The sequence below is a fragment of the Ipomoea nil genome, unplaced genomic scaffold (genome assembly GCF_001879475.1).
Source record: "Ipomoea nil cultivar Tokyo-kokei standard unplaced genomic scaffold, Asagao_1.1 scaffold2144, whole genome shotgun sequence".
Lineage (NCBI taxonomy): Eukaryota > Viridiplantae > Streptophyta > Magnoliopsida > Solanales > Convolvulaceae > Ipomoea > Ipomoea nil.
In genome coordinates this window covers 553,265-618,285 of record NW_017618572.1, presented here as the reverse complement: position 1 = coordinate 618,285, position 65,021 = coordinate 553,265, and the positions used below count along the sequence as shown (strand labels likewise).

The 65,021-nt window shown below is 33.9% G+C and overlaps 2 protein-coding genes, 1 long non-coding RNA gene and 1 other non-coding gene across 5 annotated transcripts; 3 read left to right on the top strand and 1 right to left on the bottom strand.

Annotated features, from left to right (window-relative positions):
• Positions 1-18,353: 18,353 nt before the first annotated feature.
• On the bottom strand, positions 18,354-18,425 carry TRNAQ-UUG. Its single transcript has one exon. It is a non-coding gene; the product is annotated as a tRNA-Gln (tRNA).
• A 3,303-nt stretch (positions 18,426-21,728) lies between these two features.
• Positions 21,729-22,719, top strand: LOC109148731 (protein CLAVATA 3-like). 2 transcript variants are annotated; one of them, XM_019296455.1, is made up of 3 exons: positions 21,729-21,937; positions 22,047-22,121; positions 22,480-22,719. In XM_019296455.1, the coding sequence occupies exons 1-3, from the start codon at positions 21,842-21,844 to the stop codon at positions 22,579-22,581; spliced, it is 273 nt and encodes a 90-aa protein (XP_019152000.1). In that variant the 5' UTR covers positions 21,729-21,841; the 3' UTR covers positions 22,582-22,719. The 2 variants fall into 2 exon arrangements, with proteins under 2 accessions (XP_019152000.1, XP_019152001.1); XM_019296456.1 differs by having other exon boundaries at positions 21,729-21,938; positions 22,051-22,121.
• Positions 22,720-29,842: 7,123 nt separating this feature from the next.
• Positions 29,843-62,446, top strand: LOC109148875 (LRR receptor-like serine/threonine-protein kinase GSO1). The gene is made up of 3 exons (XM_019296637.1): positions 29,843-32,615; positions 50,765-50,814; positions 62,028-62,446. The coding sequence occupies exons 1-3, from the start codon at positions 29,894-29,896 to the stop codon at positions 62,382-62,384; spliced, it is 3,129 nt and encodes a 1,042-aa protein (XP_019152182.1). The 5' UTR covers positions 29,843-29,893; the 3' UTR covers positions 62,385-62,446.
• Positions 40,947-44,487, top strand: LOC109148876. Its single transcript, XR_002048900.1, has 8 exons — positions 40,947-41,158; positions 41,238-41,383; positions 42,161-42,268; positions 42,677-42,802; positions 42,945-43,019; positions 43,455-43,608; positions 43,839-43,978; positions 44,100-44,487. It is a non-coding gene; the product is annotated as an uncharacterized LOC109148876 (long non-coding RNA).
• Positions 62,447-65,021: the final 2,575 nt, after the last annotated feature.

Here is a 65,021-nt window from a genome sequence, read left to right as displayed (position 1 = left end):
TTTAGTGCAGTTTCTAAATATATAAGTTTTTTTATACTAATACTAAATTTAATATTATGGAAAATTGAATTAAAAATAATTTCAGTCAAGTCTCGTTAACCGAACCAAACACACAAAATGGGACGGAGGGAGTATATATTTAGAAATTGTAAAAAAGTTATTAAATAAAAAAAAATTAAATTTAAAAATTATAAGAAAATGCTAATATAAATAAATAAAGAATAAAGAGTTAGTTTGACCAATAAATAATAACTATGATAGATAAAATGAGTCAGAGTATTTTTTTTATAGTGAAGATTTTTTTAAATGTATGAGATTAATTTAAAAAAATAAAAAGGATTTTTTTTATTAATACAACAATCTTTGCATTTTTTCCTTTGTTCGTCTTTCTATTTGGTAGTTCAGTGGCAAGAAATTTTATTTCCGGAATTGTGATGGTGGGTGCAACTCTGAGTGTTAGGCATATTTCTGTGAGACAAGCTTTCCAAAAGCAGGGTTGCCTGGTGATATGACAAGTTTTCCAAAGTCAGTCGTTTTCCAAAGCCAGGGTTGCCTTCGTTTTTCAAAGGAAGGGTTGACTTGCTTGTCACGCTGGCGTCGTCTAAATATTTAAAATCATACCTCTTTATTGATCGAGAAATTTTTTTCCACAGACAAGTGTTTCTGTGTGTACAGACAGTGTACCGTTGATTTATATATATAGTTTTGCATAAGTTTTGTGGCAGCTGCTACGTTTAAATATATATTTTTTCATCTATTTTTGGTCTTTTATAATGTGATAAATTAATTTTATGCTGGACTCATTGTTGCGCAGATGACCCTGAGCATCGACCTGTCTATTGCTGAGCAGATAGAGATTGTGTTGCTCAAATTCTTGGATTCTTTAGGTTCTAGGGGTTGTTACAAATGAGCCCCTTGAGGGCTACTTATAATCATTCTGCCTCCTCAATTGATGGTGGAGATTTATTTTATCTTATAGCTATTAATTAATTTCTAGAACTCTCTCTAAATCTCTACACAAACATAATGATTCTACAAGATTTTAGAATATTTTATGAATTTTTACTACTGCTCCTAAAAAGTTCTACAAACTATGAGAAGCTATCTAAAAGTTCAAGAGAAGTCTAGAATGATTTAGCAAAATTCGAAAATGTGTAGCAAAGATGGATGGACGTTACATCTACTATATGAATAATAAGAGCCAATAAAGTTAGACTTGGGAACTAAAAAAAAGCCAAGCTTATAATCGGAACTAAAAAATGTCCCTCAAATTATTTTATGAAATGTATGGTTCATATTGTTTTGATTTTAATATTTTTTTTAATGAGTTAATTCTATTTTTGGTCCGAGATTTATAGGTGACAATCCACTTTTAAGTCCTTTTTTTTATTAGTACATTCACTTTTGGTCCTAGTATTATTGTGGCATGACCATTTTTTGTCATTTATAAGCAAAACAATTTAAATATCCTTAAATACACGCGCATTTCGGCCTTCAATTATGAATTTTTTCAAAAAAAAAATATATAAATATATCGGTTCAACCTACTTTATATATAAAAAAAAACGATTGAAATGTCTTTGTATTTAAAGACATTTCAACGATTTTGTTGAATGAGGAATAAAAATGGTCATGTCATAATAATACTAGACTAAATGAGAAAGTTCTAATAAAAAAAAGACTAAAAATGGACTTACACCTATAAATCTAGAACAAAAAATGGAATTAACTCTTTTTTATTTTTCATTTTTCTACTTTATCCTCTATTATATCATTTACTTTTCCTAAATATCAATACACTCCGTCAGTATAAACTTTAGTAACAGAATATTTGGAAGAATTATTTATTATTCTTAACTTACTCATTGCTTTTCATAGGAAGGTCTTAGGTTCGAACCTTATCCCAATCAAAGTTGGCATAATTAAGTTCCACTCTATTACTCTTATTAAATTAAAATAAATTAGTAGCTACAACAAACAAAATAATACATATGCATTTCTTTAATTTAGAATTATGTGTCTACCATGCCTTTATTCAAAAAAAAAAAATTCATTATCAATAAATTAAATACGAGAAATAATTTCATTAGTTATATTGTCTTTATTTTCAGCAATGCGAAAATTCTTTACATCTAAATTCATCAATTGATTATATTCACTACATTGTCCATTGTCTCTTTTTACACTATCTTTTAATTAAATATCAAAGTTATAATTACAAAATAATGTTATATATTTATTTACCAATTACTCCATCTGTCCCATTTTATCTGTCGTACTTACTATTCATTGGTCAAACCAACTCCTTTTTCTTTGTTTATTTTCTTTAGTCCTTTTTACTTATTTTTAAATTTGTGTGTGTGTGTGTGGGGGGTTAATAGTACTTTTAGTGTAGTTTCTAAATATATAAAATTTGTTTACTAATACTAAACTTAATATGGTGAAAAATTGGATTAAAAATAACTTCAGTCAAACCTTGTTAACCGAACCAGACACATAAAATGGGACGGAAGGAGTAGTATTTTACTAATATCATAAACAAAAAAAAAAAGTTTGAAGCCAATCATATTTACTACTGCAATTTATATCGTGCACCACGACGCACATACCAATGTGCGCCCAGGCACAAAACGCGCGCATTTCAATTGATGACGTCACTCCGTCCGTCCAAACGGCCAAAACCCCATTATGTGTATTCAGTTAAAAGTTTCTGTGTATTGTGTTATGAGTTTCTGTGTATTCAGTTAAGAGTTTCTGTGTATTCAGTTAAAAGTTTCTGTGTATTCACTTAAGAGTTTCCGTGTATTATGTATCATGTTATAATTATGTGTATTCAGTTATGAATTTCTGTGTATTCTGTTATGAGTTTATGTGTATTCGAAACAGAGAATTTTTTTTTTGGACAATACACCAAAACGACGTCGTTTTGGGAGGTGTGAGGCGCACATTGCTATGTGCGCCCTTGTGCGCGGTATAACGATTGATTAACTACTTGGGGGATTTGTTGACAAAGAGAGTATTCAAATAACCCAACAAATTGAAGCAGGAAACTACCTCGTAATATCTATGGACTACGTCATATTTAAAATGTTTAAATTTTTACTACCTTATCTAATCTTATTCAATTGCTTAAATTAGGGATTTCATTAACCACAATAACTCATTTAACAATAATGGTTGAACCAAATGAACCCCGAGCAGAACACCTAAAGGACTGATATGCTTTTATATTAATAAGAATACGTAAATGTTAATCAAATGAACCCCGAGCAGATCACCTAATAAATGGCTGGTATGCTTTTATATTGATAAGAATATGTAAATATTAATTATATCATTATCTTACGTAGCTACATTCAAAACTCATTATTAAAACTGGCATTGTAGGACAATAGAACATCATAACACAATTGATGTATTGAAAAGATGTCGAGACTACAACAATGTTGCAATCAATTTGGCAAACCTAGAAAATGAATAAAATTCAAAATATCCACCGTTGATGCATTCGTTGATCCTGTATGTAAAATACTTATTGTGCATTCATTAAATATATTAGAACCAATATAAATTTACAATTCATTTCATCTTCTAGACTCAACTTGCTTAGATTACACGCAAAATCAGCATCAACCTTGACAACAAAAACACTTGGTATATAGGATATAATCACTATTTTAGAAAATGTTTATGCGCAAAGTGAAAAACAATTTAACTCAAAGGTTAGCATTAATTCAATAAAAAATTTTAAAAAATTCACACACACACACACAAAATCATGTACTACACTCATTCCTACTAATTCTAAAAATATATGAACTTGAAAATGAACATGTGCAAAATGGATGTGGAAATTGTGGATGAAATTGGACACGTTGCAGCATCAGTATTCGGACTATCTATAGAGTTATTGTTGTTACTATCAAGTAAACAAGTTATCAAAATAGAACAAGAGGTACTTACTCATGAACCTTAATACAAATATAATAAATATTAATATTTTGTTCAATACTTCCACATGAAACATTTAAGGCGGAAAACTACCACTGCAAAATATCAACAGGCGCTTGCAAGATCAATTCAAGAGTTCATAGTACAACTAAGATCCCAGTGATATACACTTCTTGGACCATAATCTCATTGCATAATGATGTCATCTATGCTATCACCAGTAACCCAATTGCAAATAACATACTACCAAGAAAAAAGAAGAGGACAAATAGTGAAGATGAAGACAATGACAATCTTACTCTATATAATAGCAAAATGTTTTTTGCCACATCAGTTTCCCGCCTAAATGAAATTGCATCATTTTAAGGTATTAAATACCAATGTGAAAATTATTGTGCGTGCACCAGTCATCTTTAATATGTATATTTTGATATTTTGAAACTATTAGCATCTATTTATTTATTACGCCTATTGAGTTATATAATGCAGCATACTTATCTATTTTCAATACATGTTAATCTACAATTATTATTATTTAATGATGGAGCCTTACCGCCTAATATCAAAATGAAGCCTCTATATAATAGCAAAATGTTTTTTGCCACATCAGTTTCCCGCCTAAATAAAATTGCATCATTTAAGGTATTAAATACCAATTAAATACCAATGTGAAAATTATTTATATATTGTCAAGTATATGTACTATAGGCTTTAATTGCAAATCATATTAATAAATGTTATATATAAGAAAATTTAATTTCATAATTTTTTATTGTATATTGTTTGATTTCCTAATTTTTTAATTTTTTTTTATAAAAATGTGTGTGTGTGTATATATATATATATAATAATAATAATAATAATAATAATAATAATAATAATAATAATAATAATAATTTTAATGTAAAATTTTTAAATCTCATGTGGTATGTTATAACACAATTCTTTATAATATATGCTAACAATATGTGATGTTCGATATAACAACCAATTTAGTATTGTTAAAGAAAAATACATTTAAGAATAAATTTTAATTTCGTGCTTAATATTTTATTTTATTGTTTTTAAAATATTATCAACAATAAAGTTACTTAAATTTTATGCCGTGCATCGCACGGGGCAAAAACTAGTTCTACTCAAAAGAGAATTAAGAAGACTTAGAAAAATTCAAACCAAACGTAGTATTTGTTTAGACTGATAGATACCCCAAATTAGCCGTCTCGGCGGGAGGCCAGATAAGGGAGCCGAACCGATAGCTAACCAAGAGAGAAAGAGGAAACTACTAGGAACCTCTCAGTCATGATACCAAACGCTCCCGGAGTACATTATGCACTTATCCGCAGCCAGCCTGCCAGCCGGCGCGTCCCCAAGCGGGCCCTTGAGTGCAATGCCGATGGGCGACCAGCCACGATGATTGGTGTGTCCTTGATCCTGTATGTGCCTTACGAGGTTGGGACGGGCGACCAGGTCACGCGGGCGGTGAGTCCCCAGCTGCGCAATACCCCATGACCCGGGCGGGCGACCAGGCTTGCCAGGAGGAAGCCACCAATCAGAGGCAGAAGCCTAAGAAGTCATCCCCGTGCGGCCGGGACAACTCCTGGCTGGGTACACGCCCCAAAATGCGTACTAGTGGATTTTCCGGACACAATCTTTGTTCAATTATGTAGTTTCCATAATTCGCCTAGACAGGGAAGGTAGTATATTGACGGCTGTACCAGCCCTTACGTCAGCCCTACCTATCCTTAACCTTGGCTAGACGTCAGCCCTACTTACAATGTGTAGATTCTATATCTGTGTATAAATATCCCCATGGGATCTCCATAAAGGAGGACATACCCTCTCTTTTTGAGCGGCATATTTTTAAGGGCAACACCCTAAAGAAATAACACCCCGTTATTCTCTAAAATTATCTTTATTTTCTCACTTTCTTTACACTCACAAACACAGTTATCCGGTAGTGTTGGCCTGCCGGGCAGCCATCAACGCTGTGAAAACCAACATATACTACCATTTTTAGGCTAAGAATTTAGACTATCAATTTTACAATGTTGCAAACATTTATTTTAGTTACAATTATAATTAATGAATCTCTTACATTATCTTGTATTCATATACTTTGAATTATATATTTAAATATAAACAAATTTGACATTCAATTACCTATGTATGGACTTCTCATATATAATCTTGCATTGATATACTCTGAAAAATACTTATTTAGATATAAATATTGGACATTAGCCCATTCGTGCAATGTACGTATAAAACTAGTAGGTGTTTATAAATATAAAAAAGGATTCATGGAATTACTTTGCATGAGATGCATGGACCAGAGTCTACTTTGCATTGTGGACCCTCGTCTAAAATAAACTTCACAATACATGTCTGCAATTGATCTGATATATTTTATACTTACAATTAGCAGTTAGTTTATGTTTATGTAGTTATCATTTTATGTATTTGTAGTTAACATGATATGTGTTTTCAATTGATTTACAAGCACATAAACTGTTAACTACATATACAAAATATAACAATCGCAACACATTATTTTGATATCAGAATCTACAAAGCAAGATAAACCTTGATACATACAGGATCAATGTACGCAAGATATCTGTGTATGTATCTCTTGTTGGAGATAATGAACCACAATCGATTTAATATCCGTAAAATAATATTTATATATATACACACGAAATATATATAAAATATTATAGGATATATATCCGAAATATATATATATACACACAAATATATATAAAACGGACCCAACGATTATATATATATATATATATATATATATATATATATATATATATATATATATATATATATATATATATATATATATCTACGAAAAAGATATACCAATATATATCAACCAAAAAGAAAATATAATCCTTAGATTATAATTCCAAAACAACAAGAAAGAACGGATTTTTGCTTAGAGCATAATCCAAAACAAGAAAGAAGGAGAAGGAAGAAAGGAATGTACGAGTTAGGCAAGGTGCCTTTCTTTCCTTAAAACCTTATTTGCCACCTCCCAAAAGTGCTAGGAACGTTGTGGCCTAGGTTTCCCAGGATAAAACGTACAACGGTTCGACGTTTGAGCACCCAAACGAGCGAACCCGGCGAACTAGAGCACGGGCAAAACACAGTAGCAAGAAAGAAGAAGTAGGAGCAAAGGTTTTGAGAAGGAAAATTGCTTATCTTTGTGTGTTGTGTACTCTCGTGTTCTTCCCACACTTGTTGTAAATCACTTGCTCCTACTACCTCTTCTTATATAGGAATTGGAGTACTAAATAGCATTTAGTAGGCATTCATGGCACGTTGGTAACATCTGAAACAGCTGGTCATTAGTGCAGGTTTAATTCAAAATTCAAAATGAATGAATTAAATCTCCACTGTCCAGAAACAGCTCTGGTAGACCGAAGTGCTGTTCAGCCGCAGCGCACGAGAGCAACTCTCATGTTGCTTGGTCTTGACCGGCGCACACGAGCCTCTCCGAAGTCATCTCTAGATTTGATTTGCAACCCCCCCCCCCCCGCGCGAGAGAGCCTCTATGCTATACAATTCTACAAGCTCTAAAAAAGCTCTTGTATAAATGGGGGGTGAAATCCTCTTTCCAAATCAATGTGGGACAAAGCTCACTTTTACCTTACATTTTCCAACTCAATGGGTCTACTTTGAGAATCAATATCTCATTCACCCATTATCCGTTTTGAGCGTACAATATATCAATCTCTTTGTCTCACTACGAAGAATCCGAATCCACTTTGACCCGATCCAAATCGGAAGTGAACCCCACTGATAATTGTACCACAAAATAGCCACTTAACATGTCATTTTATGTCATTTTAATGCTATTTTTCCAACAATCCCCCACATGAATGAAAAATTGATTTTTAGGGTATTTTGAAATCGGAAACAAACTGTGTTCAACGGTTGATCCCTGCATAGGATAGGTAGGGATCACTATACCCTTTGAACCTTCCCTTGTAAAGATATGTTTACTCTACTGGCTGTACGGTAGAACGCGATGTCTTTGAACCGACTGCCGTTTGTGTAGACGATGACATATCTCACACAGGAACCTCCCAAGCATGCTCTGTTCTCATGAGTGTGCCCATTTTGGTCGTGGGTCACCGTCCTGGTTCTGCAAGAGTTTGTGAAGAATTGTGCCCATCAATTCTCCTTTGAAGCGACCCTCACTTCTCTCTCACATAGGTGATTCTTTTCCGAGTATCCCGCATACTCACACATGTCAACCGACATTCGAATCATTAAAGCACCAACGTGCTAGCCTTGTGCGGGAGTCACTTTTCTAACGAGGAGTGGTAGGAAGTCCGAGACCCCCACAGTGACACGCTTCGTTCCATAATTTAGTTGTCCTATTGAACCTAGGTGCTAGCTAGGTTGGGTATCCACTATAGAACTGTTAGTCCAAGGGCTTTAAACCCATTCCTCGTTCCAATTTTTCCACAACCATTTGCTTACCCTCGGGTTAGCGAGTTAGCGGCCACTACGTTATCTTTTGACATCACGTAGTCAATAGAGATAACCCCCGTTGTGAGAAATTGTTTAATGGTATTATATCTACGACTTATAAGTCTAGACTTACCATTCCACATTTAACTCTGTACTTAACCAATTTTGGCTTGACTATCACAATGCACACAAATTGGAGGTACGAGTTCACCACTAGGAACATTCTCGAAATAATGGCTTAGCCATTCGGCCTACTCGCTCGCGACACGAGTGTAAGGCTCTCAGCTTTGATCCCGTCGGATCTTAGCTATCACAAATTCATTTCGAGAATTTCCGTCCAATCGACTGCACTTGCCTACGTAAAGACGTAGCCTTTGATGGATTTATCATCCTTTGATATCCCGTTAACGTGCTATACTTTCCAAGTACAGCTAAATATCTACACGTAGTGCAGTCCAAAGTCACGAGCATACCTCAAGTATCTCATAACTCTCACTATTGCCTTCTAGTGCGCATCACTAGGGTTACTCAGATGTCTAACAAGTTCGTTAACCGCAAAGGCAATATCTGGCTTAGTATAACCCATTTGATACAATTAAACTATCAATAACCTGAATGTATTCTCCACGAGAATTATAATCTCCATGATTATTGGCTAGTTGTACGTTAGTATCTAACGGTGTCCAAGCCACTTGATTATCATCCTTGAATGGATTCAATCAACTCGCTGAGATTGGCCTAACACGAGACCATACGGTCTTCTCACGATTTTAATCTCGAAGATTAAATCTGCCAAACTCACACCTCTCATGTCAAATCTCGAATTTAACATGTTCCTGGTAGAATTGATCATTTGATCGTTACTACCCACGTTGAGTTTATCGTGTATAAACAAACAGTGATATCACCGTCTATCGTATGCAATACGTAGACCCACTAGTCACTTTTATTTATACTAAACTCATTGGTTATCATTGCATGATCAAAACCTCACATGCCAAACACTAAGGCAATTGTTCCGAATCATACCATGACCTTACCAATTACACACTTTCTTTTCACATCGTGGAACCACAGACTCTCAGGTCGTTCCATGTCTACTAAGAAAGCGACACATTCATTTTGATGAACTTCCAAGTCTCGCTAAACGACTTTGGCAAGTATTATTCTAATGGATTCCATTCTCATCACAAGAGAATATATATCGAAGTAACCGTGGCATTCGCGTTGCATGTAATCTACAATTACAAGCCTGGCCATTTTACTTCAATATAACCAACCGGTTTTATCTTCCGACTAGTGATCCACTTAGGATCCAAAGGTTTTACAACCCGAAGGAAGAACAACCAGTTCCATGTGTGATTCTTTAAGATAGAATCTACTTCACTCTCGATAGCCTCTCTCGGGTTGGTCCACCTGTAGAAGTCACCACTTCTACATATGTTCGAGGCTCATTTTCTAACAACCATGTTAGAAAATCCAATTTCTTTTCTAGTAAACAAGTTAGATTGTGCGCATCACACTCTAACATGTACGTCAGAAAATATGGACCAAAGGATTTTTCAATCCTAGCTCTCTTGCTACGTCTAGCTTTGAGCTCGGGTTCTCTTTCACACCCTTCAACCATAGCTACGCCGAAAGTTCCTTTCAACGTGCTAGGTCCTTTATTGATCCTTCACAAAAATACATCTTCCAAGAACGATGAATTTCTTGAATCAATCTTTCGTGTTCTTATGTACATCCAAACTCTTGGACTCGTGTACTAAGAACCAATACACACCTTTGGCAAGACACCCCCACATTTCGGGCATTAGTAGGAAACTTCCTACGTACCTACAATTCGTAAGAATTTCATGTGGGCAACCTTATTTAAAAGGTATTTACTTGTCCAAAGTATTGTCTCACCCCTCAAACTTTGAGGTAGACCCGAACTTATCAACGTCTTGATATTTTATGTTCGGCAACAACGTTCGATTGAGGTGAATACCGTACCGTACGCTCGAGTACGACACTAACGCTTGCGCTGAAATCACCAATATGTGTTTCTTTTTTCACCACATCGATTGTTCGTAACCGCGTTAATTCACAATTAATTTGGTTATCCCTTTTATTCTCATAAAGAATAAACATGTGTTACACGTTAACACATCTCGTAGGTGCTAACAGATTAGCCCTCACGAATCCATTCGGTTTTGACCGAAAGGCCACAAACCCGAATCAGTGCTTCCGAAATTGAAGCATGAATCAGTGCTTAGTAATGAAGCACGAAACATGCTACACAAAGCATGAATCATTGCTTCTAAACTAACGCATCGATTCCAAAGCAATCTTTATTGCTTTAAATTATAAACTCACAACAACCTTTCGTTGCTTAATTTATAATTACAGTGCTACCTGGCACTAGGATTATTAGTTAATTACACAATTAACCAAACTTCCTTTCGTGCTAATCACATAACACTTTTACAACGCTAAATTTAATTAGCCACATACTATACGAAAGGTTTAAGCTAAGTAGATTAGCATTAGGACCAATCATAATCTAGCACCTTTATTGCTATTACTAAAGCACCAAATGCTTAAGTTTTCAACACCTAAAGGTGCAGCCACCAAGTGGCCGAAAGTGTCTAATGTTACAGTGTTTTAATTTGCACTTCCAAGTGCCAAATTAAATTGCACTTTCCATTAGTGCTACAAAAGCACTATTCACCAAAACATAATTTGTCTCAAATTAAATATACTAGTATAATTTGGAATTTTTGATCAAGTTAATTATAACACAATTAACGAGAACAAATCAACCAAATTTTCCAACTAGTTGAATCAAACTCATATAATCGTTCTTAGAATATTATTAAAAATATTTAACACTTGAGCTGTGATGCTCACGATTATATAGTTATTCCAATTTTTTGACAAATTGATCCTTGAAATCCGTATCGTTCTACATGAACCTGAACCAAAGTTCGTTACGGGATCTCAACATGTAACACGCTTGTTACATTTTGTTCCGGCCGTTAAGCCATTTTAGCATTTTCCACATAATGCTCCGTGATGCACTACGCACCCTTATTGAATCTTATATATATTAAAAATATCACACAAGAATATTTTAAAATATACAAAGTTCAAAACACACAAATGGAACAATTCATTTTATTCAACAATAAAATGTATCACAAGGATACTACAACATTTATTTAACAAATAAATAAATAGAAAAATTACATTGGAAATTAATTTCCATTATTCCTATTTCGTAGTAATCCTTCAACCCGTGTGCCTTGTTCCATTTTCCAACCGTCCACTCCACAAAGGGTGGTCCATAGTGCACATCAGGGGTACCTCGGTTGTGACCTCACTCGTCCAACCATCCACATGTCTTAAACATAGCGAAGTTGTACTCAACCTTCTCACCAGGATGACGGTTCGCTTCATAGTGGCATTTTTCTTTCTTCTCGTAATCTTCTTGAAAGATAAGCTTCCGCTTAAGTTTCCTTTGATTACGGTTGAAGTCATTGGTCACACTACAATAGTCCTCAGACCATGTAGTTATTACACCATCATAGGATCCTTCGTGGCTTTTAGCCGATCCGTTAGGCAGCACAATAGGTACCAATTGTGTGCCATTAGCCACAGGTCTACCGGATCGTGAACCACCGTTCTCCGGAGCACCATCGTGTGCTTTTGCAACTCCCATGGAAATATTATTCCCAACGTTGCCACCGTCAACCGGCATCACAGAATGTGCAACATTGTTGCCGTTCTGACCATTTGAATGTGCACCTCCGGCAACATTCACGGATCCAACACTTTTGGAATCCATCGACTTGTTCATTATCAAATATAATAAGGTTTTAAGATTGTTGGAGATAATGAACCACAATCGATTTAATATCCGTAAAATAATATTTATATATATACACACGAAATATATATAAAATATTATAGGATATATATCCGAAATATATATATATATATATATATATATATATATATATATATATATATATATATATATATATATATATATATACACACACGAATATATATAAAACGGACCCAACGGTTATATATATATGTATATCTACAAAAAAGATATACCAATATATATCAACCAAAAAGAAAATATAATCCTTAGATTATAATTCCAAAACAACAAGAAAGAACGGATTTTTGCTTAGAGCATAATCCAAAACAAGAAAGAAGGAGAAGGAAGAAAGGAATGTACGAGTTAGGCAAGGTGCCTTTCTTTCCTTAAAACCTTATTTGCCACCTCCCAAAAGTGCTAGGAGCGTTGTGGCCTAGGTTTCCCAGGATAAAACGTACAACGGTTCGACGTTTGAGCACCCAAACGAGCGAATCCGGCGAACTAGAGCACGGGCAAAACACAGTAGCAAGAAAGAAGAAGTAGGAGCAAAGGTTTTGAGAAGGAAAATTGCTTATCTTTGTGTGTTGTGTACTCTCGTGTTCTTCCCACACTTGTTGTAAATCACTTGCTCCTACTACCTCTTCTTATATAGGAATTGGAGTACTAAATAGCATTTAGTAGGCATTCATGGCACGTTGGTAACATCTGAAACAGCTGGTCATTAGTGCAGGTTTAATTCAAAATGACACGTTGGTAACATCTGAAACAGCTGGTCATTAGTGCAGGTTTAATTCAAAATGAATTAATACAGAGATTAATTCCTCTGGTAGACCGAAGTGCTGTTCAGCCGCAGCGCACGAGAGCACCTCTCGTGCTGCTTGTTCTCTGTTCGACCAGGCGCACGAGAGAGCAACTTGTCTGTTCGGCCTAATGCTCTCGTTGAAATTTGATTTGCACCCCCCCCCCCCCTCGCGAGAGAACCTCTATGCTATACAATTCTACAAGCTCTAAAAAAGCTCTTGTATAAAAGGGGGGTGAAATCCTCTTTCCAAATCAATGTGGGACAAAGCTCACTTTTACCTTACATTTTCCAACTCAATGGGTCTACTTTGAGAATCAATATCTCATTCACCCATTATCCGTTTTGAGCGTACAATATATCAATCTCTTCGTCTCACTACGAAGAATCCGAATCCACTTTTACCCGATCCAAATCGGAAGTGAACCCCACTGATAATTGTACCACAAAATAGCCACTTAACATGTCATTTTATGCCATTTTTCCAACATCTCTGTGCTGCATTAACTAGTGGCTTTTTACTTTTTAGTACTACTACGTGATAAGAAAATCTTCCATTTTATTTTGAAAAAGATAAAAATCGAAAATAAATATAAAGAATTTTCCATCCACAATTAACTAGTTTCAAATTTAAGTATAGAAAATGGAATAGAATAACAAATAGATATTTTATACCATTACTTGCATTTGTGGTCTCGTTTTTGTAAATAAATGAGGTCATATCAAAAATATAATCGCAATCTTTAAAATCAAATTAAATCATAAGAATCCTACTAACCTAGCTACTATCTCCAAATTCCAAACATTCTTCAAATTACCTGGCTAGTGGCTAGGTTACCGCTATCGTTTGAAATGCAAGTAGAACGATTTGTTAGGGGGAATAATCAATTTCTCAGACGGTATTGGTGGTGAACTAGTGAATGATACATATTTCAAGTTATCTATGAAGATTTAGGGCTTGAGATATAATATGTGCCCTTGGAGAAATAGAACATTTTTTCCATGCGGCATGCTCAATTAATTAGGTCTTAATTATTAGGAGAGAGAAGTGATTTGAAAAAAAAATTAGTGTGTTTCAAGATTAATCGTAATTTTTTTAATTTTTAAATAGTTTGGTCAAAGATAAATATTGGACCCTCTAAATATTGAGGGCCTCTGCTCTTGGCAATTTGCACACCTTAAAAATCGGCCCGAATTAATTGTATACAATATCTATTTTTTTTAAAGCAATTGTATACAATATCTATAGATCAACTATCTATCAATTACCATGCCCTTTTATTTACTATTCACCCTGTGGGGCTATTGGTTTACCATCACTATTTCAATCAATCGCAACTTGCATTTGCATTATTTATTTATTTTAAAGTACGTGGAGTAATTAAATGTTAAATATTTTCATATCTTATAAATTGTAAAATGATTGTATTTGAATAAATTTTCTATTTTTTATGAAAAATAAAAATTGAAAAATTTTGAATATTCGTATGGAAGTTGAAAGTCCCTCGTGGAGTTTTTTTTTTTTTTTTTTTTTTTTTTTTTTTTTTTTTTTTTTTGACAAGCTTGCACCCAGAGTTTGCCTAGAGCAAACTTATTGAGAATTAAGAGAGTGGATTGTGAATCAATCTTTCCTCTGCTGATTGAATGTGAAGTGACTCGACAGTGTTGGAAGTTTGAACCGATTAAATGGTCAGATGGTGAGGGATGATAGTGTCACATTTGAAGGTTGATTGGGTTGAGAATATTTTAAAGAGTATGAATATAAATGATAGAAACTTGTTGTTTAAGGGTAACACTTGTGTGAGACCGTCAGACCGTCTTATGGGTATAATATGTGAGACGAATTGAATCTTTGATTAGGGTCAAATAATTAATTAATGGGTGGGATGACACTTTTGTGGCTCTCCTTGAGAGAAGGTCACATGATCGAACTCCTGTGGTGGAGTATTTGACTCTTTGGACTGCAATAGATAGAGAAAGTATAGAACATATAATACTTTGTAATAGAATAAATAGTATTCAAAAAAAACAAAATTAATTAATGAATGAGATTTTTTACTTTATTAATTAAAGATGGTCTCATACAAGTTTTTTTCGTTGTTTAATTTTTTGTGATGGTAAGTTTGGAGATTTTGGATGGCAAGGAACGAAACGCTATGGCACAATAATTAATCTCAATCTGCAAATCTGATAGTAGTGGATAGAGCGGTGAATTATCTGGAGGAATGGAAACTAGCAGCTGATCTGGGGAGCGTTATGCTGTGCAACCGTATGCACCTTGTATGGTGCACACGATTACAAAAATAACGTTGTTTTGATGTTCGACTTAAAAAAAAAAATCAGTTTTGATTGTCGTTAACGGCGTTATATTGTGCATAATTTGAACTATATAGTTCATTCATTTTGGATATATAGTTCATTCATTTTGAATATATATTTCATTCATTCTGGATATATAGTTCATTAATTTTGGATATATAGATCAAATTATGCACAACATAAATCTAAGCAGTGCTTGATGGTAGTTGCCTGAACAGATGCTTGCCCAAACAAAATCATATCCTCAACAAAAAATAGGTGCGTGAGGCAAGCGGGTTATCCCTGGACAATTTAATACCCTTCCATTTACCAGAGATCCTCAGATTTTCAATTAAATGACTCCAGCGCACAATGCATATATAGAACAAATAGGAGGGGGAGATTGGATCACCTTGCCGAGTACCACGACTAGGCTTGAACCAATCCGACAACATTCCATTAAGAGATACTGCCATCCTCGGCGAAGAAACACATTCCATTAACCTAGCAAATTTACATCTTAAAAGTGTAAATAAATAATAAAAACACAATAAATCACTAATTAATTAATGAACTAATAAAACTAAACATATACATCAAGTTTAGAAAATTCTAAAGTTAAATTTGATACTTAATATCTTCCATAATTGAAACATTGACAAAGGAAATAAGTTAATTAAGAAAAATGATGAATTTGATTATTTTCTTTATTTATTTTTATTCAATGAATTTGGGCTTTATTTTTATATGAGGTTTTGTCTGGTTGAGCTATCCCGGTCCTACTTGAACGATCTTGTCCGGTCGAGTGTTCCATCTACCCTGCTTCGCATTGATAAACATATCTATCCCGCTTCTTAGCGATGAGACCTCTTGCAGGCCGTCAAAAAAAAAAAAAAAAAAAAAAAAAAAAAAAAAACACTCTCGGCCCCGGGCTATTTGAGGTTTTGTCCGGTTGAGTTATCTCGGTCGTACCTACACGACCTTGCCAGTCGAGTGTTACATCTATCCTGCTTCGAAGCGATAATCATATATGTCCCGATTCTCAATGATGAAGCCTCTTACAGGTCGTCGTCAAAAAAAAAAAAAAAAAAAAAAAAAAAACCTCATTGGCGATCTGTTGAAGGATTTGTCCGGTTTTGTGTTATCCTGCCCTACCGGCACGATTTTGCCCGGTCGAGTGTTACATCTATCCCGTTTCGCAGCGATGATCATATCGATCTCGCTTCTCAACGATGAGACCTCTTGCAGGTCGTCAAAAAAAAAAAAAAAAAAAAAAAAAAAAAAACTCCCGACCGATCTTGAGGTTTTGTCCAGTTGAGTTATCATGGCCTTACCTGCACGATTTTGCCGGTCGACTGCTAAATCTATCCCGGTTCGCAGCGATGAACATATTATCGTGATGGGTAATACGCATAAAAGACTGATTCGTATAGTCGATCCGTCAAGAAATCACCCAACCGGTCTTTCACAGCCATTAACCCGACGGGACTAAATCACTTGTGATCAATCGTTCCGCTCTTACCGATATGCCTCGTGAATATAATGTCAAATTCTACTGCTTGCACTTATTAGAGATTCTACTGACCTAATTAATGTTTTGCAATTGTCAACTAACCATTTTTTGGTGATAACGAAGCACTAAGTACAAAATCTTGAAATGGTCCAGTGAATCATACTCATTCACACATCCAATGATTCAATGTGTTATGACAGTTAAGAGTTTTGAGAGATGTTTTCTCTTCTTTCGATGCTTCTTCAGGCACTAGGCCTTTCCTACTGACACGATTACATGCCTTTCGATATGATTGTCATGCTTATCTTGTCCTTCCAGATACACTCAAACCCCTTCTTCTGAAATTTAAGTCGTTTTGTATTCACATTCATATGTCATTGTTATATTAAAGTTGTACCATCTATATTGGGCCCTGCCTAACGCGCATCGGGCATACAGCCGCTAGTATTAGAAATAAGTTTGGTTTCATTTAGATTTTAATTAAATGTTACCTTAATTATATTTAGTAATTTATCATATCTAAAATTCTTAATTTAATAATATTGATCATACAATAATTATTACTCAAATTATCCACTATATTTTAATATAATAATATAAATTCTAGAATTATGAATATATATACATATATATATATATATATATATATATATATATATATATATATATATATATATATATATATAAACACTAAATAATATTTTTAAATATAACTTTACTTCAAATTTTAGTTTTTTAAAAAATATATTAATAGGTTTAGCATGTTTAAACGGGTTTCATTTCATATAGTGTCGACACAACGCGAAACCTGTTAACGAAACATGTCTATCGTGTCAACCCGTATACAAATTACAAATGTGTTCATGTTCGTGTTAAGAATTTCAATCCGTTAACGTTGACGTGCCGTGTTCGTGTTTAGCCTTATCATATTCGTGTCGTTAATTATTGTGTTGATCCATAAGCGAACCCGTATACACAAATTGTCATGTCTACTCCTTATGTGATGTGTCAAGGTTTAATTGCTTAGAGCAGCAATATTAGTGACTTTTTTAAAAAAATTTTTTAAAAAAACGTGGGGTGGGTTTTATTTTGTACTAAGGGGGAGTTTTTTCTCCTGCAAATTAAAGTTCTTCCTCCAATAAAATTTAAATACTTGGTGGGAGTTATATTCCATGGATTACATTTACCATTTTTCATTGAGGATTGTAGCCTTGATAATTTTTGTCCTGTAAAATAAGGTTAAATTTGATCAGCAATATTGGTTGATAAATAGTCAAGAAAAATAACTAGTTGATTATGTTGTGAAACTAGCTAGCTTATTGGCTGTTCACTATGACTTGCTTGTTTTATATACTTTAAGAAGGCGTTCTGATCAAATTGGCTGGTTTAGTAGTGAACGGTTGTGCAAAAGTTAAAATAAACTGAATCTTAGGTCCTACCGGGAGTCGAACCCAGGTCGCTGGATTCAAAGTCCAGAGTGCTAACCACTACACCATAGAACCAACGGTGAAAGCACTTCCTTACTTTAAAGATATGAACCGAAAGTAAACCATGTAAGTCACATTCTATTCCAGGGTTTTGTTAAATAATGTTTCAAGAATTTTTAGATTGTTGATGTTTTTACTGGGTGGCAGTATATTAATTTTTTCATTGATTTGAGCATCTATATATGTCCTTGGTGATGGCACCATTATGTGGCAGTTGTTACTTGTGTGCACTGATTCTAAATTGTGTATTTATAGGTCAAAGTAAATACGATGTCCATGTATTATAGTATTTTGTTTAATTTAGTTATTGTACTCTAAAAAATGATGCAATTAAGGACAATAGTTAACGGTGTTAATATTACCGTTAATTTAGGTTACGTGGTGCTGATATCATCATTGTCACATCATAGTATTTATATTCCTAATCATATATTACTTTATAAATATTTTTTTTTGAGGGGAATATAAATATTTAAAAGTAACTATTTTTACCACCAATATATTAAATTAGTATGTCCAAAATAAATAATTACAATCATGTTAGCATGCTTGTAATTATTTATTTTGGACATATTAATGTAATATATTAGTGGTAAAAATAATTAATTTTACATATTTATAAAGTAATATATGAGTTGGAGTATATATATCATGATGTGGCAGCAATGATGTCAGAGCCACGTTAAAGGTAATATTAATACCGTTAACTATTGTCCTTAGTTTCACTACTTTTTAAAGTAGAGGGACTAAATTGAACAAAATAAAGGTACAAACACTAAATTGAACAAAAAACTATAGTACAAGGGCTTCATAGATACTTTGACCGTATTTTTAGTATTGGAATTGTGAACATTTAGAATATAAATTGTGTTTCTAAGTTTTGAGAATTTGTGAATACAATACAATGCCATCACAAATTGTGAATTTTTAAAAAGTAAAACTATGAAGATTTAGTATGTAAATTGTGTATCTTTAGATCCGGCTCGGGTCCACAGAATAATTTGACACTAGATCTAATTTGAGCGTGGTTTAGTGTAACTGAAGTCTAAAGAGAACATTATTACACTATTTTGAGAATGGATAATTTAGGTTATATATCACTATTTAACCTAAATTAGTTTCCACAATACTTGAGAGTTTATTTTTAGATTTACCCAAATTTTGTTGAATTTATTTAAGAATCCTAGTTTTTCTTTTTAAAAATATTTATTATTCATCAATACCATTGGAAGAATGGTTTTCAATGGAACTTACCACAACTCGATTAAATTAATTTCATTTATGGAAGCTAAGGTTGAAAATAGTGCATAAAAAAAAAACAACTAAAGTTCATGTTTGAATTAAGATTGGTTAAGCTAAACAAGCTATTATATCATGAACCAACAATTAAAGTATATTATGTGTAGGATATATCAATGTTTAAGTTCAAGTAATCTAAAGTATTAGTTTAAAGTTTTAAAAGATTTTGAGGTGTTTGGTAAATAGTTTTAGTTGATTGTGTTAGTGAGTTTGACTAGTTGATAGCATTAGTTGATTGTAGAAAAATATTTGGTAAATTAGCTGTTAGCTGATTATATTTAAATTACTTTCTCGAAAAGCTGCTTTGATCCACTTTTTTAATTTTAGTATTTTGGAGCAATAAGCTATTACAAAAAACTAATTAATCAAACTCTTATATTGATTGTTTAACAAAGTCAAACAGTTAATAGTGGTTAAAGAAGCCAAAACGGACAAATAAGCTAACAGTATTACCACACAGGGCCATTACCTTTTTAATAATACATTATTCCAAAAGGTTGAACCCCAACCCTAAGGGCCCCCACACCCCGGCCCGACTGAGCATTTGGGACCTTTTTAATAATACATGCATGGGTATATAAGGCAAATTATGCTGTGCATCCGTATGCACCATGCATGGTGCATACGGATGCAAAAACGACGTCGTTTTAATAAAACGCGCATCTCCCCTTAAAAAAAAAAAATCAGGTTCGATTCCCAGCAACAACATATGAACTAAAATTCCACAATCGGTGAACTATAATTCCATAATCGATGAACTATAATTCCATAATCGATGAACTATAATTCCATAATCTAATCTATGAACTAAAAATTCCAGAATGAATGAACTAAAATTCCATAATCTATAAACTAAAATTTCAGAATCGATGAACTACAATTCCATAATCGATGAACTATAATTCCATAATCAATGAACTATAATTCCAGAATGAATGAACAATATAATGTTGTTGCTGGAATCGAACCTGAATTTTTTTAAAGGAGAGACGCGCGTTTTTTAATAAAACGACGTCGTTTTGGCATCCGTATGCACCATGCATGGTGCATACGGATGCATAGCATAACGATCCGGTATATAATGGCATCGGTTGGTAAAATAGTTAGCATATAGGCAAATAATGTTGACTTATTTGACCACTACTACTTGTTTGACTTGATTTAAAAATCAATATAAGTGTTTTGTTAATTAGCATTTTGTATTCCAAAATACTAAAATTCAAAAAGCTACTTAATGTAACTTTTTGAGAAAAGAAATTATATCAAAAAATTATTCGCTAACAATTAATTTTCTTTCTACAATCAATTAATGTTATCAACTAGTTATACCCTCTAATTAACCCAATCAACTAATAGTTATCAGCTATCAGTTAATAACCATTAACCAAATAGGGCCAATATATTTGTAAGATATTGGATAATGTATAGTTAGAAATTTATGGGCTATAATTTATTTATTTTTGGAAATTCTTTCAAGTTGTGTTACGTTCATTTTGTAGTGGTAGGATAAACATTGTCCAATTTAATATTTGAGAAAGCCAAAAACGTATCCTAACCTATTTTGATTCTTGATCCCCAAACTGCTGCCTAGGATTCTCTAATAACGATAATAACAAGGTAACGAGAACCGGGGGCAAAATTGTAACTTCAAACCAAATAACTGTTTTTGATACGGTGGGACCAACGAAATGATTGAAATCGTTATCAGATCCTGATCCTCCACGTCGCCGCCACTGACACGAAGTTTTCTCGCTCCTCCGAATGCCGACAAACAACATAGAATGTACGGGTGGGTACTATGTATCAAATGTGCGCAATGACGTTTTTGCCCTCCCCATGATTTCAAAGAAAAAACCTAATGCAGCGAAACGGTCTCTGAACATAAGGGGGTTTTTGGTCAGGTTTTCGTATAAAGCGCACCTCAGAAATGTTGAGAAAATAATAGCTTTTCGTCACACATATACATACACTCTCTCTCTCTCTCTCTACCCCATTTTCTCTCAGCGCCGCCTCTTCTCTCCCGGCGAAACTTGGGAAAACCAAGAAAAGCCTAGCTAGCTAGGTTAGGGAACTTGTTTTTGGTTTTGCGTTTTCAGATCTTCCGAGCCCGCAGCTCAGAGAAGGGAAAAGAGATGACGGTTCGGAGAACGGTGACGGGTTTTGCCATTCTTCTGATGTTTCTCGTGGGGGCTTCGCCGCCATTTGTCCATAGCTCTCGTCCCTGCAAGTGTAAATCTCTAATCTCAAACTAGCCAGCTTTTTGGTGTCTTTTCGTTGAAGAATGTTATTTAGGTTGTTATTAATGTGAGTGGTTTGGGTTTATTCTTAAAATTTGTTTCAGCATTTCAACATTCACAAGCAGTAGCAGAAGAAGAGATGGTGGCTGCTGACAATATGGAGTCTCAGCTGCAGGTATATATATATACTCTTCCTTCAATTCCTTCTAGAATATATATAATGGGTTCTCACTTCTCAGCTCTTTTACAAAAGATTGATTGAAAGCCAAAAAGTTCACACTTTTTTCCGTGTTTAGAACTTTATTAGATAAATGGTTCTTGAAAACCAAACCCTGCCTCCCTGCATATATATAATGAAAATCTGAAAAGACGTCCATGTTTTTCTTCGATGTATCGGAAACCCAATATTTTATTTCTTCATCTGATCTTCAGGCTAGCTAGCTATGGCGAAGATCTTTTTAATGTTATTTCCATTTATGATAACTTGCAATTTGATTTGTTTGTTTTTTTTGGGAAACCCTAACTGAGAATAGGAAGGGAATAGGAAGGAAGGTGGCTTGGTGGATGAGTCAGCAAGAGAAGTGCCGACAGGACCCGACCCGCTGCACCACAACAACAAACCTAGCAGGCCATGATATGATATCATCACCTACCTAGCTAGCTAGCTAGTATTAGCTTCTGCTCACTCTCACAGTCTGTCACTAACTGCTTAATTAGCTAGGTTATTTAATATTTATCTGAAATTTTAGCTAGGGAGGACTACGTTACTCTGATCTTAGCGTACTGCTTTAATGTTATTTGGAAATTTTCGTTTTAGGTTTTAAACCATTGGAGAAGAAGTGAATGGACTAAAATGTCTAAATGATATTATATTCTCAATTCAATTCCTATTAGGAAAATGCTTAAAGGAAAACTTTTTGTTTGGTATATATATATGGTGCATTTAATTTTGATGTGAAATTTATTTTGTCCGTGATATTACATGTATATATAATTACTTTTCTTATTATAGCTAGTTAATTGTCATGGTATATAAAGTGATAGATGACCTAATTTGTTCACCTAAAAATAAAAAAGAGGAAAGAACATAGATTCTATATATCTCTTTTTGAGTGATAAAGGAAACATATACAACTCCCACCTGAGAGGGTGAGATTCTATATGTTTGATCTTTGAGTATAATGTACTTGTACTAAAATCATTGATTCGTCATTATATTATTAAATTGTAAAAAATACGTAGAAATTATACATTTAAGATTCTTATTTTTTAGGGGAAATACCATTTGTTAACCCATGAAATGAATGTCACATTCGGATCACCTAGATCGGACGATCGAGCCCATTAATTTGTATATAGTGTATACTAGATTGGAAGCCAATGTTTTTTTTTTTTTAATACTACTGACTTTATTACAATACAATATCTGTTCATTACTACTTTTTCAATTTTTAAAAGCACAAAAAATCAACATCACCATGAAACTCGATCACACAACCTCCCTTATAAAGGAGCAACTTACACACTTAGTGCCATTAGTTTAGGTGTGAATGTTCATTGTATTGTTCGGCTGCATGTTATCTTTAGCCAGACCGTGTTTAAAGAATTTGATAGTGCTATTTTTGTGGGACAAGTTTTCTATTTGCGTCAAACAACTGCGCAGCCATCATGCGACTACCGTTGGAATTGAATACATGGGCAAACGATTATGTGGAATATATAGAAAAAGATGTACATTTTTAATATATTAAAAGTATATTATTTGTGTATTGAATATATATTATATAAAATAATGTACTTTTAGTATTCAAATAATATATATTTTTTAATATAAGGTACATTTTTAATATACTAAAAATACATTATTTGTATACTGAATGTACATTATTTGATAGTATAAAAAATAAGGTACTTTTAGTACTCAAATAATGTGTTTCACATACACAAATAATGTACGGAGTATTTTTTTTTTTTATTTATGATCTATACAATAATGATTGGAATATATGAAACAAGTTTGTTGGTTGAATTAAACCGCCATTAATGCTATGAAATATATTGATTTAAGATCCTTTTGTTCACCGGCATTTAGCCCTGTTTATTGAGTTACCATGATTTACTTCCCCTCACATACTTTGTCAGGTGGGGTGTGGGGCCCTTAGAGTCATTTAAAATATCTTAATTAGAACTTTTTAATGATGTACTTTTTTTTTTTGTATTCATTTTATTGTTTCAAAAACTAGTATTTTCACCCGTGCGATGCACGGAATGAAATTGTTGTAATATATTAAGAATATTTAAATCGATATATAATTATTTAAGAGTTAATTTCACCAGAGGTCGTTTATCTTTCCTGACAATTCCAAATTTAATCCTAGACTATAGTTATTAATTATTACAATTTATTCTATGTTACAACTCTTACGTTACTATTCTTACTATTATTATTAACACTTAATTACTTTTAGATATTATTATTACCACTTAGATTATTATTATTATTAGTTTCTTTTCAAGTACTGTTAGTATATAATGGTCGTGAGGCACAATAATAATATAACCATAATTAAAAATTCTTGTATTGTATTCCGGAGTTAATGCCATTTTTGGTCCTAGACTTATTGAGACATTGACACTTTTCATCCTCCATAATAAAAATTGCCACTTTGTAGACACTGTTATTGGTCGTTGGACAATTTTGATCCTCCGTCAATGAAGCCGTTTGTTGACCGTGCATTAGAAGAGCTTTTCTGTCTTTTTATGTCTTATTCTTCTAATCTTGTTTAGACCAGCGCTGCTGTGACTCCTGTGAGGCGAGATGGCGAGACTTGGCGGCTAAGTAGTAACCGTCGGTAGTGAGTAGCAGCGAGGTTCTTCTCCGGCGAGTTGTGGGTACGGTGGCGAGCATACGAGGCAGTAACTCCTTCCGGCGACGGACCAGTAAGGCAGATCAGGCGGTGCAGCAACAGATCCGGCGAGGTTGGGGCCTTCACCAGTGGTTTTTGGTTCCGGCGAAGCAGAGAAAGCAGCAGGTCGGCGAACCCTCCTATGGTAAATAGCAGTTGTAGTTGTAGATGGCGTGATGTAGAATTTGCACCTGTAAGTCCTCCCTTCCATATTGACCACAAATATCCTTCCCATCTCTCTCTCTCTCTCTCTCTCTCTCTCTCTCTCTCTCTCTCTCTCTCTCTGACCACAACTACTTGGTGCACAACATCAAAAACTCTACTCTGTTATTCTACCTGAAATTCATTGAAGTTTCAAGCTGAAAATGTGGAATCCGCCGCTCCCCAAAAATTGCATTGTCTGAGGTGTTGGAATGGCCGGTGTTGACTTCTTGGCTGCTGTAGCTTCATTCCCCAACCCGGATGACAAAATTCGGAGCACCAGCTTTGAGGTTCAAGGAGGTGGTAACACTGGCAATGCTTTGATAAAACCTGGATGATAAAATTCGTCTTGGTCTAAATCCAAGGATCATATCTAAGGTTGCTGATGACTCGCATGGCGAAAGAATACTTGATGAGCTTGAAAGGGATGGTGTTGATACATCTTTTATGGTGGTGTCCAAAAGAGGAAACTCAGCATTCACATATGTCATTGTTGACAACAAAAAAAAAAAAAAAAAAAAAAAAAAAAAAAAACTCGCACGTGCATTTTCACTCCAGGATATCCACCCATGATATCTGAGGGTCTACAAACCCAAATCAAAATTGTCTTCAGCGCTTGGAGTAAATATTGTCTACTTAGATGGAAGGTTGCATGAGACTACTTTGATTGTAGTGCAGGAGGCAAAGAGTAGGGGCATACCTATTATAGTTGATGCAGAAAGGTTAGGGGAGGGGTTGGGTGATATTCCTGACTTTGCTAGTTATGTTGTATGCTCGACAAAATTTCCACAGGCATGGACTAACGCCCTTTCTATTCCAACTGCACTTGTTTCCATTATCTTGAGATTGATGTCAAATGTAAAATTCGTGATTGTTAGTTGGGTGAAGATGGTTTCTTAATGTTAGAAAGGACTGAAGCGGATAATCTCAGTTTGAAGAAATGGATGTAGCAGTGACCAATGGATGGAGAAATACCATGATTAGATCATAAAAAGACAGAAAAACCCTTCTAATTCACGGTCAACAAACGGTGTCATTGACGGAGGATCAAAACTGTCCAACGATCAATAACAGTGGCTACTAAGTGGCAATTTTTATTATGGAGGATGAAAAGTGTCAATGCCCCAATAAGTCTAGGACCAAAAATGGCATTAACTCTTGTATTCCGTGAGTCACAATAATAATATAACAATAATTAAATATTGTTCAATTCTATATTCTTGTAGGATTTCTATTACCATCATTAATTATTCCCAAATTTACCATAATTAAATAATTTGACCAATTATAAAGAAAGATTATTAAATAATGCACGGGACAATTGTTTAATTAAAAATTTTAAAAATTCATTAACAAAACATAAGGTTCTCATAGTTTTTTTTTAGAAACTCTTTAATAAAGTATTTTTTTTAGAAATTGGTGGGCCAAACCGCCTACGGCAGTTTGCGGTGGATAGATCTCGAAAAAATACGTGATTTCAAAAAAACATTTGTCCAAAACGGACAACGGAGTCAAAAGTTATGCCTTGCCGAACTTTTGACACTTTACAAATTTAAAAATAAAAATTAAAAATTAAAGGCCGGTTCAGCCCGCAAGGCGGCCGCTGAGGAGGCCGATTCCGGCCTTCCTCGCCGCGGCCAGCGACACGATTTTTGCAACACTGATATATAAAATAGATATAGATTAGAATAGGAATAGTATTACACAATTTTATAATATTACAATAAAATTTTAACCCAGAATTATTGTAGAAATCAATATATTTTATTAGGAAGAGAGATTTTTTAGGAATTGGGCGGGAAGTTAAAATTCCAGGATTTTGTTTTTATATATAGTATAGATTGTGTTACACTATTTTATAATATTAGAATAGAATTTTAACGCAGAATTATTGTACGAATGGGAAAAAAAATCAATATATTTTATAAGGAAGAGATATTTTTTAGAAATTGGGCGGGAAGTTAAAATTCTAGGATTTTGTTTTTATATATAGTATAGATTATATCAATTTTATTTGTATTAAAAAAAAAAACTAGGTTTAAGTTGAAAAAATACAATTTAATTTAGTGTACCTGAAAAGTGGACCATGCTCCATGGTATAATAATCCTATACTTTGGGCAATCATTAAATTAAATTAACATATATAATATTATAATTTATGTTATTATTTAAAAATGATTGTAATTTTAATTTTTAAAAGTGAAGTATATATTTTCCTAGGATGTGCTGGAAAAAAATTACTATGTTTTAATATTTAATACGTTAAAATTAAAATGTCAATATAGGTGTCATTTAAAAGATTTTAATTAAAAATTTTTAATGATATATTTTTTATATATAAATTTTATTCTATATTAAAAAAATAAACTTAAGTTAAAAAAGAATAAATTTAGTGTACATTAAAAGTAGACTATTTTCCATGGTACAATAATCTAATATTTTTGGCAATCATTATTATAAATTAAATTAAAATATATAGCATTATATTATTATTTAATTCGTCCAAAAATGGTTGTAATTTAAAATTTCAAAATAGAAATATTTTCTTAGAATTTGTGGAAAAATAGATCCTGTTTATATATATATATATATATATATATATATATATATATATATATATATATATATATATATATATATATATATATATTCTGGATTGGTCCTTGTAAGTTAATTTAAATAAATTTAGCCTTCAATTATACATAGTGTTGTACTTTTAGTCTCTAATATTCTATAATTATCAAACTATATTAATATATAGAGTTACTTTTATTATTTTGAATTAATATTCACTATTAAAAATAATATTCTAATAGAGAGAGTGAAACTTTAATAATTGATATTGATTCTAAATAACAAAAATAACTTTATAAAAAGAGTTTGTTAATGAAATTTGATAATTATATAATAAGAGGGACTAAAAGTGCAACATAGTGATAAATACGAGATTAAATATGTTCAAATCAATTAATAAGGACTAAATTTGAAAAATTAAAATAACTAAAGGAATAAAAAAATTATTTTCTCTATTAAAAATTAACATTTAATATATTAAAAGAAAAATATGAGTGTCAATGATCCATCTTATAAGGTAGATCATAATTCTTCCAAAGGCTGAACCCCAACTCTAAGGACCCCCCACACCCCGACCCGACAGAGCATTTGAGAGGATGTAAATCTTGGTAACTCAACTGAACATGAACCATAGAGGCTAGACCTGTGTTCACTGCGCACAAGGAACCCCCCTCACTTTGAGAGGTTGCTCCTACACTGCCACTGGTGAGACTCGATCCCTGGTCATTCTTACAAAGTTTCACCTCTAGATCATAATTGATAGTATAATGATTCGACTTGTTGAGCTTCTAGGAAAACGAACTATGGATGACCGCCGCTTGGAGTTTGATGCACGCAAAAGACCTCAAGTCACCAATTCACCCTACAAACTAATTATGAGATTATGACATATTTTCCCTTTTGCCTTCTTTTTCCACACGAAACATGGAGTGTAGAAATATATATAGTTTTGCCTTCTTTTTCCACACGAAACATGGAGTGTAGAAATATATAGTATTTTACTTGTTGGAATTTGAAGACTTTGAACATTAACAGGGTGTTTAGTTGCGCATTTAGTTGGAAGGAATCAATTATGAAGAAAAAGAATTGGGTAATTCGGTGAAAAAAGAATACGGTGGAAATAATATAGAAATTCAAATTACATTGTTTGATTGAGGGAATAAAATTATTAAGAATGAGAAGAAAAGAAGTGATATAAAGATTAAAATATCATTGTGTAATAATACTAATAAGAGTTAATTCCACCCGAGATCCCTTATCTTTGGTGACAATTTTAAATTTAGTCTCAGACTATCGTTTTTGCCATTTTACATCCCAGACTATCGTTTTTTGGACACTTTTAGTCCTTCTCATGATTTTTTTCTATTTTTAGTAAGGACGTTTTTGTCTCTTCATATTTTTATTTTGTTATTTTTCCGGCTTCAACAAGTTTAATTGGTTTAGGACTTTACTAAAAATTGGTTGCAAAATATGGTTACTAAAAATAAGAGGTTACCTAAAGTTCTAAACCAATTAAACTGGTTAAAACCAAAAAAATAACAAAAGAAAAATATGAAGAGACAAAAATGCCCTTACTAAAAATGAAAAAAAATCATAAAAAAGGACTAAAAATGTTCAAAAAACGATAATCTGGGACTAAATTTGAAATTGCCACCAAAGATAAGGGACCTCTGGTGGAATTAACTCTACTAATAATAATAAATGGTACAAAAGTCTTTTTCTTCAATTTTCTTTTTTCCTTTTTCTATTGAATTGCAATTTATATGGGGAGTGTATATGAATTGCAATTCAACAAAATGAGGGAATTCAGTGGAATTGTAATTCTCTCAAACCAAACACTATAATTCGGATAACCAAAGAATTATGGTGTAATTGAATTGCAATTACATCCAAATAAAAAACGTAGTACAGTGTAACGTAACCAATACATTTCAACCAATGTTTTGTAGCATAACGTATTAACCTATAAACACTGCAACCTGACGGGCGTTACCTAAAGTCGTAGCATATTATGAGATTATGACATATTTTCCCTTTTGCCTTCTTTTTCCACACGAAACACGGAATGTAGAAATATAGTATTTTCCTTTTTTGTAGCATAAAATATAAACACTGCAACCTGACCGGCGTTACCTAAAGTCTTGGTAGCATATTGTGTATATATATCTATACCATCCATTACTATCTACGAAAACCAATCAAGCATATATATACTCCGCATATATTTTCCCCTTAGCTTTTTAAACTAATAAAACTTTTCTCATAATGGGGACATTATCCTTACACCAAATTGATCACTTCTTGATCATCTTCTTCACCTTTGTACTCATGGGGTTGTGCATTTGTAGTGGAATCAACCACGATGTGGTTTGCAAGGAGGAGAAAAGGGCGCTGCTTTGCTTCAAGAAGGAATCAAAAGCTCCAATGAATTGGGTTGATAAAGCTGATTGGTGTAGTAAATGGGAAGGAGTTGTGTGCGATAATGTAACTGGTCATGTCATTGAACTCTCGTTGGGAAATCTCTACTTTGGTCTTAAACTTGCTTCTCCTCCAAAAGGTAAACTTAGTTCATGTTTACTTGAATTGAAGCAATTACGTTACTTAGATCTTAGTGGCCTCCTTGGATATTTTGGCGGATCTCCCTTCCCGAATTTCTTAGGATCTCTTGTAAATTTGCAATATCTTGATCTATCCAACTTAGGATTTCAGGGGGTCATTCCTCATCAACTTGGAAACCTTTCAAGCTTACACACTTTACGTTTGGAAAGTTCATACTATGATAGTGGTTTCTTAAATGTTGATACCCTTCACTGGTTATCAAGCCTTTCAAATCTAGAGTATTTGGACTTGAGCTATGTTAATCTTAGCATGGCACATAATTGGCAAGAGGTGGTTAACACACTTCCTTTCCTACATAAGCTTTATCTAGATGATTGTTATCTGCCTAAACCATCAAATTTACTCTACCACAATATTAGCTCTTCACTTCAAGTCCTTGATCTTTCCTATAATGAATTCAACTCTGTTATTCCTAAATGGATTTTCAATCTCAATAACCTTGTTTCTCTTTTTTTACCAAGTTGTGGTTTTCTAAGTCCGTTTCCCGATGGTCCTTGGAACTTGACATCCCTTAAGACTCTCGCCATCAGTGATAATGAGTTGAATGGCTCATTACCTAATCAGTTGTTTGGCCTTAGTAACTTGATATCTCTGGAACTAAGTTTTAATCAATTTCAAGTTCATATGTCTAGTGACCCTTGGAACTTGACATCTCTTAAATTTCTTGATATCTCTCAAAATCAAATGAATGACTCATTACCAAATCAATTGTTTGGCCTTAGTGGATTGATATCTTTGAAAATAAGCCAAAATCAATTTCAGAGCCTTCTGCCAAGTTCTTCTTTGAACCTAACTTCCCTTAAATTGTTGGATGCTTCCAATAACCACTTAAATTCCCACATACCAAATTGGATTTATGGTTGCACTAATCTAGAAGAACTTCATCTTAGTTACAACCAATTGCAAGGCACCATTTCAAATTCCATTTCCAACTTGACTTCTTTGTCTAGCCTAGAACTTGACGAAAATATGCTTACTGGAGAGATACCAACCCAAATTGGAAAATTGCACAAGCTGCAAGTGCTTAGTCTTTCAGGAAATAGATTCTATGGGCCTCTTCCCCAGAGTTTAGGATATTTGTTTCCAGTGATTGAATATTTGTCCATTTCCAATAACATGTTGGAAGGCATAGTGACAGAAAGTCACTTTGTTAATCTCTCAAAGTTAAGGTATTTAGAAGCATCTGGCAATAGATTAATCTTGAATGTCAGTCCAAATTGGAAACCTCCCTTCCAACTTAGTGTACTTTTGTTAAGAGGCTGGCGGCACTTGGGTTCTCAATTTCCTGCTTGGCTACAAAGTCAACAAAGTCTTTCCGAATTGGACATATCTAATGCCGGAATAAAGGGTGAGGTTCCCACATGGTTTTGGAACTTTTCTTCTGAAATCCAGTTAGTTAATCTTTCACACAACCAGTTGCATGGTAAAATTCCAAATGTCCATTTTCAGTCAGCTAGAGATCATATGGATTCACCTATATTAGTGTACCTAAACTCTAATCAATTTGGTGGTCCATTACCTCGTATCTCTACCCAAATAACTGAATTGGACCTGTCTAGCAATACCTTCTCAGGAGATGTTTCTCACTTCTTATGCCACTTCCAAAATGTGCCAAATGAGCTCAAAATACTTCATTTGGGGGGAAATGATTTATCAGGGGAAATCCCCGAATGTTGGATGCATTGGCCACACTTAGAAGTCATAAATCTGAGCAAAAACAAACTGGATGGAAACATTCCAGATTCCATTGGGCTTTTGAATCAATTGAGATCTTTGGACCTGCATAAGAACTTGCTCTCGGGCCATATACATTTGTCGTTGCAGAATTGTACCCTCCTATTGAAAGTAGATTTGGGTGAAAATAGACTTACAGGTAAGATACCGAGATGGTTGGGGGCTCGACTTTCAAATTTGACAATCTTAAGACTTCGATCCAATAAGTTCTATGGTGAGTTGCCTCAGGAATTTTGTCATCTCACATTCCTCCGCATTCTTGACCTTGCAAATAATAAGCTCTTTGGTGTGTTACCTAAATGTCTTCAAAATCTCACTTCAATGATGTATAAGGAGACTCAAGGTGATTATGGGGAGATTGACTATTCAGTTTTTGGTGGGGCCTTTGGTGAAAGTGCTTTAGTGACAACTAAAGGACATGAGTACGAGTATAATACCCTCATTCTATTGCTATTTGCTAGCATGGATCTTTCAAGTAATAATTTTGTTGGGAGCATTCCAATTGAGTTGACTAATCTAGTGGCTTTGAGATCCTTGAATTTATCAAGAAATAGGTTGACAGGGAATATTCCTAAAGAAATGGGAAACATGAATTTATTAGATTCCCTTGATCTTTCTAGAAATCAACTTTCAGGTGAAATTCCATCGAGTGCATCAAGTTTGTCCACTTTAGGTGTTTTGGACTTGTCATATAACAACCTATTTGGGAAGATACCTTCAGGTACTCAACTTCAAGGTTTTAATGCTTCATGTTATATTGGCAACAACCTCTGCGGCTTTCCACTTTCAGAAAATTGCAGTGTTGAGGATGGTGGCATTCCCCAACATGAAAATAAAGGTGATGATGGGTCTGGAGTGGACTGGTTTTATATTAGCATGGCGATGGGATTTGCAGTGGGCTTTTAGTTGACTTGTGGGTCATTATATTTTGTACGATCTTGGAGGATTTTATATTTTGGATTTTTAGATAACAAGTTAAACTCCTTTCTATCATTGTTTTCAAAAGGTTGAATCTCTAATTTTAAGGGTCCGGCTGAACATCTGGGAGAGGCTTAGACTTTTGCGTGTACAAGGAACTCCTCATAGTCTGATATTATTGTTGGTGAGACTCAATTCTGAGTCATTGTTTAAAAACTTCACTCATGTGACCAACTGAGCTGCCCCAAACAATTCCTTTTATCATGGTCATGTGCTTTGTGGCTTTAATGCTTGCAGTGTTGTGAATTATATATATTAGTATAATAGGTGAATGTATTGAGCTCACTTGGAGTGTAATGGATATTATTTATGCTGTCTACGGAGCGAGTTATTTTGGGAATTTTTCTATTCCTAAAATATTTTATTTTACTTAGCAAGTTAAGCCAAGAATGTATATAGCGTAAACTCCACTTCCATTTAATTGTCGTGTTGGTAATAATTAAACTTGTGACCATTATTTAAGTACGAGAATTATGTCTTTTCAAAAAAAAAAAAGTATGAGAATTGTGTTCTACTCATCCAACCACCTCCTTTTGGGTAATGATTCAATTTTTTTTTTTACTAATACTGAGTATGTATTAAAAATGGTATATATTTTTAACTAAGTTGGAAAATTGTGAAAATTTAATAAGCTAAAGTGTCATGCCGCACTATAATTTTTAATAAGTGATATTCAGAACCATAAACTATAATTTTTTTTTCGTCTAGAACTTTTTACAAGTTACCGGTAATAATATTGCTGACATGGAATTTTTTATTAGTTTTTTTTTTTGGTATTTTTCTTCTTTCGGCTTCGTATTTTTTTTTTTTTCGTATTTTTCTTTTTTCCTAAACTTATAGGCCTACTCTGCATTTTTCGCTTCTCGTTTCTCCGATCAGTCCTGCTCTGCAGAGTTTGGTATCGAAGAAACGAGAGGCGAAAAACGCAGAGCAGGCCTATACGTTTTGCAAAAAAGAAAAACACAAAAAAAATTATAATACGAAGGCGAAAGAAGAAAAATACAAAAAAAAAAAAAAACTAATAACAAATTCCATGTCAGCAATATTATTATAGGTAACCTGTAAAAAGTTCTAGACGAAAAAAAAATTATGGTATATAGCTCTAAATATCACTTATTAAAGATCATGGTGCGGTATGAATAATGAGGAATGGTTCATGGTGTGGGATGACACTTTAGCCAATTTAATATTATCACAATGAGTTACTTTTGCTTTTGATCGTATAAAAATAATGATATTTTTAAATGTTGCTATTGAGTATAAATTTTGTCTCATTTGATCCAAGTTTTAAATTGTTCCAAACTAGTCCCATCAAAACTTACAAGTTTGTGTTGGGAATTATTGAATTTAATTCGAAAATATTTCTAAAGAATCCACTACATGGTATAACCGTATAACCCGAAATTGATTGAAGGCTTTTGATTCCAAAATATCCGTTTTGCGTCTAAGAGAGCTTTTTAGTTACAAATTTCAAATTCATTAAAGTGTTCAGATGTATTTATACTTACTAGTGTAAATTCATATATTTTTCTAAATACTAGCTACTTAAAAGCTTTTCAAACTTTAATTTTTAACTTCATTATATGTGGTTGAAGGAGGAAACATTCGGAAAAATAGTAGCGTAGAGCTAGGCGAAATCTGCAGGCCTGGATTTCCTTGATAGAGTGGGCGTGTGTAGTGAGGATGTAGGGAAGTGGGGGCGGTCTTATAATAAAGATTTTCAAAAGCGTATTGAGCAGAATAAGGCTAAGCTTGTGAATCTTCGTGGTCGGCATGAGCATAATAGTGTGGTGGAATATAATCGTGTTGAGAAGGTGCTTCTTCAGTTGTTGGAGCAGCAGCACATATACTGGAAACAGAGGGCTAAGGAGCACTGGTGGAGGGGTGGGGATCTAAATACTAGGTTTTTCCACAACTCGGTAAAGACAAGGAGGAGGAGGAATAAGATCCATAAGCTGCAAGATGACAATGGGGTGTGGGCTGAGGGGGTTGATGCGGTGGGCAGTGTTATGGTTGATTACTATAACGGGCTGTTCAAGGCTGTAAATGGCGAGTTGGATGAGGTTGTTGCTTGCATTACCTCTCGTATTTTTGCCTCGGATAACGAGAGACTGATACGGCCAGTCAGTGCTGAGGAGGTCCGCATAGCCTTATTCCAAATGCATCTTGATAAGTCACCAAGGCCGGATGGGTTTGGACCGGGTTTCTTCCAAAATTTTTGGAATGTGTTAGGAGGGGACTTGACTTTATTTTGCAGACAGTTTGTGGAAACTACTAAACTGCCGGATAGGGCCAATGACACCTTTGTTGTGCTCATTCCAAGAAAGGTGAATCCAGTGTCTATGAAGGATCTACAACCAATTGCTCTGTGTAATGTAGTTTACAAGGTGGCTGCAAAGGTGTGTGCTAACAGAATGAAGTCCTTACTTGATACATTAGTTTCTTCGGCTCAGAGCGCCTTTGTTCCAGGGCGATTGATTATCGACAATGTTATGTTAGCATATGAGACACACCATTCTCTAAAGCGCAAGACCAAGGGTAAGGAGGGAGTGGCGGCCTTGAAAGTTGACATGAGCAAGGCGTACGATCGTGTGGAATGGCAGTTCTTGCGTGTTGTTCTTCTGAAGATGGGATTTGTTCAGAAGTGGGTGGACATCCTTATGGAAACGGTGGGCTCTGTGAACTATCATATTTTGCATGAGCAGAGGCATTTGGGCCCAATTATTCCAGAGAGAGGACTACGGCAGGGGGACCCTTTGTCCCCTTATCTCTTCTTATTCGTGATGGAAGGTTTGAGTGCCCTAATTGATAACAAGATGAGGAGGGGGCTATTACATGGTGTCAAGATAGCATGAGGTGCGCCATCAATTACACATCTTCTCTTTGCGGATGATTGCTTTTTGTTTCTCCGAGCTAATTTGCAGGAGAGTACTCAGATGAGGGAAGTTTTGGATAAGTATGCTGTTGCTTCTGGCCAGTGTGTTAATTTTGATAAATCTACTATTTGCTTTAGTTCTAATGTATCTCAGCAGTGCAGAAGGGAGGTGGTTGATATTCTAGGCGTGGACCAGGGGGACACTTCAGGTAAATATCTTGGTTTTCCCTCCCTGGTTGGCCGAAACAAGAAGGCTATTCTGGGTTTCTTGAAGGATAAAATCTTGTGTTGGATTCATAGCTGGAACTCTAAGTTCCTATCTCGTGCAGGACGTGAGGTTCTCTTAAAAAATGTCCTTCAGGCAATGCCTTGCTATGCAATGATGGTTTTTCTTTTACCGGTGGGGCAGTGTAATGAGATTGAGACCGTTTTGAATAAGTTCTGGTGGTCTGGGTCTGGGGCAGGCGGTGAAGGCATTCGTTGGAAGTAATGGGCAAAGTTGTGCTCACCAAAGGAAAAAGGCGGTTTGGGTTTTCGGCGGTTAAGGGAGATGAATCTATCTCTTTTAGGTAAGCAAGTATGGCGACTCCTAACTCGTCCTGCGTCTCTAGTAGCCAGAGTTTTCAAGTCCTGCTATTTCTGTTAGAATATGTGGTTCAAATTCATCCATGAAAGACCATTTCTCCATGTTGGCGTCTTCCACTCACCATGCAGCACCCACGTAGCAGTTATGCCGTCTTCCACTCACCATGTAGCACCCACGTAGCAGTTATGCCGCATCAAGCTCCATTTCATGCCGCAACTGTCTCCATTGTGTCTCCATGCAATTACCGCATTTGTTGTTTCCTTTAGAGTATAAATAGCATTGTTAATTTTCTTTGTAATGCACCTCTCATTCTAACATCAATATCAATTTAATTGATTTCTTTCTTTCTTTCTCTTTTAGCTACTCTCACGTATATTCATATAAATATATATATACTCCTTGTAATTCTCAATTGAGAGTTTATATATATATTTTGTATTTTCCCTTGTTAATTATTCATTTGTCTTTTATACATATTTTCCCCATTATTTAACTTCTATAATTCTCAATTTTCGATTCTTCGCTTCCGCATTATTCCGCTATATTCCTAACAAGTGGTATCAGAGCCAAGTTTAATTGAGAGTTACTTTCAAAGATGTCAACTGTTACCAAGTTCGATATCGTGAAGTTCGACGGGAAAATTAGCTTTTCTATCTGGAAGGTTCAGATGGAAGCCGTTCTAACCCAGAACGGTTTGAAGAAAGCGCTAGCTGGGAAGAAGAAGAAACCGGCTGCAATGACAGATGAAACTTGGGAAGATTTGGATGACAAGGCACGTTCAACCATTCTTTTGTGCCTGTCTAAAGAAGTTCTACGTGAGGTAGTAAGTGAGACGACTGCGTCAGATTTATGGTCCAAGCTGGATGCGCTTTACATGGCCAAAACTCTGGCGAATACGCTACGCCTGAAGGAGCGTCTGTACACAATCCGTATGACGGAAGGTACTTCTATTAAGTCTCACTTAGATGAATTCAATTCTATTTTATTGGACTTGGAAAATATTGATGTCATAATTGACGATGAGGATCGTGCTGTTTTATTGTTTGTTTCTCTCCCTAAATCATACAAGCATTTCAAAGAAATTATGTTGTATGGTAATAGTAGTGATACCCTTACTTTCGACAATGTTAAGTCAAACCTATTGTCCAAAGAAAAGTTTGACTTTGAAATTAAGTCTGAGGACAAAGGTGAAGGCTTGACTGTAAGGGGTCATTCACTTGAAACAGAGAGTAGCAATAAAAAATCTAGATCCAAGTCCAACAAATCCTGTAAGTACTGCAAGAAGCATGGTCATGATGTGACTGAATGCTTTAAGCTGAAAAACAAGCAAGAGAGAGAAAAGAAGTCCGCTGAAGCTAGTGTTGTTGAAAGTGATTCAGATGGTGATGTATTGTTATCTGTTAGCTCCGGTGAGAAACAGAGTGAAACCGAGTGGATTTTGGACTCTGGTTGTACATTCCACATGTGTCCCCACAAAGATTGGTTCATTTCTCTGGAACCGGTTGATGGTGGAGTTGTCTTGTTGGGTAATGATACCCAATGCAAGGTTAGTGGAATTGGAAGTGTTCAGATTAAAACTCATGATAACGTTGTCAGGACTCTTACCAATGTCCGGTATATTCCTGATTTGAAACGCAATCTGATATCATTGGGCACCTTGGAATCTCTGGGGTGCAAGTACACAGCTGAAGGTGGAGTTCTAAAGGTCATCAAAGGCTCTTTTGTTCTCATGAAAGCTTCTCGTTCGGGAAGCTTGTACGTCTTGCATCGCAGTACTGTGACAGGTTCAGTAGCGGTATCCTCATCGATGTCTGATGCGGATCTCACTCAATTATGGCATATGCGTCTGGGGCATATGAGTGAGAAAGGCATGCATATCCTGAGCAAGAAAGACCTCCTTGGTGGTTCAGGTACGGGTAAATTACAATTTTGTGGGCATTGTGTTTTTGGGAAACAAAAGAGGGTTAGTTTCTCTACTGCTGCTACACACCGTACCAAAGATGTATTGGAATACATACATTCCGATTTATGGGGACCAACTAAATTCCAGTCTATGGGAGGCTGTAGATACTTTATGTCTATTATTGATGACTTTTCTCGTAAAGTCTGGGTCTATTTCTTGAAACACAAAAATCAGGCATTTTTTATTTTCAAGAAGTGGAAAATACTTGTTGAGACTCAGACAGGTAAAAAAGTCAAGAAGCTCAGGACAGACAATGGCTTGGAGTTCTGTGAGTCAGATTTCAATGACTTTTGTGCGGCAAATGGAATCGCCAGGCACAAGACCTTGCCTGGTAAACCCCAGCAAAATGGTGTTGCCGAACGTTTGAACAGGACTCTATTGGAAAGAGCTCGTTGTATGCTCTCTAATGCTGGGTTATGGAAACGGCGTGATTTTTGGGCCGAGGCCGTTTCTACTGCTTGCTATTTGGTAAATAGATCTCCACATTCATCCCTTGATTTTAAAATTCCAGAAGAAGTTTGGTCAGGTAATCCTGTTGACTACTCTATTTTAAGAGTTTTTGGATGTCCTGCTTATGCTCATTCCAGTACGGGTAAATTAAACCCGAGAGCTGTCAAATGCATTTTCCTTGGTTATGCTTCTGAGTCAAAAGGGTATTGTCTATGGTCTCCTGATTCTCGGAAAATCATTCTGAGTCGAGATATCACTTTTGATGAAAATGCACTATTTTCTTCTGGAAAAGTTCCCAGTACAGGTGAGACGCAGAGTACTGGTGAGAAGGTGGAGTTTGAGTTCAGGCCTATTGATAGTATTACTACCACTGATGCTAATACTAAAGATGATGCGTCTACTAGCACCGCACCTCTCGTCGAGCCACAACGAGAGTATTCCATTGCTGTGGATCGTCCTAGGAGGACAATTAAAAAACCTGCTAGGTATGCTAGTAAGGATGAAAACAACTTGGTTGCTTATGCTCTTTTAGTCACACAGGAAGTTGATGGTGTTCCATCCTGCTATTCTGAGGCTCTTCCTATTGCTAAGTTCAAGCAGTGCTTGAGTTTAGTCGGCTGTTCCAGTTGTTAATTCCCATAATAAATTTGATCCAAGGTGGAGATTGTTAGAATATGTGGTTCAAATTCATCCATGAAAGACCATTTCTCCATGTTGGCGTCTTCCACTCACCATGCAGCACCCACGTAGCAGTTATGCCGCATCAAGCTCCATTTCATGCCGCAACTGTCTCCATTGTGTCTCCATGCAATTACCGCATTTGTTGCTTCCTTTAGAGTATAAATAGCATTGTTAATTTTCTTTGTAATGCACCTCTCATTCTAACATCAATATCAATTTAATTGATTTCTTTCTTTCTTTCTCTTTTAGCTACTCTCACGTATATTCATATAAATATATATATACTCCTTGTAATTCTCAATTGAGAGTTTATATATATATTGTATTTTCCCTTGTTAATTATTCATTTGTCTTTTATACATATTTTCCCCATTATTTAACTTCTATAATTCTCAATTTTCGATTCTTCGCTTCCGCATTATTCCGCTCGCTTCCGCATTATTCCGCTACATTCCTAACAATTTTCCTTCTACATCTTTGTTTGAAAATTAATTTTTATTTATTAATTATCCATTTTAAGGTGCATATTAAATCAAATTTATCCTCAGGAGAATAAAAATCTATTTTAATTTAACTCTTTTCAAATCAAAAGTAGCCCATTCAAATTAATATATCAAAATTGTCACTCAATGCCAAATTTGCTTTTGGATTCACCCTGGGCTCAAGGATGGGGCCTGATGTTTGTTTTGCAAATCATTATTGCATAAATAAAAATAAAAATAAAAATAAAAATTATATTTTTAATATATTAAGGGTACATTAATTATGTACGTAAGGTACATTTTTTGTAAGTATATTTTTAATATACTAAGGGTACATTATTTTATATAACGTACATTCAGTACAAAAATAATGTACTTTTAATATAAAAATGTACTTGATATTCATGATTCACACAATTGTGTGGACCATTCTTTTTTTGCACGGCAAATTATTTTGTGGACCATGGTCCACATAATGCTATGTGAATTGTAACAAAAAGTACATTTATGATACTAAAAGTACATTATTCGTGTATTGAATGTAAATTATACAAAATGATTTATTTTTAGTAATCAAATAACACTGCTCGAAATTATCATTTTTCTGACCTCATTTCGACCACCGAAAAAAGTGGTCGCGAAAAAGAATTTTTTTTAATTTTTTCGTCCAAAGTTTGCACTAGTCAGAAAGTGGTCGAAATTTCCGACCACTTTCTCGTAGTGGTCAGTAAATACCGACTAGTATTTAAATGTGGTTAGAAGCGGCGCTTGTAAACCCTCCTAAAAGCAGCGGAGAGAAAGCTTATTCTTTCTCTAAAATGCCCTCACACTGTTAAAAAAAATATAAAAATACTTATAACCAACACGCCTCCGTTAATGAGACTCTAATTTTTGGACATTGCTTCCCATCAACGGATGGTCAAGCAACTGAGCAGTCACCCCTTGAAACCATTTATAATTTCCTCCACTACAGCTACTTCAAACTATTCATCTCAGCCTTCGTCTCATCCATCTCTCAGCCGATATTGCCTCCTCCGCCAACGCCGCGAACCACCGCGACCTGTAGTAGACGCAACTGCCGACGCCGCCATTCTGTCTCGACCTACTACTGACCCTACTAGCCTCCGCCACCGCCACTGCGTGCTGGCCTCCACCACCGCTGGTAAGTCTCCCTTCGAATCTTCGAATTTTTTGTTATTTATTTCTTCTCCTAATCTCTAAAACCGAATCGGACGGCTCAGATCTGGACGGATTTGCTCCCTTTTCGCTCAAAATATACTCACCGGAAGAAGTAGAACCGGAGATTCAAGCTTATAGTCGGCAGGCATCGCCTCAAACCGACGACGCTCCTCCTTTCGCTAGTCGTCGCCTCAAACCGACGGGGGAGGTAAGGGTGAAATTTTGCTTGCTTTCACTAGACTGGCGTAGTTTAACAAACTGAGTTTTGGTGTTGATAGGTATGTAATTTTGCTTGCTTTCATTTAAAGATTGTTCAATCAAAGAGCATGTGTCATTTTCTTTTTTGGCAAAAATACAGAGTAATAATATATATAAATGCAATACTTTAAAGGCATCTTAACTCTAAGATTGGAGCTGTATCTAGATTCTGTGCTGAATTTTTCTAAGTAGCAACTGTTAATTTGGTGTATGTAATTTGGTATTATAGCTTTCCTGATAATTATTTTGTGCTAACATCTATATAATTTAGTGTGTGTTCTGAATTGCTTTAGTGCTTTGAATTGCATATATGACTTTTCTATATATGGTTTTGAGAGTTTGTGTGAATTTGAAACCACTGAAAATTACAATTATGATAATATGTTTTTCACCCTTAAATGTATGTTGCATTTGAAGCTCATCTTTTAAACACTTGATCACTACATGATGCCAATAATATCAAGACCGTATAACTTAAGTATCATTTGACTCCAAATGGAACAGAATCTGCAGGTTACCTATGTGTGTGTATATATTTATGTGTATATATTTAGTAAAATGTGTATTTTATCTGCACTTCCAATGCCTGGAACCATTGCTCCTTATTATTAACTATATATATATATACAGTATATATATATGTAATTATGTACTTCTTTCTGTATTATAAATTAATGCATTGTCTGCAACTATTACCTCACACTGTCATCTTCAACATCATTGCCAGGTGAATGCTGTGAAGTTTAATGATTATGCTACTGTAGTTGTATCTTCTGGATATGATAAATCTTTGCGTGTCTGGGACTGCAAATCTCACAGCACTGAACCAATTCAGGTTCGTAACTTTCCCTTTCTTATTGAAACTATATTTTTTAAAAACCTGAGGTTTTGCTAGTAATTATAATCTTTTTAGTTGCCAATGATGAAGTAGGAAAAATTTTGTTGGTTTTGTGATATTATAATTAGACTAGAATTGGCTGTGTATGTGATTACATCTGCTGGATGGTTATACAAGTCATCTACTGATCTACACTCTATCTTGATGTGGTCCAATTTTGGTGGCAGTATGCAGATCAGATAATAGTTTGGAGATTGAATCAGAAGTTAAATTTCAGCCGATGCCACTGTTCAAAAAGAAATTAATTCCCTTTCTTTTTTTGTTTTTTCTTTTTCTTTCTCTGTCAATCATTAATAATTATTATCCTCGATGAATCGCTGATTCTATTACTGGTAATCAAAACAGAAAGCTAAGATTGAAGAGGGTAACAAGAGTTCCAGCCATAAGCATGAAGCTTTCAGACATTCCACCCGATGATTATTCATGGCGGAAATATGGACAGAAGCCCATCAAAGGATCCCCACACCCAAGGTATTCTTTCATCCTAGCTTGTTTTCTGGGTTATTAACAAGATGATTAGATTAAGATTGTTAAGGGTTATGTCGACCTCTTGAACAATGTTACTTTTACATGTGTTTTTTCTAAGATTGAATTAGTGTGTACTATCTGCCAGGTTTTGATTTGTCGAAATGAAGGTGAAAGGTGCTTGAAAGAAACATCTATTAATTCACTGAGGATAAGCCTCAAGGTATTGATAGCAATGTGCATATTCCGATTTTTGTTTCTCTATACAAATGTTCTATAGCATATTTACACTGTGGTGATCATCTGATGCATTCTAAGCACTAGCTTCACATCATGATGGCTCATTTTGGCTGCAGTATGCAACTGTGTATCTTCTTCAATATCCTAGAGGCCAATGGGTTCAGTATACATCTAAATTCCATTTATTGGTTTCCTTGACATTTTAAGTAGTTGTGTACATGGTGTTTGCATGCATTATGTATAGCTCGAGATTTTGATTCCCAAAAAGAAGAAAAGAAAATACAAGTAAAAGCTTATGCTTGTCACTCTCTGTTGCTTTTCCTTCTATAAACATTATAGGAACATAAGAAAATTGAATCAGATGCTTGTTTAGGCTCCAAGAGAAGCTTTTCATTCTGTATTTTTTTTTCATGTTTAGGCCCCAAGTACAGTGCAGGCAAATGCTGAATCAGATGCAAAGGCATCTGAAGGGAAGGAAAATGTTTCTGGGAAAAATCAAAGGGAAGTTCTGGTGGCAAAGCCGAAAGCAAAAAAGCAGCTTCTATCTCAGGAAATGATGGTGCCACCCAAAGGTCTATTGTTGTGGATTTGGTGTCGAATTCCTTTTAATTTTCACCCTAAATTATTTTACCTCTTCTTTATTTAGTTGCCTCTTTTAAGTATTTATCACATTCTTATTATACAAATAATCTTCTCATGAGCAATGCTGAAAGCGGAGTGATGACTCATCAGATGTAAGTGATGAGAATAATAACCAGGTATGTTATCTGGAATTACTAAACACATGCTTTTATTTTTTTAGGGCTACTAGAACATGCTCTATTGTTGTTGAGGAATCGGTGAGAAGCCTTGATGAGAAGTTAGCATCTGCTCTCGATGAGTGCAACGCTAAAGATGAATTAGTCACAAAGTTCACAAAAATGGCGGAAGAAGCCATTGCAGGTGATAACTTCATTTCTTTGTTTATTCATGTTGTATTGAAGATTCTTTCAATTTTTTTCCTGTTTCTGCAAAGTCCTTCCAACTAACTTTTGTGCAATTTGTTAATTGATGCAAAATTTAGCTCACAAGAAAGCGGAGGCTGAAATTATGTGTTTGAAGGAAGAGTTAGAAGAATGGAAGGCTAACTCACCTTACCAGTGCATTGAAGGATTGTATGCAGAAATGAAGGAAGAGCTGGCTATTTATGGACCTATATCAAATGATATGTCCTCCATATCAAGCCATGAATCGAAGAAGGAGCATCAAAGTGTTTCTACTGAAGCTTGGGCTTGTGCTTTGATATCTGAACTAGAGCATTTCAAGAATCATAAGGACCAGAAGAGTAACTCTGAACAGAAAATGATTGGAGTTTCAGAGATGAGGCTAATGGATGATTTTGTCGAAATGGAAAAACTAGCAATAGTAGCAAATATCTTCAAACATATTGATGAATGAATTCTCTTCAAGAATATGAAATGTGTATTTTATGATTTTTTAGCAAATATCTTACCAGCTTGCAACAAAATATATATATATATATATATATATATATATATATATATATATATATATATATATATATATATATATATTCATTTCATTACAGAGATTTCTCTGTAATGAAATGATTTTTTTTATTGACTGCGTCCAGTTTTCCGACCACTCTCTCTGGTGGTTGGAAATAGCTAGGGGTATTTTTTCGGACACCCAAATTGGTTGGAAAAGAGGTCGGAACAGTCTTTTCCGACCTAATTAAGGCAATTTCCGACCACTTTTCGGTGGTCGGAAAATTGCAAATTTCCAGCAGTGTAATGTACTTTTTATGAATAAAATATACATTTTTAATATACTAAAAGTATATTATATGTGTCCTGAATGTATATTATTTGATAGTATATATGATCCACATAGTTGTAATGATTGTTGTTGCACGGTAAAAATCACCAGAAATACAAATCCACTCTACCCATTGTTATGAGATAATGGGAAAATATATTTTACCCTTTTGCCTTCTTTCCACGCAAAAAGATCCCCAAGGCCGGGCAGCAATATAATTCTTTGAGCGATGCACCGCACGTTTTATAGACTTTGTTGAACTTATTATCACTTGGGAGCTTTTGTTGGCATTCGAAGACTTTGAAGTTTGAACACTGACTCGACAAGTCAAAAACAGTGCACCGAATACATTTCAACCATTGTTTTGTAGCATAAAATATATATAAACACTGCAACCTGGAAAGCGGAGAAGCGGGCATTGTTATGCTTCAAGGAGGAGTCAAAAGTTTCAACAAATTGGGTTGATGGACAAATTGTTGTAGTAAATGAGGAGTCGTGTGCGACAATGTAACTGGCCATATCATTGAACTCCGTTTGCCAGAATATGTTGAGTTTGTTGATTATCCTCTTAAAGGCAAGTTTAATTCTTGTCTGCTTGAATTGAAACAATTACGTCACTTTGATTTTAGTGGCCTCTTTGAAGCTTTTAATGGGTCTCATATCCCAATTTTATTGGATCATTTGTGAATTTGCAATATCTTGATCTATCCTACTTGAGATTTCAAGGAATTTGGCAAACATTTTACGTTTGCCAAATTTGGGTCTCAAAGTTGACAAACTTGATTGGTTATCTAGTCTCTCAAATCTGACCGTGACACATAATTAGGCAGGGGTGATTAATATGCTTCCTTACCTGCGTGAACTTCATTTATCTGGTTGTGGTCTTCTTAAACCATCTCATCTACTTCACCTTAACAATTCTTTACTTGTAGTTCTTGATCTTTCCAATAATAAATTCAACACTGTTATTTCTAGATGGGTGTTCAATCTTAATAACCTTGTTTATCTAAGTCTATCATCTAGTGATTTTCTAGGTCCATTCTTTAATGCTTCTTGGAAGTAATATATATATATATATATATATATATATATATATATATATATATATATATATATAGGGAAGGGATCAAGTGCATTTGTTGCTTCCCGTGTGGTGGATTAGTGTGCGTGAGGTTTATACTTAATGTGCGTGAGATTTGTACTCAATGTGCCTGAGATTTGTACTTAATGTGCGTCATGTTAATATGCGTGAGTCTTGTACTTAGTGTTCCTGAGTATTGTGTTTAATGTGCATGAGATTTGTGCTTAATGTGCGTACGTATTTCAGAATTACGAGCTCAGAAGGAAGCAGAACAGAAACTCACGCATATTAACGCCCAAGCTTCTTGTTACTTCTTCCTTCAATTTGGCCATGGATTCTAGGTTATCAGCTACCCTTAATGCAGTTGAATGTTTATATAAATAACGCACGCACAGTAAAATTTGCACAGTAGCAAAGTGTGGATTTCTGTTGTATTATTCCCATAATTCTTAACCTCCATAGCTCGCCTCCGCATCATCATCATCAGGGAGGGGGCAAATGGCTACTGGGGATGGGGAAGAAGTTGACATCAATATTTTCTGCTGCATTTTACACATTCACGCACATTAACAGGGCGTTTGGTTGGAGGGGCGGAATTATGTGGGAAAGGAATTGTAATTCCATGGGAGATGAATTACTGGGAATAAAGTGGAATTTAAATTCCACTGTTTGGTTGACAGGAATAGAATTACTGGGAATTTCAATTCCAATGTTTGGTATACATGGGAATTGAAAGGGAATAAGTAGTATAAAGTCAAAAATGTCCATTATTGTTGTTAGACATTAATTTTAGGTTAAAAAATGAAGGGGTAATTTTGACTCATCACTATCTTTTTTTTCCAGGAATTAAAATCACAGGGGGGGGGGGGGAGGGGGGGGGGGGGACATGGGATTTTAATTCCATGAAAATGGGGGAATTGCAATTCCCTCCAACCAAACTACGGAATTTAATGGCCTTTGGAATTAGGTGGGAATTAAGTGGGAAGGGAATTTAAAATCCCTCCAACCAAACGCCCTGTAAGTACAAATCTCAGGCACATTAATCCACCGCACATCCGCGCGGGAAGCATTCAACCGCACGGGAACCTTTCACTATATATATATATATATATATATATATATATATATATATATATATATATATATATATATATATATATATATATATATATATATATATATATATATATATATATATATTTATATTTATATTTATATTTATTTATTTATTTGATTACCAGGTCTGATCGTTGAGAAACAGGATAGATGTAACACTCGACCGGGCAAAATTTCAAACGGACCGGCGGATAGTTCTTTTTATTTTTTATTTTATTTTTTATAGAGTCGATTATAAGTGGGGTGACGTTACAGTGTGAAGATTACAAGTAGTAGGTAGTAGATGTTGCAATGAGATGAAGATGAGAACTAAGGGGGAGACCCTCCTATTATTTATACTAATTAAGTCGGTCTATCATCCGTGCATCTTTGCAACATATTTCGAGACTTGCTAAATCATTCTAGATCATTCTTACACTTTTATATAGCTTCACATTGTTTGTAAAATTTTCTACAAGCATGTACATAAGTTTGCGTAGAGATTATAGAATATTCTAAAATCTATAAATCCATAGGTTTGTGTAGAGATCTATGGAAAGTTCTAAAAATTAATTTCTAGGGTATGATCTAAGTAAATCTCTACCGTCTATTAAAAAGGTGGAATGAATATAAATAGCCTCAAGGTGCTCATCTGAAAGTCTGAAACCATCCTCAACAATCCAATCATTTGATAGTTCAAAACAATTCAAGTTCCATATAAAGTGTATTCATTCCTATTGGGATGATGCTATTGATATAAAATGAAGTATCAATAATAAAAAATATATAAATAAATAAAGTTAATTAGTTAATATTAATAAATTATGCAGGATTCTATCAATAACACAATGCATCCCCTTGATGGTGAATTATGTTAAAACCGTATTTAACTTTTGGTTTAAAATACTTAGGAAAATGGTTAAACTCCATTCAATTTCTGATTAAAAATACTTAAATAGGAATTATGTAATGCTAAACCCTTATTCAATTCTTCATTAAAAATATTCAAAAAGAACTATGTCAATAAGTAAACAAAATGCAAAACATATAACACTTGTGCATCTTTACTACATATTTTCGAGGTTTGTTACATTATTCTAGATCATTTTTACATTTTGTATATAGCTTCCCATTATTTGTAAAATTTTGTACAAATATGTACATAAATTTGTGTAGAGATTTATAGAATATTCTAAAATCTATAAATCCATAGGTTTCTGTAGAGATTTATGGAAAGTTCTAAAAATTAATATTCAAGTTCCATATAAAGTACATTCATTCTCAATGAGATGATGCTATTGATACAAAATGAAGTATCAATTATATATAAAAAAAAAATTAATTAATTAATTAAACTAAATTAGTTAATATTAACCAATGATCTTTTGGACCAATGGTACCAAGTTGAACTCCCACGTGGGGGTGGTTCGAGCCTCAGTGGAAGAGTGACGCACTTTGAGTACAAAACACACGCACATCTCATGCGCATTAATCACCGCGACAGAACACGTACTAACGTACCTTATTACAACTACTCACATACACAAATCTCATGCATATTAATCACCGCACATAATGTTTTTGTTAGAATACATACATACACAAATCTCATGCACATTAATCCCCGCACATGATGTTTTTGTTGAAACGTTAATGGTGTATATTTGTTGAACTATTGGTAACGTCGCACCGTAAGACACCGCCGCACTTGAACCTTCTGTATTAAGTAGTTAGCTTCTCTCGACAGGGTCAAAGTTGAAAACTCCAATAACAACTCCAACAATGACTGCAACCACAACCCCTTCCGCCACTAGGCATTTTTTTTATTGTCATTATGCACATTCTCCTTCTTTATCGTTATTATTATTTTTCCTTTCTTCCTTTACTTTTTCACTGCCAGATCTTCTTTTCCCCTATTTTTTTTTTTCTTTTTGCTCTTTATCTTGTTTTGAACCTTTACATCTTGTACCACCGGAAACTGCCCGATCAGCCACCACTTTGGAGGAGCATCGCCAGTTGGAACATGTCTTCTCTTAGATTTCATGACATCTCTAGTAATGAAGTGAGTGGGTCATTATCTAGCCAGTTGTTTGGTCTCAGCCACTTAGAATATTTGTATATATAAGTTCGAATCAATTTCAAGGTCTCATTGGTCATTGGAACTTGACTTCCCTTAAAACTTTTGAACCTTCAAATAACCCTTTGAATTCCAACATACCAAATTGGATTTACGATTGTAATAATCAGAAACACTTTCTTAGTAACACTTAGATATAGGGTACCATTTCAAATTCCATTTCCAACTTGCCTTCTTTGTCTACCCTTAACCTCTGTGGAAATAATCTTACTGGATAAATACCGAAGCGAATTGGGAAACTTAGCAAGTTAGAAAGGCTTGATCTTTATTTCAGACAACAAGTTTTATGGACCTCTTCCAAAGAGTTTAGGCTATTTGGTTTCATTGAGATATTTAACCATTTACAATAACATGTTGGAATGCATAGTGACAAAAAATTGATCACTTTCTTAATCTCACCATGTTATGAGAGTTAAGAGCATATGGAAATAGATTAACCTTGAATGTTAGTCCAAACTGGATGCCTCCCTTCCAACTTAGACAAATTGCATTAAGTGGTTGAAATTTGGGTCCTCAATTTCCTACTTAGCTAAGATATCTACACAATGTTGAAATCGTGGACATATCTGATACTGGAATAACAAGTGAGGTTCCAACTTGGTTTTGGAACTTATCTTCTAGTATTGCAATTGTCAATATTTCACACAACCAAATGCGAGGTAAAATTGAAGAGATCTCAATTCAGCAATTAAATGGATGTCCATGGTTACTAGTGTATTTGGGCTCTAACCAATTTAGTGGTCCTTTACCTCGTACCTCTATTAACATAACCGAGTTAAACTTCTCAAACAATTCATTCTCAGGAGATATCTCTCACTTTTTATGCAATGCACAAAATGTGACAAATAAGCTTAAAATACTACATTTGGGAGGAAATGCTTTATTCGGAGAAATTCCTGATTGTTGGATGCATTGGCCACACTTAAATGTCATAAATATGGAAGAAAACAAAGTGATTGGAAGCATCCCAAACTCCATTGGGCTTTTGAGTAGGTTGCGATCTTTGGACTTGCATAAGAACATGCTTTTTGGCCATATACATTCATCATTGCAGAATTATATTGGTCTATTGAAAGTAGATTTGGGTGAAAATGGATTTACGGGGAACATCCCAACATGGTTGGGGTTAAAAATTTCAAATTTGACAATCCAAAGACTCTGTATAAATAAGTTTAATGGTGAATTGTCACCAGAGTTTTTCCATCTCAAATCTTTTCAAATTCTTGACCTTGCTGATAATAACCTCGTTGGTGTGATACCACGGTGCCGTGAAAATCTCAATGCAATGATCCATGAGACGAGAGAAATTCAAGATGATGGCTATGAGATGAATTATTCAAATTTAATGGGGGTCTTTGTGCTTTAGTGACAACAAAATGGCATGAGTACAACTATGGTGTTACCATTCTACTGATGTTGGCTACCATGGATCTATCAGGGAACAAATTTTCTAGGGAAATTCCAATTGAATTGATCGATCTTGTGGGATTTAGATTGTTGAATTTATAAAGAAACAGCTTAATAGGAAATATCCATCTAGACATGGGAAACATGAAACTATTGGAATCTCTTGATCTTTCTAGAAATAAGCTTTCAGGTGAAATTCCTTCGAGCTTCTCAAATCTGTCTGCTCTGGGTGTTTTGGACTTGTGTATAACAACCTATCTGGGAGAATACCTTCATATACTCATTTTCAAGGCTTTAATGCTTCGTGTTACATTGGCAACAACCTTTGCGAACTTCCAGTCTTAAAGAATTGTAGTGTTGGTGATGGTGAAATTCCCAAGCATGAAAATAAAGATGATGATTATGATGTGCATTGGTTTTATGTTAGCATGACCATAGGATTTGCGGTAGGCTTTTGAGTGACTTGTGGGTCTTTGTTTCTTGTGAGGTCTTGGAGGATTGCATAATAACAAGTTAAACCACTTCTTAGCATGGGCACGTACTTTGCGGGTTTAATGCTTCTAGCGTGGTTAATTATATTAGTATAACGATAAGTGAATGTACTAAACTCACTTGGACGGTAATGGATATTTATGCTATGATTATGTGGTATTATTTGGAAACGATTTTTGCTTCTAAAATATTTTATTTTAGGAAAAATGGTAAAATTGATTTTCTAAGTCAACCGGATAAAATTATTCAATCAGATCCTAAATTACCTATTTAGCTGGTTGGTGCTTTATAATGCTGACATGTATATTTTTTTTTAAATTATTTTTTTATTTCTGTTGTTTTTAAATTAATTTTTTTTTAAAAATACACCAACTCCTGTCTTGTTCACAGGCAGTCAGTGGCGGATCAAGAAATTAAAATTTTCTCAGTGAGGGTGAAACATTGAAACAAAATGGATAGCTTAAAATGAGTTAATTCCAGCAATGGTCCTCCGACTATAGTGATTTTCCAAAATTAGTCCCCGACTTTTAATTTGGACACTTTAGGTCCCTTGACTTTCAATTTCTTTCCAATTGAGGTCCATTCGTTAGAATACGGTTCATTAGACTTTAAATGAAGGGGTAAACTCATCCTTTCACATGTCTATGTATTATTCTTCGTATTTCTCCCTTCGTATTTCGCCGTTATACCTTGTAAACATCATAATAATAGAGGAACGCACACACGAGTAGTCAGCAAATGGGGAACGACGAGGAACATTTTAGGGTTTCGACTAAGATTATCTTCATATCTATCGCGTATAAAATGGAGAAATACTAAGAATAATACATAGGCAGGTGAAATGATGAGTTTACCCCTACATTTAAAATTCAATTAACCGTATTCTGACGAAAGGATCTCAATTGGAAAGAAATTAAAAGTCAAAGGACCTAAAGTGTCCAAATTAAAAGTCAAGGACTAATTTTGGAAAATCAATATAGTCGGAGGACAATTGCTGGAATTAACTCGCTTAAAAAAATGAAACACTTAAAAAAGTTAGCCATAAATATTGTTAGATATGAGCCAAAAATAAAACACATCAAAACTTTATAGAAATATTTATAACAAAATATGAAACATAATTAATTTGATAAAATAATTTTAATATAAAACACATTATAAATTACACATATTATTATTATTATTATTATTATTATTATTATTATTATTATTATTATTATTATTATTATTATTATTATTATTATATATATCCTTGATTTATGTCCCCTTTTTGTATGCAAATAAATGTGTACATTTTACTTTAAATGTTGTACATTTTAATATTATTAGACAAAACTACCCTTACACCGTTATAACACCGTTAGTTTTTAATTCTAACGTTGATAACACACCATTATTACCATACACCTATATCTATTATTTTTTTTCCTATTTTTTAATTATCATTTTATTAAAATAATTATATATTAATTTAATGCTGAGTTATATTTTAATTAAATTTCTATGAATGATAAATTATATATGTGTGTACAAAATACATACTTCCTCCGTTCCATTTTATGTGTCTGGTTCGGTTAACGAGGCTTGACTGGAGTTGTTTTTAATTCAATTTTTCATAATATTAAGTTTAGTATTAATATACAAAATTTATATATTTAGAAACTACACTAAAAGTACTATTAAACACAAAAAATCAAATTTAAAAACAAGTAAAAAATAATAAAGAAAATAAACACAAAAGAAAGAGTTGGTTTGACCAATAAATAGTAAGTAGGACATATAAAATGGGACAGAGGGAGTATATTATTTGTGTATATATATAATTCAAATTATAATTTTTAATTATTTGTATTTATCAATGTTTGAATATTGAGCATGAATTTTCGCGCATTGCGCATACAAAATGCTAGTTGTTAGATATGAACGAAAAATAAAACACATCAAAACTTTATAGAAATATTTATAACAAAATATGAAACATAATTAATTTGATAAAATAATTTTAATATAAAACACATTATAAATTACACATATCATTATTAATATATATATATATATATATATATATATATATATATATATATATATATATATATATATATATAATGTGTGTGTGTGTGAAAATCTTTGGGTGTGTTCGGTTCGCACTACGGAATTGGAATCGGAATGAGAATCAAATACTTGGTAATGGTAATGGGTTTTGGTGAATGTATTTTGCATCTTTGGTAGTATGGTGGAATTGGAATGATTATCAATATTAATGTTTGGTTATGTATGATCTTATAATGGGAATAAATGTTTTAAAAATACAAAAATAAAAAATTAAGGCAATTGATTCTAATATAATGACAACCAAAACACCAATATGAAAAAAAAAAATATATCAAAATAAAAATCTAAAAGCACTGATCCAAACTTAAATATCATATTACTAATAAGATAGAATGATACCCGTTTTTAATTTGGGGATGTACTTTTAATTGGGGGTAATCAAATCTCATAGTTGTGTTTTAAAAATTTGTCAACTAAACAGTAACTATGAATTTGATTCATATTTCTAGTGTGTAAACTCATAAACCAAACAGACCCTTAATATGTTTTTTGAAAGCATCAAAAATAATAACACTGTGCTGAAGCCACTATTATTAAAATAGCCATAAAAAGTCCCTTCAAGGGTATTCAAACTCTTGACATTCCTAAGACTAACACATGCCTTACCATCTAAGTTAATTTAATATATATATATATATATATATATATATATATATATATATATATATAAGGGTTATATATGGGGGTGGGGTGAGTGGGGGCAGCTGCCCCCACTGTCCCACTGTAGATCTGCCCCTGAAGATTGCTGTCAGCCATGGCTGTTTAAGAACGACGCATGGCCGTCTTCGGACCTCAAACTTACTTGGAGTTTCTTGAAGCTTATTCTCAGGAGTTTCCCGAAGCTTACGTTGTTGCACGAGCTGGATGTCAGAAACAACCAAATTGTCGGGAAGTTTCTTGAGGTTGTTCTTTTTCGCATGCAGAGTCTGAGATATCTTGATTTAAGGTACAATAACTTTGAAGTGAAGCTCTTGGAAGAACTATATTACAAAGAGTTTGACACGATTTTCTTGAATAACAATCATTTCTCTTCCACCATCCCTGAAAGTATCGGGAATTCTTTTGCCTCTGTTGTGGTGTTCACCAACAACAACTTCAAGGGGTGCATTCCGAGTAGCGTTGGGAGAATGGCAAATTTGAGGGAAATTGTGTTATTGAATAATGATCTTGTGGGGTGTATAGTATGCATGCCGCGGGAGATTGGAATGCTGCGCTGCAAAATGTGACAGTTTTCAGTGGTCTTGGGAATAAATTGTCTGGGATATGATTTTTCCTAAGGGGTTTAGTGGGAAGAATAAATTTGAAAATACATTCTTCATAAATGAGGAAACCGAGACAAGACCGTGAAATGACAAGAATACCTCTGTGTTAATTATTTTTTTAAATTTGGATAATTAAATCATCCAAATTTTAATTAAATTAGTAGTTATAAAATTTTAATTAAAAATATATTAATAAAATTATATACTCCTTATTATATTAAACAAGTATTTTACATGTTTAATTTTTTTTTTTTGTAATAATAATTAAAAAATTTTAAAAAAAAAATAAAAAACTCATGTAATTTTTAAAAGAAAAATAAAAAACAGACCAAAAAAAAAAATGGTGGCCGTTGTAACACTTAAAAGTTCTTTCATCTCTATTTATAATTGATTTTTACATTATCCAATCGTTATGCTGTGCATCCATATGCACCATGCATGGTGCATACGGATGCCAAAACGACGTCGTTTTATTAAAAAACGCGCGTCTCCCCTTTAAAAAGAATTCAGGTTCGATTCCCAGCAACAACATTATATTGTTCATTCATTCTGGAATTTTAGTTCATAGATTATGGAATTATAGTTCATTGATTATTGAATTATAGTTCATCGATTATGGAATTGTAGTTCATCGATTCTGAAATTTTAGTTTATAGATTATGGAATTTTAGTTCATTCATTCTGGAATTTTTAGTTCATAGATTAGATTATGGAATTATATATAGTTCATCGATTATGGAATTATATATAGTTCATCGATTATGGAATTATAGTTCATCGATTATGGAATTTTAGTTCATATGTTGTTGCTGGGAATCGAACCTGATTTTTTTTTTTTAAGGGGAGACGCGCGTTTTATTAAAACGACGTCGTTTTGGCATCCGTATGCACCATGCATGGTGCATACGGATGCACAGCATAATTTGCCTACATTATCCATTGAAGAGAGAAGATATTTCAAACTTGAATTTTGACTCCTTAGATATTGATTGTTGTATTTTGCCTTGGTTCAACTTGCATTTGGTAAACATATTTTTTTGGCATTTTCTACTTCAAAGGTGACTTACCAAATCTGGTAAACGATTCCATAAGTTCGGTTCGTGTCCATGTCCAGTTTTGGTAGCTAGTGAGATCAACATACCATTAATTTGGTAAAATGTGTGGTTTTTTTTTTTAATGCTTGGGTCATCATATCTCTAAATCTCTAAATTTAATAAGAGTTAATGATATTAGTCTTTAATGGAATAAAAATTGTATTGATATATAGTATAAGTGTATTATGTCTTTGTTTTCTATGTTAGAGTTAATTCTCAAAATGGTCATCCATTAGCTTTGGCGTTAAATTGATGTTAAAATGAATGGTAAAATTAGAAATTTAAGTTTTGTACTCCAATTTAAACCAATATGTGATTTCTTTCAGTAGTTTGCGCACATATTTCTTCAAATTAAGTGTTTACTCTCCTAAATCTGCAATCAAAATGTGGGATAATCAACTAGAAGGTCAGAAATCTTTGCCTTGGGAAGTTTGTGGATGAAGTTGAAGATGAACTTTTTTTTGCCTTCTAATTGATTATCCCACATTTTGATTGCAGATTTAGGAGAGTAAAAATCTAATTTGAAGAAATATGTGCCCAGACTGTTGAAAGGAATCACATATTGCTTTAAATTGGAGTGCAAAATCTAAATTTCCAGTTTTACCCTTTATTTTAACACCAACTTAACACCAAAGCTAATGGGTCGGGGGACCATTTTGGCTTAAAATTCAAAAGTCGGAGGATCACCTTGAAGAAATTAAAAGTCAAGGGACCAATTTGAGAAAAGGTCATAGTCGGAGGACCATTTTGGGAATTAAATCTCTATGTTATTTGTGTTATACCTTTACATTTTCTTTCCAATATCACCCATCTCATTTTTCATTTAATTTTAACATTTTCTTTTAACATTAGTCCTTAATTGAAACTTTTTAATGATTAATAAGTAATGATAATAGGCAATAAGTTCATTTCTTTGGTGCATTTTGTTATGTACATTTATACCTTTTTACCAATTCTACCCTTAATTTTTTTCTTTTTGTAATTCTATCCTCCACACCATGTAAAGTACAAATATATAACTTTATTTTCTTTGACTTTTTAAAATTAAAAACTCACTTAGAAAAAAGTTTGCATTTCATTCTTTATCTTACTAATCTACTTGATGTAGAATATATGCATTATTATCTTATTCCCAACAAAACATTCTTATTTTATTTATTATGATATCAATGTTAAAACTCTAATGAGAACGTATCGTACAAGGTGATTGTTCTTCCCTTTCATGTAAAGTCAGGGCCTCTGGTTATACCAGATCCTTATATTGATCATTGAGCTCATTTCATACAAGGTGATTGTTCTTCCCTTCCATGTGAATTTCATTGTGAGGTTAGCATAATCATGTACTCTGCTACTTTCCAAAGATCTTGTAACCATTGTACTCCTAGTATGATGTCTGGTCCTCGAATTGATAGTGCATATAAATGTATAGTAAAATCGATGCCCTGCAATTTTTAAAGAGTCATCCTTGCACTAGTAGTTACATTCCAACAAGTCCCCATTGCAAGAGGAATTGTTCAAAAATAGTGACAATATAATTGAGGTAGCAAACATATACATAAGGAAAATCTATGAATTGTATGTTATAACTTCATTGTATAACTCTTTAATTAATATTTGACAACATATATCAGTAAACATATTATAATAATATCACTTTTAACGGAAAAATATGTTATGTTTTATTGACTCATCAATAGTCATCTATATCACACTAAGAGGGCTTAATTTATTTTAATTCAAAAATAGTTAGGACATTATTTTTATTTTTGAGTATAAGTATCTACAACAATATTAATATTTTCTACTACTTATATTATAGGTTAAAAAATATGCATTTTGATTATATTGAAAACAATTAATTTTACTTTATATAAATTAATTTTCATATTTAAAAATTATATCAATTATTAACTTATTTTAATTTTAATATTAGACATTAATTTAATCGTGCAATGCATGTATTATAACTAATATGAGTAAATAACCAAAATGGTTCCTTGACTATGCTGTAATTACCAATTTGGTTCTCGACTATCGTTTTTACCAAATTAAGTCCTCAACTATGCAATTTTTAACCAATTAAGTCCTCAACTATGCAATTTTTACCCAATTTAGTCTTCTGTTAATTTGATTGTTTGTTGACTGTCAAAAGTGGGGATAAAATTGTAATTTTACAAGCTTTCTCCGTACTCCCCATTTAGCTGCGCCAAACCGATGCACAACCACTACTTCAACACTGACAGGTTTGGAAGCAGATCAGAGCTTATTGTTACATGGTTTGGCGCTGCTAAATAAGAAGGAAGGAAAAAGCTTGTAAAATTACAACTTTATCCCCACTTTTGACAGTCAACAAACAATCAAATTAACAAAGGACTAAATTACGTAAAAATGCGTAGTTGAAGACTTAATTGGATAAGAATGATAGTCGAGGACTAAATTGATAATTACGGCATAATCGAGGGACCATTTTGATTATTATTAAGTCTAACTAATATTTATTGAAAAGTCAAAATATGCTGACGTATTTTCACATTATAATGTATAATACTCCGTACAACATTTTTATACAAATTTGACTGAAAATAATATCATTGACAGCAATTTTGTTATATATTATATATATTTAGATATAAATCTCTTGTGGCAAAGTGATACCAAGTAACAACCTTCATTCCTTGAAGCTTCTTAGCCGGGTGCTATTGTCCATTTGTATTTGTCTTGCAATAAATTGCCAAATTGATAGAGTAAATAATGTAGTTTTATTTATATTTATTTATTTTTAGGTGTGGATCATTGTTCTAACAAGTTCAAAGACAAAGAACCATTCATGATGGAGAAGGCTCAGCTCTATTCTATTACAAATACAAAATTTATGAAATTTTAGCTTCAATTCCTTGCTGAAAAGCATAACAACAACCTTGCCTCAGAATGTATAATTTCATGATCACCACTGTACCTCTTGGTGTTTGGGGCATGCTCAACTTCATTGTCCTAGAAGGAGCTGAGTGCCGAATATTGATGAAGTTTAATTGTTATACTTAAATAGTTATAAATTTGATTCTTACAGTATTTTTTCGGTTGAGTTCGTCGCTTCGCAATTACACAATAGTGGAGCTTTTCTAGTATAAGCTCTTCGATATGATGATGATGATGATGATGATGATGATGATGATGATGATGATGATGATGATGATGATAATAATAATAATACAATTTCAAATACAAAATGATGATTATTTCCATTACGCCTTCATTCCCTGCAATTATTTTGGGCCATGGCCAATGGGAAATGTAGAAATTTTGTTTGATGGAGTCAAAATGTATAAACCAAACCACATAGTGTCGGTCAAATTCTCAATTAAAAATTAGAATGACACTGCTAATTTAACAACTCACCAGCTCAATTAAAAATTCTAAATTGACTTTTCACTATCATATCACCTAAAGCGGTTCACACTGCATGCTTCAACAACTCCGCCCTCATCTAGTGGAATTTATAATATTCTGGTGTACAACTAACATTATTATTATTATTATTATTATTATTATTATTATTATTATTATTATATATATATATATATATATATATATATATATATTATACCAATTTTCTTAAAATAAATTAAAAGCCAACACGTTTTATAGACTTTGAACAAATGGTTGCGGCAGCTTTTGCTGACACAAGGGCAGTTGAATACTTTGAAGCAAATGAGCTTCCAGGGAAATACTGCAACCTGATGACTGGTATTAAATAAAGTCCTTCCATAAGAAGTATGCGCATATATAAACACAATATTATTATCGACCTAACCAATTAAACATAAATAGATCAGAACATTGAGAGTGTTGCATCATTAGATTTCCCAATTTAAGCTTGAAAAGTTTTTCCATAATGTCGACATCTCCACTTCGAATTGATCACTTCCTGATCATCTTCTTCACCTTTGTAGTTATGGAGTTGTGGGTTTGTGGCAGAAGCGACAACAATATTGGGGTTTGCAGGAAGGAGGAGAAGCAAGCATTGTTGTGCTTCAAGAATGAGTCAAAAGTTCCAACGAATTGGGTTGATACAACAGATTGCTGTAGTGAATGGGATGGTGTTGTGTGCGATAATGTAACTGGTCATGTGATTGAACTCCGTCCAGTTGCAAATCCCGAGGTCAAAGATGTTTCTCAAGGAGGTAAACTTAGTTCTTGTTTACTTGAATTGAAACAATTACGTCACCTTGATCTGAGTAGTCTCTCTGATTATTTTAAATGGACTCACATCCCTAGTTTCATTGGGTCTTTTGCTAATTTGCAATATCTTGATCTATCCAACTCTGGGTTTCAAGGAATTATTCCTCACCAACTCGGAAACCTTTCAAGCTTGCACACTTTGCGTTTGGAATGCGCCACATATGGTGGTTTCATTAAAGTCGATACTCTTGACTGGTTACCAAGTCTTTCAAATCTTGAGTATTTGGATATGAGCTATGTCAATCTAAGCTTGGCATATAATTGGCTAGAGGCGATTGATATGCTTCCTTCTCTGAGCGAGCTTTATTTACGAGGGTGTGATCTTTTTAATTTATCTCATCCACTTCACCATAACAGTTCTTCGCTTCAAGTACTTGATCTTTCTGGGAATATGTTCAACTCAGTTATTCCTAGATGGATGTTCAATCTCAATAGCCTTGTTTCTCTTGATTTATCACACTGTGGTTTTCTTGGTTCATTTCCTCATGGTCCTTGGAACTTGACATATCTTAGCAGTTTTGACATCGGTTTCAATGAAATGAATGGTTCATTACCTGACCAATTGTTTGGTCTTAGTAACATGAAATCTTTGAAACTTTGTTGTAACCAATTTCATGGTCCTTTGCCCAATGGTCGTTGGAACTTGACTTCCCTTGAAAGGTTGGATGCTTCTTCAAACAACTTGAATTCTCACATACCAGATTCGATTTATCATTGCCCCAACCTAAAGGTTCTTCGTCTGAGTGTAAACAAACTGCAGGGTATCATTTCAAAATCCATTTCCAATTTGACTTCTTTGTCAACTCTTGTTCTCTCAAGCAATATGCTTACTGGAGAGATACCAAAGGAAATTGGGGAACTCAAGAATTTAGATTATTTTCTTTTTTCAAGCAACAAGTTCTATGGACCCCTTCCAGAGAGTTTAGGATATTTGTCTTCATTGACAACTTTAAGTTTTTTAAATAACAAGTTGGAAGGCATAGTGACTGAAAATCACTTTGCTAATCTCACCAAGTTAACTGAAATTTATGCATCTGGAAATAGATTAACCTTGAAAGTTAGCCCAAATTGGATGCCTCCATTCCAACTAGGTGCACTTTCTTTAAGTGATTGGAACTTGGGTCCTCAATTTCCAGTTTGGCTACAATCTCAACATCAAATTTTTCAAATGGAGATATCTAATGCTGGAATAGAGGGTGAGATTCCAAAATGGTTTTGGAACTTTTCTTCTGTCCTCGAGGCCATTGATCTTTCATTTAATCAGTTGCGAGGTGAAATTCAAAATATCTCAATTCGATTACCAGAAGGACGTGTAGGTGTACTTTTGTACTTGGGCTCTAACCAATTTAGTGGATCGTTACCTCATATTCCTATCCACATAACCGAGTTAGACCTATCGAACAATTCCTTCTCAGGAGATATCTCTTCCTTTTTATGTCATGCACAAAACGTGCCACCATATAATCTTAAAATACTTGATTTGGGAGAAAATGGTTTATCTGGAGAAATTCCAGATTGTTGGATGCATTGGCCACACTTGGAAGTCATCAATATAGGGGAAAACCAACTCATTGGAGGTATCCCAAGTTCCATTGGGCTTTTGAATAACTTGGAATCTTTAGATGCACACAAGAACATACTTTCTGGCCATTTACCACCGTCATTGCAGAATTGCACCCATCTATTGAAAGTTGATTTGGGTGAAAATGGATTCACGGGAAAGATCCCAAGATGGTTGGGGACTAGTTTTTCAGAGTTGAAGATCTTACGACTTCGTTCAAATAAATTGTTTGGTGAATTGCCCCCAACATTTTGTCATCTCACATCTCTTCATATTCTTGATCTTGCCAATAACCATTTCTTTGGTGTTATACCTAGGTGTCTTGATAATCTCACTGCAATGATCACTATTGATGAGAATAAGAATGGGATGTCTTCCTCGCGTTATGGGTATTTTCAAGAAAATGCTTTAGCAACAACAAAAGGACATGAGTACAAATATGATATCACCATCCTAAAGTTGCTTGCTAGCATGGATCTTTCAAGTAACAACTTTTCAGGTGAAATTCCAATTGAATTGACCAATCTTGTGGGATTGAGATCGTTGAATTTATCAAGAAACAACTTGACAGGAAAAATACCCATCGAAATGGGGAACATGAAATTACTGAAATCACTCGATCTCTCTAAAAATAAGTTTTCAGGTGAAATTCCTTCGAGTTTTTCAAATATGTTCACCCTTAGTGTTCTGGACTTGTCATATAACAACCTATCTGGAAAGATACCTTCAAGTACTCAGCTTCAAAGCTTTAATGCTTCGTGTTACATTGGGAACAACCTCTGCGGCCTTCCACTCTCCCAAGCTTGTAGAGTTGATGATGGTGAAATTCCAAAACATGAAAATGATGAAGGAGATGATGATTCTGAAGTGGATTGGTTTTATGTAAGCATGGCCATAGGATTTGTGGTGGGCTTTTGGGTGACTTGTGGGTCTTTATTTCTTGTGAGATCTTGGAGAAATGCATTTTTTCAATTTTTAGATAATAAGTTAAACTCCTTTATTGTATGGGTACGTGTTTTGTGGAATGCTTCTATTGTTGTTAATAAGTGAATGTACTGAGCTCGCTTGTAACGTAATGGATATTTATGCTATATATGATAGATTATGGAGTTAATTTGAAAAATCTTGGGAGTTTCTAAATTTTTATTTAGTATAAAGTTTATTTTCAATATATAAATTGAATGCTCGATTTTTTAAGTTGAAAATGTGTTCAAAATGCTAATATATATATATATATATATATATATATATATATATATATATATATATATATATATATATGGTCCGGATCAGGTGAGGACCTAATCTTAGGTGAGGACGTGAGGACTAATCTAGACCATTAAATCAGAAGACCATTAAATCAGAATGATGTATGATTGAGATTAAAAGAAACAAATCACACGGATTAAGAAAACAAATTCCTTTAAAATATTAAAATATATAAATTTAGGGTAAATCATTCTTATTAAAAGATGTGCATTCCTATACAAAATGTTGTGTATTCCTATACTGAGTGTTGTGCATCAATAACTTCATTGTTGTGCATTCAAACCCCGCCAAAAAATCATACAGTGAACATCCAATGTTCTACGATGCATTGAACTATGTGCTATAATGCACAACTCCCTAGCCTATAGTGCACAACTTACAACACTAGGTTGCACAATCAACACACACGAATGCACAATCGTACTACCCAGGCATTTATACATATACACGACAATCCAAATATAGACAATATTATACTCAAAAGAACAAGCGAAAAAAAATAAAAAATACCGATTAGTTTGCATGGGCGAACACTCAATCAATGATGAAGAAATCGCGGCTCCAAATTGCAACGGTGATGATCCAAGAAAATAGGAAACCAATTTGGCCAAGGATTATACATGCGTTCACACTTAAAAAAATAGAAAAAGACACTATTATCCCACATTAACAAAAAAGATCAATCCATGTCATCTCAAGAACTCAAATCTGGACCATCCAAATAAAAAAACAAACGCACAAGATTAGTCCTCACGTCCTCACCTAAGATTAGGTCCTCACCTGATCCGGATTATATATATATATATATATGCGAGTTCAGGTGCGGCAGTGTCTTACGGTGCGGCGGTACGGCAACACCAATAGTTCAACAAATATGCACCATCAACGTTAGTAAAATACACCACAAAAAACAGAGTAAACAGAGCCCCGCATCACCAAACAGTCAAACACACACCATTAGGTGTGAGCAAAAACATCATACACGGTTCGGAAATACACCATTGGAGGTGGTGAGTTATATGGTGTATTTTTTTGAGTCTGTTGTGTATTTTGTGATGTTTTATTGCATTTCATTGTGGTGTGTTTTTCTTACACTGTTGGTGCATATTGTTAACACTGTTGATGTATTCTGAAATTCCGTCGCACCGCGGCACGGGAAGGCCCCGCCGCATTTGAACTTTATTATTATTATTATTATTATTATATATATATATATATATATATATATATATATATATATATATATATAATCCTCCAAACCATTTCCCCCCAAACTTAGGGGTATTTATGTCAAATCATATATATTCTGATTATAGAATATTTAATTATGGAGATTCCTTGTGATATATATACATGTATATTTTGATTGATATTAATAAAATATAAATATAAATTAGGTAGTAAAAATCCGTGTGATATATATACATGTATATATTGATGATATTAGTAAAATATAAATATAAATTAGGTAGTAAAAAATAATTCAATAATTAAATTAAATATAGTAATAATTAAGGATTTGCTATTTAAACTCACCATTAGGCTAAACTCAAAGCTATCACCTACAAACTTATTCTTGCTTTTCTACTCTCCTTTTTACACAGATTTTCAATGGCAGCTGAACCTCAGTCTGAGATTGTTGGTAATCAACTTCATGTAGGACTGCGGTGGAATCACATTAGGTTTAGAGTGCTTCGTGTCGTTCGTCTTCCTGAGACAAAAGATTCTCAAACCATTAAATCTATAGAGTCTGTAGTACATGATGTAGAGGTATTTTTTTTTTGAACCATTAATATTTTGTATCTCTAAAATTTATTGTTGATGCATATGTTTTTTTTTTGTAATAATTTCATGGAACATTTATACTTATGCATATTCCACCATTGTATGTACAAAAGTGGTTCAACAAATTTAAAGAAGGCAAAGTTTATCGAATCTATAGATTTGATGTGGTTTATAATGTCTATAGAAACAAAACTTCTAATCTCAGGTGTATGTTGAGGTTTTGTGATAGAACTACTGTAGAAGTATTGAAAGATGCAGATTTCCCAACACTTCTAATCTGTACACATGTTAATGACGAATATGTCAACGTTTTATGTTTGTTATGTTATTTGTTATTATTTTTAGTCCTACAAGTTATTTTGTACGAAATTTATATTCCATCGATATATAAAATCGAATATTCCTAACATATTTCATACATATTCCGTGCAAGAGATATAGAAAATTATGTATTACTCTACTAATTAAATTAAATATGGTAATTACCGTGTACAGATTATTATTTGTTAAGCCGTGTAATAAATACACTCGAGAACGAATAATAATCTGTAAATAATCCGTGTAAGCAGAGTATTTATTACACGACTTAAAAAATAATAATCTGTACATGGTAATTACCATATTTAATTTAAT

What these genes read in the sequence shown, in the direction of transcription:
- LOC109148731 (XM_019296455.1), top strand. Translation starts at nt 21,842, where the DNA reads ATGACGGTTCGGAGAACGGTGACGGGTTTTGCCATTCTTCTGATGTTT. An exon ending in ATAGCTCTCGTCCCTGCAAG is followed by an intron (nt 21,938 to 22,046) that starts TGTAAATCTCTA and finishes TTAAAATTTGTT; the next exon opens with TCAGCATTTCAACATTCACA. An exon ending in ATATGGAGTCTCAGCTGCAG is followed by an intron (nt 22,122 to 22,479) that starts GTATATATATAT and finishes AACTGAGAATAG; the next exon opens with GAAGGGAATAGGAAGGAAGG.
- LOC109148875 (XM_019296637.1), top strand. Translation starts at nt 29,894, where the DNA reads ATGGGGACATTATCCTTACACCAAATTGATCACTTCTTGATCATCTTC. An exon ending in TTCTAGAAATCAACTTTCAG is followed by an intron (nt 32,616 to 50,764) that starts GTGAAATTCCAT and finishes ATAAGCTTTCAG; the next exon opens with GTGAAATTCCTTCGAGCTTC. An exon ending in CTGCTCTGGGTGTTTTGGAC is followed by an intron (nt 50,815 to 62,027) that starts TTGTGTATAACA and finishes AGTGTTCTGGAC; the next exon opens with TTGTCATATAACAACCTATC.